The sequence below is a fragment of the Dipodomys merriami genome, unplaced genomic scaffold (assembly GCF_024711535.1).
Source record: "Dipodomys merriami isolate MVZ:Mamm:240054 unplaced genomic scaffold, mDipMer1.0.p SCAF_36, whole genome shotgun sequence".
Taxonomy (NCBI): domain Eukaryota; kingdom Metazoa; phylum Chordata; class Mammalia; order Rodentia; family Heteromyidae; genus Dipodomys; species Dipodomys merriami.
Window position 1 is genome coordinate 10,653,298 of NW_027205159.1, and position 72,089 is coordinate 10,725,386.

The 72,089-nt window shown below is 39.8% G+C and overlaps 1 gene segment (V, D, J or C); it reads left to right on the forward strand.

Moving 5' to 3' along the window:
- Positions 1-33,593: 33,593 nt before the first annotated feature.
- Positions 33,594-58,871, forward strand: LOC138804189 (immunoglobulin kappa variable 3-11-like). The segment is given in 5 exon segments: positions 33,594-33,768; positions 39,477-39,615; positions 55,387-55,494; positions 55,709-55,956; positions 58,481-58,871. Coding segments are annotated over 3 exon segments (486 nt in total).
- The last annotated feature ends 13,218 nt before the right edge of the window (positions 58,872-72,089 follow it).

Below are 72,089 nucleotides of genomic sequence, written 5' to 3' on the forward strand. Positions count from 1 at the left end.
ACGCGATACCTATCAAAATTCCACCCTCATTCTTCAAGGAAATAGAAGAGGCAATCCAAAAATTCATATGGAACAATAAAAGACCCCGAATAGCAAAAACGCTCCTCAATGGAAAGAACACTGCTGGAGGAATATCAATACCAAATTTCAAACTCTACTATAAAGCCATAGTAATCAAAACAGCTTGGTATTGGCATAAGAACAGACCTCAGGACCAATGGAATAGAATTGAAAACCCAGAAATGAACCTAGAGACCTATAGCCATCTAATCTTCGATAAGGAAGCTAAAACAATAGAATGGAAGAAAGACAGCCTCTTCAGTAAATGGTGCTGGCAAAATTGGTTAACTACATGTAGAAAACTAAAGCTAGATCCTTATATATCACCCTGCACCAGAATCAACTCCAAATGGATCAAAGACCTTGAACTCAAAGCAGACACTCTGAAAACATTACAGGATGGAATAGGAGAAACCCTAGGTCTCCTTGGCTCAGGTCGAAATTTTCTGAATAGAGACCCGGAAGCACAACAAATCAAAGAAAGGTTGGACAAATGGGATTGCATAAGATTGCAGAGCTTCTGCAGGGCAAATGACATAGCTGGCAAGATCAATAGAAAGCCCACGGATTGGGAGAAGATCTTTACTAGCCATACAATGGACAAGGGTCTCATATCTAAAATATACTTGGAACTCAAAAAATTAAATCCCCCAACAACAAATCCTCAAAGAAACAACTGCCCAATAAATAAGTGGGCGAAAGACTTAAAGAGAAGCTTCTCTGAAGAAGAAAGAAGGATGGCCAATAGACACATGAAGAAATGTTCAACATCCCTAGCCATAAAAGAAATGCAAATCAAAACAACATTGAGATATCACCTCACTCCAGTTAGAACAGCAAAAATCAAGAACTCTAATAACAACAGATGCTGGAGGGGATGTGGACAGAAAGGAACCTTACTTCATTGTTGGTGGGAATGTAAACTTGTTCAACCACTTTGGAAAGCAGTATGGAGGTTCCTCAAAAGACTTCACATAGATCTCCCCTATGATCCAGCAATCCCACTTTTGGGCATTTACCCAAATGTTTACAAACAAGACCACACTAAAGCTACCAGCACAACTATGTTTATTGCAGCATTATTTACCATAGCTAAGATATGGAACCAACCCAGATGCCCCTCAGTAGATGAATGGATCAAGAAAATGTGGTATATATACACATTGGAATTCTATGCCTCCATCAGAAAGAACGACATTTCCCCATTTGTTAGGAAATGGAAAGGTTTGGAAAAAATTATATTAAGTGAAGTAAACCAAGCCCAAAGAAGCATAGGTCCCATGGTTTCCCTTATTTGCAATATCTATTATAGGTATGAGTCAAGCGGAAAAGGCCAGATAATGTGATGTTAGGAAAATGAACCCTTAAATATGTATTTTAATGTTTTCGTTTCTTTCATGCATGTGTTTCTAATGCATTTATAAGATTATTTCTTTGTTGCTTTGTATGTCCCTCCCCCACAGTGTAACCCCCGCTTTCACTATATTTGATGTCAGTATAACATGTGGAGGAAATGGGGACAAACAAGTCGTTTAAGGATTCAGGTGGACCTGTTGCAACAATGAGAAGTACAAAATGTCATGTCAAAACCAGCTTTACAATTTCGGTGTGGGGGGGGAGGGGGGTATTATTGGGTGGGGGGAGGGGGGTAAAATTGGGTGGGGGGAGTGGGGAGGCGGGGAAGGGAAGTGAAGGGTAAACAAAGGAGGAGGCTGCAATGCTTGGTAAGAAATGTATGCATTATCCTGCCCATGTAATTGTAGCCCCTCTGTACAGTATGTTCTCAAATAAAATAAAATACAATTAAAAAAAAAAAAAAAGAATTCAGCTTTGGCTAGGTTGCCATGGAGATATCTTTAGCTACTAGACACGAAAGTTTGGAGTGAGGAGACACAGGCTAGGTGGGCAGGCAGATTGTCCAGGGCAAAGAGAAGTGGACTGGAATGACTTGGATACTCAGCAGTAAGGAGTCTGGAGAAAAGGAGTTTCTAGTCCACAGTGAGAGCAAGAAAATGATTTCCTCTCTGCCCCCAAAGAGTCTGCAGGGAAAGTAAATACAGAATGTGGGAATTTAGCTATTCCTTGAAGTCAGAAGGCCTAGGAAGATTGAAGTAATGGACACATTGAGTGAAACAGAGTGGAATCTCTGCAAGTAATCTCTCTGCTTTCCAGGGACTTGCATTTAATTGGGAGTAGAGTGTGAAGTAAGCAGATATAAACAACATTGAATAGGAAGTGTTAAAGTTAATGACCAGAGGAATAAGAATGAAACACAGTGATGTAGCAGAGTAGGCAAGGCAGCTACTTTAGATGAGGGGAAATATTATGGCTGAGGTGATAAGAAGGAGCCAGGGAGCAACAGTCTAGGTAAAGAGAACAATCATCTTTAAGGCCCTGAAATGAGACTAAGTCTATTGTCCTCAGGGCAGAAGAAAAGAATCAAGGTAAGTGTGGCCAGCACTTCATGAACATCGACTTAAAATATGTACATTTATTACACAAATCACACCTCAATACAGTCTTATTTGAGATAGAGTATTTGAGATAGAGTCTCATGATATTGCTGAAGTTGGCCTCAAATTTGAAATTATCTTGCTTCTGTCTCCCTGAGTAGCTGGGATTACAGTTGTGCCTCATCTCACCTGGTATCCATTTGCAATGCTTCAGTAGTCCATAGAGGGCAAGAGCAGAAATAGGGAGATGATATGTAGGAATCCCAAACTGGGAGATGGTAGGTGGGTTTGGGTGATGGTGATGAAGAGTAGGAACTATTGGGAGAGAATTGAAGTTTGCCACAAGGTTAAAGTAGGTGGATTAGATAAAGACAGAAGAGGATGATCACTCCTGAGTGTCTTTTGTTTGAATGACTGAGTAGGGAGAATGAAGGCAGAGTAGGTCCTTGTAGGAAGGCAGCACTGCACTCTGAGTGAAGGATTTTACATGGGTGATTCCGTAGGAGAGGTAGGGTAGTGCCTAGGTAGTGAAGAGAAACCAGACACCTGCAATTCAGAGGACTTTGGGGTAGCTGCACAAAGGATTAGTCTGATTCAGAAAAAGTGTTCATGAGGAATTCTATTTATAAACATTTGTAGCCTGGAGATGGTGGCTTACACCTGTAATCCTAGCTACTCAGGAGGCTGAGATCTGAAGATCATGATTTGAAGGAAGCCAGTCCTGGAAGACAAATCCATGAAACTCTTATCTCCAAGTAACCACCAAAAAAAGCCAGAAGTAGAGCTGTGACTCAAGTGGTAGAGCACAAGCCTTGAACAAAAAATTTGAAGGACAGTGCCTACGACTTGAGATCAAGTCCCAAGACAGGCACAAACAAATGAACAAAAATTTGTGGACTCAGAACATACAAAGTTAGAAAAGTACTCATGATACCTGTGTAAATTATTTCTTTGGTTATACAATTATAAGAAAAGAAAACTATAAAATGAAAACCACTCAAAGTAACTCAGTATCTTACGGTAAATTGATGTTGGTAAATCTTTTACATTAAATCTCAAGAGCCATTATCGTATTTATTTGCATAGATTTATTTTCTCCTTTTTTCTGCAAAGTAAATTTAGGATACATACAGAATATGTTTATACCTCAATCCTTTACTTCAGAGAAAACTGGTGTTAAGACGTAAGACTTGATTTCAAGAAGCAGTGATAGAAAAGGAAGGCTCAAACTAGGTGCCATGATATACATCTGAAGTCCTAGATCCTTGGGAGTCTGAAGCAGGATTGCTTGAATCCAGGAGTTTGAGACCATGCCTGAGCCACTTAGTGACATTTATCTCACAAAACCAAATAGTACCCCCTTCAACAAAAAACAACAACAATTACCAATAGAAAAGGGGCTGGGAATGTGGCTTAGTGGTAGAATGCTTGCCTAGCATGCATGAAGCCCTGGGTTTGATTGCTCAGTACCGCATAAATAGAAAAAGCCAGAAGTGGTGCTGTAGCTCAAGTGGTACAGTGCTAGCTTTGAGCAAAAGAAGCTCAGGGATAGTGCCTAGGCCCTGAGTCCAAGCCCCAGGACTGGCACAAAAAAAAGAAAAAAGAAAGGTACTCCAAACTCCATACTGGGCATCATGTCCAAGATCTAATACTGCTTGGTCTGCTATAGATCCATGTAGGAAAGTGGCTACAGACATGAATGAGGACCACCAAGTCTTTAGGACAAAGGCAAGAGGGCCTGAAGGACAAAGTATGTTGAACAGGAAAGTGATATGATCAGAGCTGTATATCAGAGGATTAGAAATCTAGCTTAAATATTTAAATCTAGGGATCTGAAACTCCTTAATGGTATTTGTGTTCTAGATTTCACTCTGGTACCTCACAGTTTTCTAAATTTTTTGACATAGGTTATTACAGGTGTTCCTTGACCCTCAGGAGGTATAGTCCAATAAATGCATTGTAAATTGAAATTACAAGTTGTTCCTCAACCCTCAAGGGGTATATTCCAATATATACATTGTAAATTAAAAATATCATGTCAGAAATGCATTGACTATGTCTAACTTACTTGGAATATGGCACACCATAGAGCGTTATTTGTATCCCTAGAAGATCACAGTGACTGCTTGCAGTTGGGGCTTCAGTTCTGCTGACCAGCGTTGTGAGAACATTGTCCCATATGTGGGGAGCTTGTAAGGAGATCCTCATTCAACATACATTTTGAATGTTTCTACTGAACATGAGTCACTTTTACACCATCATAAAGTTTAAAAATCATATAAGTCCAACCATTATGGATTGTTTATGCATATGCTGTATCTGGGAAAAATTCTCTTCTATTTTTTACTTTTAATTTTTCTGGGGGGATGGGGATTGAACTCAGGACCTTGCACATACTAGACAAGTGCTCTACCAATAAATGACACCCCAGTTGCCATCTTTTACTGTTAAAAATATGTTTAACATAAAAAGGTATATTTTCCAAACCTTGCCTCCCACACAGTTTGTGTGTGTGTGTGTGTGTGTGTGTGTGTGTGTGTGTGTGTGTGTATGCTGGTTTTGTGGCTTGATCTCAGGGCCAGGGTACTTTCCCTTAGCTTTTTCTGCTAAAGACTGGCATTCTACTTGAGCCACACCTCCACTTCTGACTTTTTACTGGTTAATTGGAGATAATAGTCTCACAGACTTTTTTTTCTTTCTGGGGCTTAATCCTTAGACCTCAGGCTTGTGAGCAGCTAGGATTTTAAGTATAAGCCACCACTCCTGCAGCTATTTGTCTTGAGACAGAGTCCTGCTATATATGCCATATTGGCTTCTAATTCATGATCCTCCTGCCTCAGTCCCCCTAAGTACTGGGAATACAGGTGTGTGCTCAAAGGTTGGCTTCAGTTTTAGTTTTTCATTAAAAATGTGGGGAAAAGTGACATACAGATCAGAATATTTTCTGTGAAAATGAGTATTTTAGGGCAAGAAGTATACTGAAAATATAGATTACAAAGAAGAGCAGAGACAGTTGCTGAAAGGCAAAGAGGGGAAGGGAGAAAAGAAGAGGAGATGGAGTCAAATAATTGAAAGAATAGACAGGAATCAGGGAAAGGGAGGGTGTGGCTCACAACCAAGCTGAACTCTTTCTATACACGTGCCATGTGCTTGTCTCAGTAGCATGGATGCCTTCTGTGTTTCTGTACAGTGGTTTGTATCTTTTGACTCTGATGCCTAAAATAAAACTTAAAAGAATTATTTGAACACGTTGACCTGCTGTACTTGTTCAAGGACAGTTCAGAGTCAATCCATAGCCAGATTGAGGAATAATTCCCTTCCACTTTTTCTGGGCCTCATTTCTGTCCAGCAATTGGTCAAGGATCCAGAACTAGAGGATGTCCTTAAATTCTCCAGAGTCTTTATCTACATCAAGTGATCACTTAGGTTTCAGTGTCTGAGATCTTGCTTGGCACTCTGTTCTCTCTGGAGATTTTCTGAGTGTAACTAATTATTCAGTTTCCTAACTGGAACAATTGCAAGTGCTGGAGGAATTTCCTCAATGAAACAATGAGAATATCTACTCGACAGCTGTGGTTCATTACTGCTCTGTCCCATTTTATTTTATCTATTTTCCCTGGAAAATGTGAGTATAAAGACCAACAATGCTGCTGGTCACTGGTGGCTCATGCCTGTGATCCTAGCTACTCAGGAGGCTGAAATATGTGGATCATGGTTCAAAGCAAGCCTGGGAAGAAAAGTCTGTGAGACTCTTTTTTTTTTTTTTTATCTCCAACTAGCCAGAAAAATGCTAGAAGTGGAAGTGTGGCTCAAACTTGTAAGGTGCTGATGAGTGAAAAGCCAAGCAAGAGCTTGAAACTTTGAGTTCAAGGCCTGGTATAAGCACATACAGACACAGACACAGACACAGACACAGACACACACACACACACACACACACACACACACACACACACACACACAGATGGACAGACAGACACATATACACACATACCAACAATGCTTCTGTCTCATATGAAAACAGAGACTAAGGGCTGTTTCTTACTGACTTCCCCAGCAAGGTGAGTCTATGAGTTAAAATCACATATGTATCTGCTGAGTAAGGCCTGGGCAGGCCAAAATGCTGATTTCCAGTATAATCTGTGGTCTCTTACCAATACCAGGTCTCATGAAGACCCTCTTACTTTATCTCCACCTTAGGCTCACCTCTGTAATGGCTGTGCTCATGGAAGATGAGAGGAGGATGGGATTGTCTTGAATGTACAGCCATGTAAAACCAAAAGCAAATTTTGCTGAGTACAGAGGTTAGGTTAGAGCTACAGGGTAAACTCCATGAAAGCTCAGATGAACAGTACCCTTGGTTGACAGCGAGGGTAGGGCAGCAGTTTTAGAGGAAATGATGCCTTGATAGAATCCTGAAGGACAGAAAAAAATAGGGTTGACCAAGGAAGGAGAAAATATGCTAGGCAGAGCTGAGAGCTGAGGTAGTATGAGTATTTATTCAGACTTAAAAAAATACAGATTAGTTGATATGTACTGTGTAGAAGGAGTCTGGAAGATGTTCTATATTATACCAGGGACTCAGATTTTTATTTTTGTTTTGAGACAAGGTCTCTCCGTTTAGCCCTGGCTGGTCTCTGTCATGTGCTACCATGTCCGGTTTATTTGTTTATTTTATGGTTTTATTTTTAATAAAGATAATGTTCATTGCAAACCTTTAAGAAAATACAAAAATAAAGAAAAAAAACTATTGGTAATCCCAGCTCTCAGAGATGCCATTGATATCATTTAACTGTATAGTTTTAAGTCTTTATAAAAATATATACACACAGCCAGGCTCTGGTGGCTCATGCCTGTAATCCTAGCTACTCAGGAGGCTGAGATCTGAGGATGGCAGTTCAAAGCCAGCCCGGGCAGGAAAAGTCTATGAAACTCTCTTATCTCCAATAAACCACCAAGAAACAGGAAGTGGTGCTGTAGCTCAAGTGGTAGATTGCTAGCCTTGAGCTGAAGAGCTTAAGGACAGTACGCAGGCCCAGAGTTCAAGCCCCACAACTGACAAAAAAAAAAAAAAAAAACAAGGAGAAAAAAATATATATACACATTTTTTTTTAAACCTAAAGACAAAGATATGAAACTTTGAAGGAGTCAGAGCAAAATTAGAATTTCTCAGGATAGGCAGGAATTTTCTGAGTAAAGTTCCTGGGGTCCAGAAAATCAAAGAGAGAATTGACAAATGGGATTATATCAAACTAAAAAGTTTCTGCACAGCAAAGGACATAGTCAGCAAACTAAAAAGACAGTCTTCCAGAATGGAAGAGTATCGTTCCCAGCTATGTGTCTGACAGTGACCCAGCATATGCAAAGCACTCAAGAAACTGAAACCTCAAAGAATCAATAATCCAATTAATAAATGGGCAAATGAGCTAAATAGAGACTTCTCAGAAGAAGTAAAAATGGCCAATAGACACATGAAGAAATGCTCAATATCTCTAGCCATAAAGGAATGCAAATCAAAATAACACTGAAATTTCATCTCACTCTAGTTAGAATGGCCGTCATCAAGAATGCAAACAACAAAAACCAATGCTGGAACAGATATGGGAGGAAAAGGAACCCTTAAAAACTGTTGATGGGAATGTACACTCGTACAATCATTGTGGAAAGCAGTTTGGAAGTTTCTCAAAAAACTGAATATAAAACTACACTATGATCCAGCAATATCGTTCTTGGGCCTCTATCCAAAAGATTATAAATACAGTAAAGCCACTCATACAACCATGTTCATTGATGCACTATTCACCATAGCTAAGGTATGAAAACAGCACAGATACCCTTCAATGAATGACTCATCCATTAGGAAGAATGATATTACTTCATTTGCAAAGAAATGTCTGAACCTGGAAAAAAATTATGTTAAGTGAAGTAAGTCAGACCCAGAGAAACAAAGGATGCATTTTTTCTCATTTATGGAAGTTAGATCTAATTTGTAAGTATGCAAGGGAACATATCCAGGGTCATATGCATATGTACATAAACATTGTAACTGAAGTATGGTATATGAAGGGAAGATTCCAACGGTGCGATTTCCTTGAACATCTAACTTACAGTCTAACAAAATGAATGCAAGGAAGCTGTACTTTAGGTACATTGTGGGTGTAGATGAATGAAAACAGAAGAGGGGAATGCAGTCATAATATTCAAGGTTTATCCTGTGAAACAGGAAATTGAGGGGATGGTTGGGACTGGAAGGGATGGGAAAGAATGATGAAATGGGTGATATAGATCAAGATGCATTGTACTCATAAACTGACATGTTGTTTTGTAATCCCTTTGTACAATTTCTAAAAATAAAATATAAGAAAAAGGAGATGAAAAACAATAGCAACAAAATTATTTCCATATTGTATAAAAATCTATATTATAGCATCTCTGTTGAGTGAGAAAAGACGAGTGCAAAAGGGCACTAGTTGAGTGTTTTCACTCTTTTTGGGAATTATCTTAAACATTGAAAAAAATATATATATACAAGTATATGTCATTTGTCTATCTATCTATCTATCTATCTATCTATCTATCTATCTATCTATGGATCAGACTGGAGGGATCATTGCGGGGAATGGTTAAGATAAATAGTACAGAGGGATAAAGAGAATGTTACAAAGTATGTTACATGTATATATGTGAAGAAAGCACAAAACTGAAAAGGATGAGCAGAGGCTATGAAAATTTGATAAAGGGAGTAAAGTTGTTCAAAGTACATAGTACACATGTATGCAACTATCATAAAATTCCCTTATTCTGTTTATCTCTGGGTTTATCATATTTGGGTTATTCGCATGTTCTTGAATATATCCTATGATAAATATGAGGAGTTTGAGCCATTATTTTTCCAATACTTTTCTCCTTTGATTCTGGAACTCCAATAATAAGAATTCTAACTCTTTTGTTATTGTCTTTGGGTGACAAAGACCATCCATTTTGTTTTTTATCTATTTTCTCTTTTTGCACAGATTGGGTAAGTTCATGACTTGTTCTCCAGTTACATGAATCTACCCTATCTCTTTTATAATATTGATTCTATCTAGTGAGCTTTAAAATTTATTATATTTTCTAGTCATAATTTCTGTTGTCTCATTTCTATAATTTTTCTTTGATGAAATTTTCTACATTTTTTCCATTTAAGAGAATTCTTATTTGTTTTTTGAGCCTTTTTTTTGTTTTTGTTTTTGTTTTGTCAGTCGTGGGGCTTGAACTCTGAGCCTGGGCACTGTCCCTCAGCTCTTCAGCTCAAGGCGAGCGCTCTATCACTTGAGCTACAGCGCCACTTCCGGTTTTCTGGTGGTTTATTAGAGATAGGAGTCTCACGGTCTCTCCTGCCTGGGCTGGCTTTGAACCGCGATCCTCAGATCTCAGCCTCCTGAGTAGCTAGGATTACAGGCGTGAGCCACCAGCACCGGGCTTGAGCCATTTTTTTAATGTTGGTTACTTTAATAATTCCAACACCCAATTAACCCAGCTTAGTATAGGTGTCCAGTGACTTTTCTAATTGAAGTTGAGATTTTTCTCAACTTCAATAATATTCTGGTTACTTTGGAAATTATATCATAAGAATCTAGGTCCTATTTAATATTTTTCATTTAGTCAATATTCCCCTGTTGAGTTGCAGCACAAGGACTAGATGGGTGTTTTCAGTTCTCTATGGGTCTGGAAATCACCATTTCAACAAAAGTGGAGCAATTAGGTACTACAATTAGGAAGTGGTGGTTTGGCTGGATCCAAATTCTGCTCATTTCCTCTTAGTAGGGAGATTAGAGTATCATCTCCTTTCAGAGGAGAGATGATTAGATTAACAACTTTGCTTCTGCTACCAAATCTTTTCACAGCCCAGCTGACACCAGCAGGCAGGAGAGTCACAGTAGGGGCAGGGTGAAAGATAGATTTCTCAGCCTTGTTGAAACTGTTGGGGGAAGTTTTACCATTAATTTTTCTTGAATTGTGTTGGATATAGTGCAGAAGGTTTTCTGTCTCTAGGACTCTGGATAGGGAGAACAATCTTTTTTTAAATTAAGTTTTTTATTGTGAAAATACTGTACAAAGGGGTTACAGTTACATGAGCAAGGTAATGAGTACATTTCTTTTTTTTTTATTGTGAGAATACTGTACAGAGGAGTTACAATTACATGGGCAAGATAACAAGTACATTTCTTATCAAGCATTGTAGTCTCCTCCTTTGTTTTCCCCTACCATCCCCCCCCCTCCCCGCCTAAATTGTAAAGTTTTGGACTTAGCATCTTGTACATCTCATTGTTGCAATGAGTCCACCTGTATCCCTATTTAAACAATTTGTTTTTTCCCTTCTCCTCCCCAAATTATACCGACATCAAATAAAGTGAAAACAGGAGTTATACCATGGGGGAGGGACATACAAAGCAACAACACGCATACCTTATAAATACTTCAGAAACAATAGCAAGGAAGAAAAAACCAAAACACTTGTGTCCCTAGGGTTCATTTTGCTTAATATCATCTTATCTGACCTTTTCTGCTTATCCCAGACATATACTAGTTATTGCAAATAAGGGAAACCATGGGGCCTATGTTTCTTTGGGCCTGGCTTACTTCACTTCATATAATTTTTTCTTCCTTCTCCTCTGGTCCTGCCTCCCTCCCTTCTGCTTTCCTTCCCTCCCTCCCCCCTGCTTTCCTTCCCTCTCTCCCTCCCTCCTTTCTTTTTTTGTTCCTCTTTTCTGACCTCCCTGCCTTCTCCCTTCTCCTTGCTTCTGTCTTCTCCCTGTGAATATTCTTATTTCTGGGTTAGAAGCTTCTGAAATATTTTGTCTAGAATATACAGGAGGCAATAAAGAACTTCAGGGAGCACAACTTCAAATTCTGAGATCACTAAGTAGTATATCTTCTTTTCACTTTTCAAAATCTTCCTATGTTTGTTTGTTGTGTTTATTTATTTATTTATTTATTAGTTATAAGAGGGAAGATCAAGAAGAATGAGGCTACTCTATCCAGAATTAGCCTTTATGTATGGTATATATATATATATATATATATATATATATATATATATATATATATGCTAAGGGTATCTATATCTATATGCTAATGATATATATACATATATATGTTAGGGCTATAAACACACATACACACACACACACACACACACACACACACATTAGTGCTGGGGCTTAAACTCAGGGCCAATCCCTGAGCTGTTTTGCTTAAGACAATCACTTGAGCCACAACTCCATTTCCAGTGTTTTGGTGGTTAACTGGAAATAAAGGTCTCACAAACTTTCCTTACCCAGGCTGACTTTGAACTGTGATCCTCAGACCTCAGCCTCCAGTTTTTAGCTAGAATTACAGGCATGAGTCACCAACACCTAGCTAGGACACATACACACACACACACACACACACATACATATACACACACACATCCACACACAAGTCTTGCCAATCTAAATACTACAGTATAAAATGGCTAGTTGGGAATATATTTTGCTAAATATAAAATGTCTACAATGTTAGGATAGGTAGGGTATAAATAATATTTTAATCACATTTACCAGGATATAATTTATACCTAATCAAGTTCATTTATTTTCAGTGTATCGTTTAATGAATTTAACAGACATCATCTGTGTAACCAAAACCATAGTGAAAATACAGAACATTTACATCAACCCAAAACATTTCTGTCTTTTTCCCTTTGATGTAATGTAAGTTCTTGTGTTTCTCCCAAGAACTGAGATTTTGTCTTTTTTTTTTATAATTGTTTCTGAACTGAGCCATGGTTGAAGCTGTGTAGAATGTGATATATATTTAGTAGAAATAATACTTGGAATTTTGGTTTCTTTCTTAGCTATTGGTTTCAAAGCAAGGCAACAGCAATGAACTGCAGCTCCTCGTCAGCTGTGTACTTGTGCATGAAACACAGACAGTGTGCTGTGTAGCTCAGTTACAATGTTCAGTAAGGTGTAGCAAATGTGCTTTTTATTTATAATATTTTCAAAATATACCTCATTGAAGATCAATGAGCATATGTATACATGGAATTATATACAGTCTTTTTTACCCTAGTTCCTTAGGTAGCATAATATTTCTGAGATTCAATCATATGGTTGCATCTATTTATAGTTTGTTTCCTTTTATTTTTGATGAGTTGTAGTTTGCTTGAATGTACTTCAGTATGTTCATTCATTCACCAGCTGATGGCTGTTCCTAATTTTTAGTTACTTGGAATAAAACTATTATAAATATTTCTATAATGTGTTTTTGTGGTAGAGTGTTTTAATTTTTCTTGAGTAAAGACATAAATGTGGGATTATTCGGATTCTCATAAACAAATGTTTAATTTTGTAAGAAACTGCCAAACTGTTTTTCAGATTGGCTTTATGTACCATCTTGCATTCTCACCACCCCTGTATGTGAGTTTTTAATACCTAGGAAAAGCCTTTGCCAAAATTCGGAATTGTCTGTCTTTGAAATTTTAACTATTCTTGTGGGCTAAACTGATATGTTATCATAGTTATAATTTGCATTTTCTAACAACAATCTTTTCTACCTATTTGCCATTTTTATCATCATTGGTGAAGTAGTCACCTAATGTTTTTCTTTATTTATTTTGGATACAATTCCTTTATTAGATATGTATTTGGCAAATATTTGTTTCTGGTTTTCAACTTTGTTTTATAACAGTATGCTTTGAAGATCATATGTACATATATATATATATATACATATATATATATATACATATACAGCAGCTTTATTGAGACAACATTTATATACCAAAAATTTGACTTGCTTAACAGATTTAAAGCCATAATCCCCTATCTCTCTCTCTCTCTCTGATGTTGGATTTATCAATTTTTCTATGGTTCTTACTTTTTGGATTCCCTCTACAAAGTAATTGTAAGACAAAGTCATGAAAGGTTTACCAGATCTTCCTTTCAAATTGTCTGGATTTAGCTTTTTTATTTAGGTCTATGATCTATTTCAGGTTAATTGTGTGTGTGTGTGTGTGTGTGTGTGTGTGTGTGTGTGTGTGTGTGTGTGTGTGTGTGTGTGTGTGTGTGTGTGTGTGTGTGTGTGTGTGTGTGTGTGTGTGTGTGTGTGTGTGTGTGTGTGTGTGTGTGTGTTGGTTCTGGGGCTTGAATTTAGGGTCCGGATGCTGTTCTTGAGCTTGTTTACTCAAAGTTAGTGCTCTAACTCCATTCTGGCTTTTTGGTGATTAATTGGATATAAGACTTTCCTGCCTGGGCTGGCTTCAAACTATGATCCTGGGATCTCAGCCTCCTAATTAACTAGGATTATAAATCTGAGCTACCAGAGCCCAGTGAGATTAATTTTTATATGTGTGTGAAGGAAAGGTTGAGATTAATTTTCTTTCCTTACATATATCTGGTTGTTTCAGCATTACGTATTGAATATATATTCAATATATATATATACTATATATATGTATGTATGTATGTATGTATGTATGTAAGATCTTGCAATGTTGTCCTGCTGACTTTAAAACCTCCTATGGTTTTCCTGTTGTCTGAAGTATGGAGACTATATGTCCCACTAAATCTGCCTAAAAAAAAATTAACTTTTGTCTATGAAAACATGTGTGAGCCTGGATACTGGTGGCTCATGCCTGTAATCCTAGCTACTCAGAAGGCTGACATCTGAGGATGTGGTTGGTCAAAGACAGATTGTCAAGAAAGTCTGTGACATTTTTCTGGGGGGGGGGGTCCAGTCCAGGTACGGCCTGGGCGCTGTACCTCAGCTCTTCAACTCAAGGCTAGCGCTCTACCAATTGAGCCACAGCGCCACTTCCGGCTTTTTTTTCTGCTTATGTGGTGCTGAGGAATGGAACCCAGGGCTTCATGCATGCAAGTAAAGCACTCTCCACCTTCCCAGCCCCTGTGACATTCTTATCTCCAGTTAAGCACCAAAAAAGCTGGAAGTAGAGCTGTAACTCCAATGGTAGAGTACTAGCCTTGAGTACAAAAGTTCAGGGACAGTGTTCAGACCCCAGGACTGGCACAAAATAAAAAATAAAAATAAAACAGATGTGGGTCTATTTCTGGGCTCTGTTTGCCTGTTTTCTGATCTGTCTATATGTCTCTTCTTATGCTGTCTAGAGATGTAGCTATTATGGCTTTCTAGCCTTAAAATTGGATCGCATAAGCCTTCCAACTTTGTATTTCAAACTTATTTTGGCAATATTGTTTTCTTTTTGTTGTTGTTTTTGCCAGTCGTGAGGCCTGAACTCTGGGCCTGGGCTCTGTCCCTCAGCTCTTCAGCTCAAGGGTAGCGCTCTACCACTTGAGACATAGTGCCACTTCTGGCTTTTTCTGCTTATATGGTGCTGAGGAATCAAACCCAGGGCCTCATGCATGCAAGGCATGAGCCATCTTCCCAGCCCCCCTATTGGTTTCTTTTTGTGCCCATATAATGGTTAGATTTAAAAAATTTTGTTGAAATTTGAAATTTATATGGGGGGAAGTTATGTCTTAATAGATTTGTGTTTCATTATTACCTACAGATTTATTTCCTTTTCTAGTCCTTAGTTTAATATTAATGTTGGTCTCATAAAATAAATTCTAAAACACTATTTCTCTTCTATTTCCTGGAAAAGGCAAAGAAATAGTACTATTTCTTTCTATAATGTTTGTTAGAATTCACCAATATAGCCATCTGTGTCTGACATTTTTGTTGTGAGATGCCTTTTACTACAAATTCAATATTTAAAATACATACCAAATTACTCAGCTTATCTGCTTTTTTCTTGAGCAAGCTTTGGTAGTTTCTGTCTTTCAGGAAATGTGACTACTTAAATTTCATAAGCTTATTGACATAAAGTTGACTATGTTTATTTTTTGTTATTTCAGTTTCTATAGGATTTGTAGTGATATCTCGCCTTTTATTTCTTATAATTTGTGTCTTTTTCTTTGGCCTAAAGGCTAGAGCTTTTTCTGCATTTTTGGCTTACGTGTGTGTGTGTGTGTGTGTGTGTGTGTGTGTGTGTGTGTGTGTGTGCCGAGCTTTTTCTGCATTTTTGGCTTACGTGTGTGTGTGTGTGTGTGTGTGTGTGTGTGTGTGTGTGTGTGTGTGTGTGCCCCAGTACTGGGGCTTGAACTCAGAGCCTTATCCTCTCACTTGGCATTTTTACTCAGAGATTGGGCTCTGCCACTTGAGTCATATCTCCATTTTGCTGTTTAAGAGATAAGATTTGCTTGGATTTATCTGCCTGAGCTGGCATCAAATTATAATCTTCACATCTCAGCATCCCAAGTAGCTAGGATTACAGGTATGAGCCACTAGTGTTTGGCTCAGATTTAAGATTCTTTTTTGATAGGGTCTCTCTCTCTCTCTCTCTCTCTCTCTCTCTCTCTCTCTCTTGCTATGTCTACTACTAGGGCTTGAACACAGGGCCTCACACTCTTGCTTGGCCTTTTTGATCAAGACTGGTACTACAACTCTTATTCCAGTTTTCTTGATGGTTAATTGGAGATAAGAGTCTTATAGATGATTTTTTTTTGTCCTGGGTTGACTTTAAACTGTGATCTTCAGGTCTCATCTTCCTATGTAGAAAGGATTATAGGCATGAGTCACTAATGTCTAGCTTTGCTTATTTTAGACATTTCATTTTTATCTCTAAATATTCTGTTTATACCTTTTAAATTGATCAGTTATTGATATTTTAATGTTTTAATATATATTTTTATTGTAAAGGTACTGTACAGAGGGGCTACAGTTACTTGAATAAGGTAATGAGTACATTTCCTATTGAGCATTGTTACCCCCTCCTTTGTTTTTCCCCTATCATTCTTTCCTTCCATCCCTCCCCAACTCCTCTCTCCCCTTCCCCAAATTGTAAAATTAATTTTCAACATAGTGTCTTGTATATCTCATTGTACTCTTTTTTCAGCATATTGTTATTTCCCTTCCTTTCCCCAAATTAGAAAAATGTGTATGCAAGATTTCCTCTTGATATAGTAACTCTTTTGAGACCCTTATATGCTGAGTACATCATTAATGTCAATTTTGTGTCTGTATTCATTGAGTGTCTCCATATAGTTATTGGTCATAAATTCTAACTTCCTGTCATGAATTAAACATTTTTGGATGCTGTATTTGTCAATTTTACATTTCTGGCTGCTAGATTTTATTGTAGTTGTATTCCTTTTCTTTGTTTTTATTAAGACAGGGTCTCACTATGTAGCCCAGGTTGGCCTTGAACTCAAACCTCTTAACTCCCTCTCCTCTGTGTTGAGGATTACAGGTGTGAACCAGGCTCAGTTTTGTTTTCTTTATTATTTTAGAGAGTATTGATTTTACCTTGTCAATCAGTGAAGTTTCCTGAAGATCTTCTTGCAGGTTGGCTGTAGGTTGGTTAGTGTAGAGCAGTCTTTATTCAAGGCCTACTTAATCTCAGTTTTAATGTATTATTCTTCTGAGGACTCTTTCCTCAGAAGGATCCTGTGTATCAGGACATAGCTAGGTTCTACCTGCTTCCTTCTGGTGATTCTTCTTCTTTGTTTAATGACATTCTATGTACACACTAGCCGGTTCTCAGTCAAACAGACTCAATTCTTGAATGTTTTCTCAAAGATCTCTGAAACAGTCTTTCTTGGTCCTTTCCCCTTTATTACTGTATAGCTCCTCTGACCTCAAAATGATGTGTTTTTCTTTCAACTCAGTAAAACTGCCCAGGTGTCTTTAGGTTTCCTTTCCCTTTCCCTTTATAGCTAGGCCATTGCCTCCAGGAAGTATGGTGAGGTGATTATAGGCTTTATCTTATTTATTTCCCTTCTCAGAGAGATTGCTTTCCCTTGCTGCTTGTGGCATAATCTCTGAAAACAGCTGTTCATTTGTTTTGTTTGTTTTTGGTTTTATAGCAGGAAGATAATTCTTGTAGTAGTTTATTTTTCATAGGTAGAGGCTGATGTCCTGGACATGGATATGTACTGCTCTTTTCCTTTTCTTTTTTAAAGTATATTCTGTTTTTTTGTTTTTTTTTTTTTTGCCAGTCGTCGGGCCTTAACTCTGGGCCTGGACACTGTCCCTCAGCTCTTCAGCTCAAGGATAGTGCTCTACCACTTGAGCCACAGCGCCACTTCCAGCTTTTTCTGCTTATGTGGTGCTGAGGAATCGAACCCAGGGCCTCATGCATGCAAGGCAAGCACTCTACCACTGAGCCACTTTCCCAGCCCCTATATTCTGTTTTTGAGATAGGGTTTCACTAACTTTGCTTCGGCTTATGTTGAAAAATATGAGAATTTCTTGCCTGTACATAGTATATGCTACTATGTCCTGTATTGGATAATTCACTGTTACTTTACTTTTTCCTTTTAAGAAGTTCTTGCCACAGTTTTTTTTACAATAACAAACATATTAAAAAAAGAAGTTTTTGCTATGACAAAATCTCATGTGTTTACAGTTGAGTAACATTCAATGTTCAGAATATCTTGTAATGAATTAAAATAAATTATCTTGCATCTGGGTATGAAGACTGAGAAGACTGACAATCCACTGGAGATGTTGAAAAGGTTAATCAAGGTACAATATGTAAAATTTAAGTACTTCGATATTGAACTGTAGTGCCCCTGATATGAATGTGGTAAGTAGAGCAGAGGAGGAAAATCACAACAGGAAGTGGACATGATGAGAGGTCAGATCTTGATGACTTTTTTAAGGACTAGACCAAGGAGCAATTCAGAAGGCAAAGACAATAGATCATTTGCAAATAACAGAAACTCCAAAAATAATGAAGGAAATGGATTCTACCTCCTAGTCTTAGGTAGGAGAGGGAAAGGAGTGGAACCCAAGGGCAAAGACTTACAGGAAAAGAATCCGAAGCCAGGAAGGCCAGTCACTGATGCAGAGTTAGAACACAGTGAAACAATCACAGACCCTAAGAGGATCTCCACAGGCAACTGGAGACAGTTTTACTATACAAGGAAATTTAAAAAACAAATATAAGAAAAGGAGGGAGGGAGTAACACTGTTCAAAAAGAAATAGACTCTAATAATCGATGACGATGACAGGTATATTTGAGGGTGAGCAGAACAGCAATTAAGTCACACAGAAAAGAATGAAAGAGAAGTGAAAAGAATGAGAAAAGAAAGAAAAAAAGGATCAAAAGGTCAGTAGAGATTTAAAAAAAGCACACAAACATATATACCTAAAATAAAAATTATTCGAGGAAGAAAAGAAAAAAATAGGAAACAAAAATTAAAAAAATAAAAATTAAAAAAATTAAAAATAAGGTACAAAAAAAAGAAAGTTCTTTGATTTTTTGGGGGGCGGGGGGGAATGGGAAGATTCTGTATCTCCCTTGTGTCCATAACAAGTCTCTTGGTGGAGTATCTGGTCTGCTTGTGGTGTTTGGTTTTCCTGCGGCTGGATTGGTTACTTAAGTCAGTTTGTTTGGGCAAGCAGAAAAATGCTCTGCTTTACCCAGGATTTTGTGATCCTCCTCCCAGGCTAGTTCAGTGGGAGAGGGATCTGTTTTGAGTATCGCAAAAGAGGGAGATGGCTGTTTCCTCTATTTTGGAGATGATAAAATGAGGCTAGGTTCTGGGTAAGGTTGAGGCCTTTCAGCAAACAGTAGCTTTTCCCTGAGGGGCTAGCTTCTGAGAAACTCACAGAGCCCAGCCTGGAGCCTTTCTCAGAGTTTATGTTTACTGAATTTCAGTTGATTAACTAGGCTGCTGCTGGAGGGGATGCGGCCCTAAGGGAACCTTACTGCATTGTTGGTGGGAGTGTAAACTTGTTCAACCACTTTGGAAAGCAGTATAGCGGTTCCTCAAAAGACTCCACATAGAGCTCCCCTATGACCCAGCAATCCCACTTTTGGGCATTTACCCAAATGATCACAAACTAGACCACACTAAAGCTACCAGCACGACTATGTTTATTGCAGCATTATTTACCATAGCTGAGATATGGAACCAACCCAGATGCCCCTCAGTAGATGAATGGATCAAGAAAATGTGGTATATATACACAATGGAATTCTATGCCTCCTTCAGAAAGAATGACATTGCCCCATTTGTTAGTAAATGGAAAGACTTGGAAAAAATTATATTAAGTGAAGTAAGCCAGGTCCAAAGAAACATAGGTCCCATAGTTTCCCTTATTTGCAATAACTAGTATATGTTGGAGTCAAGCAGAAAAGGTTAGATAAGTTGATGTTAGTGGAATGAACCCTAAGATATATATTCAAATTTTTTTTCCTTTCATGCAATTGTTCCTATCATATTTATAAGATGATTTCTATGTTGCTTTGTATGTCCCTCCCCCACAGTATAACCCAGACTTTCACTGTATTTGATGTTGGTATAATTTGTGGAGGGGAAGGGAAAAAAACAAATTGTTTAACTAGGGATACAGGTGGACCCATTGCAACAATGAGATGTACAAGTTGTTATGTCGAAAAATAACCTTAACAACTTTGGTGGGGGGTGGGGGGAGGATCAGGTGGGGGGGAGGGGAGCAGTATGGGAAGGGATGGGAAGGGAAAACGAGGAGGCAACAATGCTTGATAAGAAATGTACTCGTTATCTTGCCTATGTAATTGTAACTCCTCTGTATGGTATTCTCACAATAAAAAAAAAAGAAATAGACTCATTACCTTACTTATGTAACTGTAACCCTTCTGTATACCACCTTTAATAAAACAAATTAAAAAGTATAATAAATATGAAGTAAAAAATAACACACATCAAAAACCTCCTCTCCTAGTGACTTTGTTTTTGTTTTCTAAAACAAGCATTTTGAATCTGAACCTTTTGTTAATCTAAAACGATTAGACTTTATCTTCTTAGGAGTCACAAAGGCCTATCAGTCTATTGTTACCTGATACTTTCGTCTCATCCAGGAACTATAATGTACTTGGGATGATATTTTATAACATGACTTTGAGCCATTTTTTGGGGGGGGGGGATTAACAATCACCTAAATAATTTGATCTAAGGGATTCTAAAAGAATCTGCTTGAATCTATTTGAAATATGACTCAAACACTCTTCTCTAGTCTACCCCAAAGCCAAAAACCCACATGAAATATCACCAAGAAGAGTGACATTAAAGCTGGCTTCTCAGGGATCAAAACACAGTGATGAGCTCTATTGTCTCTCAGTCTTTATGACAAATGATTGAGACCAGTTGGTGGAGAAAATACCAGTTGGATAGAAAGTGAACAAATAGGGGCTGGGAAGGTGGCTCAGTGGTAGAGTGCTTGCCTTGCATACATGAGGCCCAGGGTTCGATTCCTCAGCACCACATAAGCAAATAGAAAAAAGCCGGAAGTGGCGCTGTGGCTCAAGTGGTAGAGCGCTAGCCTTGAGCTGAAGAGCTGAGGGACAGCGCCCAGGCCCAGAGTTCAGGCCCCATGACCGGACCCCCCCCCCCAAAAAAAAAAAAGTGAACAAATAAGTGTCACTAGAAATGTAAATAAGTGTCACTAGAAATGTGGTAAATTCTTTTTTTTTTTTAAATGTGAAAATATTGTGCAGAGGGGTTACAATTACACGGGCAAGATAATGAGTGCATTTCTATTTTTTTAATTTATTTTTGGGTCCGGTTGTGGGGCCTGAACTCTGGTCCTGGGCGCTGTCCCTCAGCTCTTCAGCTCAAGGCTAGTGCTCTACCACATGAGCCACAGCGCCACTTCCGGCTTTTTTCTTTTTGCTTATGTGGTGCTAAGGAATCGAACCCAGGGCCTCAGGTATGCAAGGCAAGCGCTCTACCACTGAGCCATCTTCCCAGCCCCAATGAGTGCATTTCTTATCAAGCATTGTGGCCTCTTCCTTTGTTTCCCCTTCCCATCCCCTCCTCCCCCTAACTCCCACAACCCTCCCCTCCCACCAAAATTGTAAAGTTTGTTTTGGACATAACGACTTGTACATGTCATTGTTACAATGGGTCCACTGGTATCCCTATTTAAATGATTTGTTTTTCCTCTTCCCCTCCACAAATTATACCGACATCAAATACAGTGAAAGCAGGGGTTATACCATGGGGGAGGGACATACAAAGCAACAAAGAAATAATCTTATAAATGTGTTAGAAACAATCACATGAAAGAAAAAAACATTTGAATACATATCTTAGGGTTCATTTCCCTAACATCAACTTAACTGACCTTTTCTGCTTGACTCAGACATATACTAGTTATTGCAAATAAGAGAAACCACGGGACCTATGTTTCTTTGGGCCTGGCTTACTTCACTTAATATAATTTTTTCCAAGTCTTTCCATGAAATTCTTGAGGGTGTACAAACTTGGAGTTTTAAAACATATGAGGTTATAAGGTATAAAAGGTATTAAAATTTAGGGGATCAAAAAGAAGAAGAGACAGCAAAAACAAATCACACACAGTTAATTATCTCATTCTTTGACATTGGTTTGTATTCACCGCCCTTCATTCCTACCAACAGTCCTATCTCTTCAGGGCCTGACCTGCCACTAGCATAGCTGGCATCAAAGCCAGAGGTACTGCAGAATAGGACAGAACATGTACTCCCCAGATATCTAACTGTCCAAACACACTTGGTTGCCTGCACCCGACAAAAAGATAACAAACCACCAACCACATGTTGGGAGGAACACTTAACTTGAAGTATAGGAATCCATTTTGGAGCACTCTTCCCCTTTGCTTTGACCTTAGCTTTTTTTGATCACTTAATTTTATGTGATATCCTCAGAATTCCTATTAGCCATAGGTTGGAGGGTGGTTGCAGTTGCTCAGACGTTTCAGAAAGTTCCCGGCTGAGGTTTATGGCCAGGTCAGTTCCTGGAAATCTGTCCTTCCAGAAATATTCTCTGGGTTGAGAATGAGTCATATTTTATTACAACTATGTCATAGGTATATTGGAGTGACAACACAGGTGAACAGGAGACATTTGCTCCTCTACACTTACATCTCACTGAGTTTCCATCCACACCCCAAACTTTAACCTCAGAATAGCATGTAAATTATGTCACATAAACAACAAATGACGTTGAGCTGAGCGTATCTGAGTGTAGAGTTAGGAGTGGAATGTTTAAGGGAGTTTGTTGTTCTTTCTGAAAAGAAGAGGGCTATTGATGGGATAAATGTCACTCAAAGGCCATGTGTAAGTGCCTTGGTTCCCAGGCTATAGTACTATTGGTATAGTCTTTGTTCTATGAAGAAATCCTAATTTATTTCTCTCCTCCTTTCCTTCATGCCACACATAGTTCTGCCTTGGTAGGGTTTCCCCCCCCCCCCCCCGTCCCCATGCTTAAGAACAAAAGTGTCTAATTACCTGTTAACTAAGTCTACAGCATGGGCAACTCTCTTGGAGATCTAATGACCACCAGGAATAGCAAGGAAAATGATCATGGAATGTCTGAAGGAGATATCCTTGCTAGAAACTGTACTTGAACTGCCAAAGATTTCTCCCACCATCCTTTTTTTCCACTGCACAAATCTCCTTATTTTGTTAGACCTGTATTAACAGTGTGCATCTGGGGGAAAGTAGGCAGTGTACATAACCATATGTGTGCTCAACTCAGGTAGAGAGCTGTAAGAGTATCAAATGGAGTCATCTCATCCCAGTGGAGGAGGGCAAAGCTGACTGAATTGAGCACTGAAGAATCAGTCCCAAGATAGACCTGATATTGCTCACAATGGCTATTGCCAGTGAAGGGCAGCAAAATTCCAGAAATGTTCCTAGGTATTTCATCCCACCTTACACCACCCAGACTAGGGCAAGAACAGGAACCCCCATTTTTGTGCTTATGAGTATGAACCTCTGTGTTTCTCCTTCCACAGAAGGTACTGCCACATTCTAACTACTTGCTGGGGAAATCACATTTTAGTAGTCTTTTTCAAGAAATGGTTGCTATCTTAACTGATGAGATGTTTTGAAGGAGAATCTTGGAGTTAAATTATTATTTTTTTTTTTATTTTTTATTTCTGAACTGGGCTTGAACTCAGGGCCAGGCTGTTTTTCCTTAGCTTTTACACTTGAGGCTGTCACTTTACCACATGAGCTCTACCACTTCGGGCTGTTTAATTAGAAACAAGAGTTTCACAGACTTTTTTGCCAGGACTTTCCTTGAACCTCAATCCTCAGATCTCAGCCTCCTAAGTAGCTATGATTATAGGTGTGAGACACTGGTGACCAACTAAATTAATTGATAAAAGATGATAAAAAGATGATTAGATGTATGACAGAAAGAGAGCATGTGGCATATGTATGCCAGAGTCAGACAGCCCAAGTCAGCTGTCTTGCATCATCCAGCTGTCTTTCTTGTTACAGAACTTGGCTTTGAGTTAATGAAAATTGGATGGCTTTCTGATTGGTGGATCTTGTGTGTGTGTGTGTGTGTGTTTGTGTGAGTGTGTGTGTGTTTTCTGTAAGGTTGTTAACACCAAGGCTTTACTATCCCATCCTTACTTCCTCATTTTTTTTGTCCTTCTTACTTCCTCAAATGGCTCAGAAAAGAACCTAATGGGTTCTATCTTTTTTGTTGTTTTTAGTCAACTGATTCTTTTCTTGCTTTTTATCCTGTCTGCTTCTATTTAAATCTGACATGGTACCATTCCTCTTCCTACTCATCCTAAATAGATTAAAGAAGATATAGTGTTAAGACTCTCAATCTACCTTGGGTAATCTTCATCAGTTGGTAAATAGCCATTTGAGGCCACCTGGACTGTAAAATGCTGACATAATTCTACACTGTCACATACCTTGCTGTGGTTCCCAGGTCCTCTCCTGTACCCAGTCCTCATTCCTCCCATGATTACTCACTGAAGGGAGATGGCCTCGTAGGAGATGATCCAGCATGGGGTGGTGGCTTCAGCCTTAAGTGAGCACCAATCTATCCAACCATGCTGATTGGTCAGTGCCCATGTCCCCTGTGTGGAATTATTATTGGAATAGCTGCTTAACCCATTTCAACTCTCCTGTCTATAAACCCTTAAGTCTTCTTGCACCTCTTCAATTAGAATCCAAATGTGAAGAAATAAATGAAGCAATAAAGAAACACTGACAGAGAGTAGGAAGAGCCACTTGCCCTGGTGAGGGTGGCAGAGGGGTATAAATAGACTGAGAAACCCAGCAGTGTGGATACCGGCTAGTGCTAAGTGAATGTTAGTATGTGCTTAGTAAAACCATCGTAGCCTCAGAAATCTTCCCTTGTGTCTCTAAAGCCATTCTTCTATCTCCCCACTTCCTCATTTACTGTGACACAGTTTACATCTACCTGGCTCAGTTATTAGTATCCCTTTAATCTTACTCTTTATAGCAGAAGTAGGTGGAGAACCTGCCTCTCCAGTTTATATAGCAGTCACAGCTGAAATGCTTGTGTCCTTCCATGGTGGAGTAAGAAAGGATTATGAAACCTGGTTTAACACATGATCTTGGAGCACAGGGCATATTTCCAGGTATCTATTCTCCTGAAAGATTGAAGTGCTGATGATCCATGAGCGCTGTCAGAGTATGATGGACAATTGCCACTTTCCCACATTGCTCATTGATAAATGGCCTCTGAAAGCCACCAGCAAATGAAATGCACACGTGATGGAGATGTTTCTAACCTTTTCCTATTTTAAAGAAAAAAAGTGCTTACAAAAATGAATTAGAATAAAGACAAGAACAAATATATTATGATTTCCCATAATTTGCATTCGACAGGACAGTTGACTTGGAATCATTCAAAAGTTGTTGTCAGCCTGGTGCTGGTGACTCATGCTTAAAATCCTAACTACTCAGGAGGTTGAGATCTAAGGATCCCAGTTTGAAGCCAGCCTGGTCAGAAAAGTTCATGAAGCCCTTAAATCCAATTAACCACCACCAAGCCTGAAGTGGAGTTGTGGCTCATGTGGTAAAGTGCTAGCCTTGAGCAAAAAAAGTTCAGGGACAGTGCCCACGCCTTGAGGTCAAGCCCCAGAACTGGCTCTTGCTCCCATACATGTATGCACATGTGTGTGTGACACGTGCAAACGTGTGTGCGCACGTGCACACACACATAGTCATTGTCACAAGGGAAGAAGTAGATTGATTCTAGATTAGTGAAGACTAAAGATTACATAACCAAGTATAAGTCCTGACTAAATCACAAATAGAAAAGAAAAAATAAAAGCCAATTGACAGAGCAGAGGGAAAGTGGGAGAAAAATGAGAGAGTGGGTAACAATGTTCAACAAGAAATATAATCCTTGCTTTACTTGTGTAACTGTAACCTTGTGTAACCTTTACAATTAAATTAAATTAAATTAAAAAAGCAAAGTTGACTAATAGAAAAAAGCCAATTGATAGGACATTTGGGTTGAAGATTAAGGGACTGTTATTTACTTTTTTGGATTTGAAATGAAACAGAAGAAAATGAATATGTATATATGTACACATAGACCAAGAACACAGCAAAAATGACAAAATGTTGCCTTGTGGTGAACAAGCAAGAGCCTGTGTTCATTGCAATTCATGAATCTATTATGCTCAGTATACACAATACACTCTATATGCTACTCTTTCTCATTGGAAACCTTCAAAATGAATCCTTCCAGTCATTTTACTGAGTCATTATACTGAGTCCAGTCATTTTACTGCTAACTGTGGTTCAGTATAAATAATATTTACATATTGTATGTATAAAATATCTGTATATAATAATAATAATACTTGATTAGTTTGTTTAGTGTTATACTGAGCCACAGCATCATTTTCTATACTTAGACATCAAAGAAAGGGTTTTAACTAAAATTCAGATATGTACAAATACAAATTTAAAATCTTTTTGTAAATATATATTTAAAAAGTATTTTATATTAAATGGGAAAAAATGATGGATTGGAGCTCTACTGCTTGAGCCATGTCTCCATTCTAGCATTTTTGCTGTCTAATTAGAGATGGAGAATCTCATGGACTTTGATGCCCTGGCTGGCTTTGAACTCTGATCCTGTGAGCCTTTATTATCTAACTTGTTTATCTATTTATAGGTAGGTTTTTTGCTTTGTAGCCCAAGCTGGCTTCAAATTTGAGACCCTCTTTCCTTGGCCTCCCAAGTACTGAGATTACATGTCTATGCAATCATTCCTAACGTATCATACATAAATCTCATTCTCTGGATTTTCTTGTGAACATTTTCTATCATTACATATTCACATTTAATGATAATTGTTTACAATGGGATTAAATTATAATCTAACATTTTAAAAATTATCTTCCAGTTTAATAAATAATTCATTATTGACTATTTCAGCTACATTATTTTCTTTTATTTACACTAAACAAATTAATCAAGTATTATTACTATATACAGATGTTTTATACATACAATATGTAAATATTATTTATACTGAACAAAAACCTTCTCATACCAGGAGGGCAGAAATTCTCCCAAATGCACAGCGTAATTGTTCTTTTTAGGGTTCAGTGGCTTGCTATGCCTTTGATCAGTCATTCACTTGACAAGTGGCAGTCCATGTGCTGTTGCGGGTGAAGGAAGGCCCAGTGTAATCCATATCTGGGCCCTCCTGGACAAGATTTAATGAGCTGTTTTTTATTGTCTGTTACTTCTGCAAAGCTGTGGAAATGTACTCAGTTGGTGATTATCTCCAGAATACCAGAGCCAGATCTCATGCTCACCTGGAGAACCCATCTGCCCTTGAACTATTATTTTTCACAGAGGTTTGGATTTTTAAAATTCTATTCCCATTACCTTTGGAAATGAAATCAGTACATTGTAGAGACATCTGTACTCCATTGTCCTTTGCTGCCCAATTTTGAATAACCAAGACAATCTGACACTGATGGATGGATAAAGAATAGGAGCCCATATACACTGTGGAAATACTATTTTATATAATACTACACTAAAATTGAAGGAAACCTTGTCATTTGTGATGTATGGACTGAACCTGAGTCTCTTACATTGAGTGAAATAAGCCATGTGACCTTGCTCATGTGTGGAATCCGAAAGTTGAAATTTTAAAAGTTGAGAGCCAAAATTACCTTTGTTTTATACACCTTTGTATTTTCCCCCTAATTTAAAAGATTATAAGGCAGTAAAATTTAATTCATTTTTTCCCCTTTGGTGAATATTTTACAGTAGACATAAAACATGTCACCACTTAAGCTGCCAATTAACATTATAAGATCAGAATAATTCATCACCCCCAAACTCCCTGTGCTACTGTACTAGTCTTTGATTGCCTCATCTTTCTTCCTAGTAACCACAGAGCTGTTCTCCATCATTATGGTTCTGTCTTAGTTTGAATTTTTCTTTTTTTCTGCTGGAACTGGGATTTGAATTTAGGGCTTCTCACTTGCTTAGCTAAGACCCCATCACAAATGATAGCTATGTATCCAATCCTGACCTATTTTCTCAAAAGTTAAAGGGGCTGGTAAGGTGGCTCAGTGGTAGAGCGCTTGCCTTGCACGCATGAGGCCCTGGGTTCAATTCCTCAGCACACATAAGCAAAAAGGAAAAAGCGGGAAGTGGCGCTGTGGCTCAAGTGGTAGAGTGCTAGCCTTGAGCTGAAGAGCTGAGGGACAGCACCCAGGCCCAGAGTTCAAGGTCCCACAACCGGACCCCCCCCCCAAAAAAAAAGTTAAAAAAATCATATGCATATATCATGTGTGAGCCTATCACACCTGTAATCGTAGCTACTCAGGAGGCTGAGATCTGAGGATCATGTTTGGCAAACAGCCTGGGCAGAAAAGTCCCTATGAGACTCTTTTTTTTTTTTGGGTCCGGTCATGGGGCCTGAACTCTGGGCCTGGGTGCTGTCCCTCAGCTCTTCAGCTCAAGGCTAGCGCTCTACCACTTGAGCCACAGCGCCACTTCCGGCTTTTTTGTTATGTGGTGCTGAGGAATCGAACCCAGGGCCTCATGCATGCAAGGCAAGCGATCTACCACGGAGCCACCTTCCCAGCCCCCCTATGAGACTCTTATCTCTAATTAACTACTCAAAAAAACCCCCCAACCAATCAAACAAACAAAAAAACAAACAAACAAAAAGGAAGTGGTACTGTGGCTCAAGTGCTAGCCTTTAGCATAAAGAGGCTCAAGGATACCTCCCAGGAAAACTGAAAAAAAAAAAAAAAAGACAAATTTTGTGAAAAAAAACAACAAAATAAACATAAAAACTTAAAACTTTAGATTTAGGCAATTTAAAAAAGAGGACTTGAGAAAGCTTAACCTATCAAGACTTTATAGACAGTATTATTTTATGGATGAGTAATTTTAGTTTTCCATTAGGAATTATATAATTCAATTTTTTCATATCTATCTATTATTTAATTAATTGATAGTACTGGGTCTTGATCTTTGGGCTTCATGCTATTACATTTTTTTTCCTGCTCAGATTTGGTGCTCTACTACTTAAGCCACATGTCCACCTTCTAATTTTATCTTGTACTGTTTTGTCATTTGAGAGGAAATGTTTTCCTTTCTCAAATAGAATAGAACAAATAGAAATGTTTCCCCAATGGAAGACTGCATATAAATTACATGTAAAATCACTATTGTAATATACTGTTTGTTTAAAACTTCAGCCTTGATGGTTGTTCTCCAGAAGCAAGGGAACAGATGGTGTGTAGTAGTGTGGTGAAAATGGCCTCCACATTTGAAGTGAGACTAATAAGCTGCTGGTGCTGGAGCTGGGTAGCTGCCTCAGCTCTAAGCCCCTGAACTTTATTATCTTAGACAGGGTATTGGACCTGTTTGAGCTTCAAGATTTCTTATCTAGAATAGAAACAATTGTTATATCTATTCTGGCATTATGTAAAGATTAAAGAAGATAATACAGAGAGACCTTGGCACTCTGTCTAGCACCTAAGAACTGCCAATATCTAAATGAATTTATCTGAAATTACAGTTTTTTTGTTTTATGTGTATGTGCGTGTGTGTATGTGTATGTATGTGTGTGTATGTGTGTATGTTTGCTGGTCCTAAGGCTTGAACTCAAGGCCTGGGTGCTATTCCTGAGCTTTTTAACTTAAGGCTAGTGCTCAACTTCTTGAGCCACAACTCCGTTTCGATTTTTTTTTTTTTTTTTGGTGGTTATTTGGAGATAAGAGTCTCACAGACTTTCTTGCTGGAACTGGCTTTCAGTCATGATACTCAGATCTCAGCATTCTGAATAGCTAGGATAACAGGTTGAAATTATGGTTTTAATTCACATTTGTAGATATTAAAAAATATGCCTGGGCCAAGTTTGGTGTCATCACAAAGATGAAGACAAGGACTAACTTCTGTGAGGATAGTGCTATGATCTCCCCAAAGACAGTGAGATCACCTTTTGTTTTTGGTGGCATGGAGGCACTTGATGAGCAAGTGGCACATGTGGTTTTGGTGAGCCTCGCAGGTGATTTATGATTTTCACATTCCACCACTGAGGGAAAGGCAAAAAGGGGAAAGTATCGGTAGACAGGGAAAGATAGCAGCCCATTCAGATACCCCTTCCTCTTTCTGAAGATTCTGGGAAACAGAAATAACAGTTCTGATGAAAGCCAAGCCCATGATGATCCTGGAGCAGATCCCTCTAGAGACAGGTGCCACTCCCCTGGGGATGAAGGGAACAGAGAGCCAATCAGATGCCAGAACAGCTAGAAGCTCTCAAAAGGACTATAAAAAGGGACCTCTCGAATTGACAGTGGGTAACCGATTTCCAGGCCTACTTTTCCTTCTATTGCTACCTTCCACTCCCTTCCCCTCCCCACTTTCCCACTGCCTCCTCCCAAGTGGACAGGACTTCCTATGGCATAAGGTGACACTCCTGGCTGAGAGTTCTGGTTGAAGATTTGAACCAACCCACCAGTAGCTAAGAGGCTTGTCTCAGTTTTCCTGGCATCTTACTTTTACTTTCCAAAAACATTGCCTCTGCTCCCACTTCTACTGCCTCATAATTCTTTATTTGGCAGAGAGAAATAACACAAGACCCCTGGATGGGAACTCCCACTCAAATTCTGTCTTCCTTGACTTGGAGTCTCCTTGCCCCATTGAATCTTGTTACTATTTTTTTTCTCAGTTTGTCTTCAGATCCTGTCATTTCTCACTATCACCAGGGCTAGGAACCAATGTGAGCACCATTAGGAGCCTACCTAGCTGCTCTTTCTACCCCATCCTCTGCAACCTTTCTCCACACAGGAGCAAGATGAGCCCTTTAAACATCAAACTAAGCTAAGCCTAGGAGTGGTTCACTCCTATAATCCTAGGTACTAGGGAGACTGAGATCTGAGGATTAAGGTTCAAAGCCAGTCGGTGCAGGAATATGTATAAACTTTTTTCTCTAACTACCATAAAGCTGGTAGTGGAATGTGGCTCCAGTGGTAGAGTGCTAGCCTTGTGCAAAAATGCTCAGGAACAGTGCTCAAGTCCCAGGACCAGCACCAAAAATAAAATAAAACCAAACCTCCATTTGTTGCTTGAGAAGTCGCCAATGATTTTTGTACTTGGAAAAAAAAATCTCCGAAGTCCTTCCATGCACAGTTCTGAGGTCCTGCATTCTGCCGTTTACCCTCATCTTCGGGTACCTCTTCTTTCACACTGGTGCTTACTGGCTGTGCACCAACTCCGAATTAAGAGTCTGTTTCCAGTTTGCTTATACTCATGCTGTTCTTCTGTTCAAAACACTGTTCTTGAGCTCTCCCAGCTCACTTCCGTCTTCCCATTCTGTTGCAACTCCAGTTACACAACCTAGGAGGCCTCTTCCTGACCCAGAGTGAAGAAGTTCCCCTTATTTACTTTATTTTCTTCCTTTGGGACACTAAGCTCCTTACAGAATTCGATTCTGTGTTTATTCTCTTGAGTCTTCACCAGAGTGAGCTCTGTAAGAGCTACTTGCTATCTTGGCCACTACTCTGTTCTTCCTTCCTTCTCCTTTAGTTCTGGGCCAGGAGATACTGTTTTCAGGGCCAAAACAGACACTGTCATGTGTCCCAGAGCTCTTTCCCCAGCAACTTTCCTGTCTGATGGAACTTTCTTGTTTAGAACTCATGAATAGCACAACATAGCTCATTATATTCCATGCTACCTATGAAGGAATGTCCACTGATCACAGGGTGCTTCTTTTGTTTTCTGAAATGGAAAATTTCAAATCTGTGAGGGTTAACACAGCTCTCTATGACTAGGGATGCCATGGCTGGCTACATTAAGGAACAGAACTATGATGGACGAAACCAGGATCAGTTTCCTGACAGATCTCTACTATCCTTCCTGGGTCTGGCTACTATTCTCCAGGCTGACAACAGAACCCTACTCTGCCATGGCCCATGGATCTTTTACGTTAAGGTGTGAATGTGACTTTTGTAGGTCCTGGATGTTTTTGCCTTTGTGATTCTCTTCTTCCATAATATATATTATATATATAATATATAATATATTATATATAAACATATATATACTATATAGCATATATTACATTATATAACTATATAGTTATAATAATATAGGTATATGTTATCTATTATATTTATATGTTATATACTATATATTATGGGAGAAGAGAATCAAAACATATATATTATTTTATATATTATATTTATATAATATTTTGTATATTTTTTATTCTGATTTTGAAAGAAAGTAGAAAACACACACACACACACACACACACACACACACATATGAAATGTTACCTTTTTTTTGGGGGGGGGTCATGGGCCTGAACTCTGGGCCTGGGTGCTGTCCCTGAGCTCTTCAGCTCAAGGCTAATGCTCTACAACTTGAGCCACAGTGCCAGCTTTTTCTGCTTATGTGGTGCTGAGGAATCAAACCCAGGGCCTCATGCATGCAAGGCAAGCACTACCACTGAGCCACCTTCCCAGCTCTAGAAAACATATTTATAAGTCCCCCAACAAGTATCCTAGGCCTCGGACATTAAACTGGGGGGTCTGATGAGGGTTTAAGTACTGTTCCTCTCCCCTGTGTGGCCTGTATCTATTCCTGAATGAATAGTAGCTGAGACCTGGGGAAAATGCCTAGTAGATGGAATATATGAGTCAAGTGAAGTGCGATTATGCACCTTGAAGAAGGGGCAAGCACACTCAACTTCAAACTTCCTATTTCTGTCAGGAGTGTCCTGAAACTTTTTCTTTCCTTGCACCAACCACCTAGCATTTCACTTTCAGACCTATTTTACTTGAGGGCACAGTTTCTAGAAGCACAAAGCATGACCACTTGGCAGAAAGTAGACACTTTGCCGAAAATTCTGAATCCCTCTCAATTGGGAATTTCCAGAATGAATTCAACATTCTGCATCATTAGGTACAGTTAGACACATAGACATTTGAGAAAAGCTCCAAAAAGACTAAATCCACACATCACTTACAGATATTATCAAGCATCCTGCATCCTTCTGTGTTTTGTTTGGTCCCCAGCTGGTGATGCTAATAGAGGAAGTGATGGATAATTTAGGTGGCATAACCTCATTGGATAAAATAAGTCACTGGGAGTGTGCCTTTGAAGGTTATACCTGGCCACTAATCTCTTCTTTCTTTCCTTCCTCCTCTAAACATTCCCTCCACTGTGGTATGACACCTCAGCATGGATCCAGAATCAAAGAACCTAGTACCTTCTGAAATAATGAACCAAAATAATTTTCATCCCAGGTACTGAGGTTTGAATACAGGATCATGCTCTACCTTTCGAGCCTTGTCTCCATTCCTGATTTATGCTGGTTATTTCTGAGATATTCTTAGGGTCTGGCTTCCTGTTTTACATTTACACACCTGTTTTACATTTCCTGCCATTATTGGGATCACAGGTGTTAGATTTTTAATTAGGTAACCGAGCATGAGAAACTACCACGCTGTCTTCAGGTAGAAAGAGAAATTTATTCCCAAACTGCCAGCCCCAGCACAAGTTGGAGACTCATGTGGCTGAAGAGCTGGGGAGCTGACTGGACAGGGTTTAACTAGGAAAGGGGCAGCAAGAAGGTATGGCCAGGTGGCTTGATGCATACCTGACCTCAGAGCCTAGGAACCTTCCACAGTCTGAAGAGGCATGACCAGGACAGCCCAGGATGTGACCTCACAGAAGGGGAGGGTAACTGCCTCCAGGTGTGCCAGTTACCTAGTCAACACAGGTACTGGGCAGAGACTTAAACAAGATCCACACAGGGGCCTTCTCAGACTTATCTTACAACAGTTATGTGTTAGTGCATCTAGCTGCCATCTGTGGAGATGGAGTTTCAAAGATTTTCTGCTCAGGCTGATCTCAAGCCACAATCTTCGCAAGTTCATCCTCCTACTAGGATTACAGGGGTAAGCCACCAGCACCTAGCTTATCATTTTTCCTTTTAGGTGTTTTGTCACAATGATGTAAAAGCTAACTAACACAGTGGCTTTGGGCCCATGATAAGGTAGAACATGGGGGTGGAGAGCATGTGTGGGGGGGGAGCATGTGGAGGAGGGACCTGCTTACCTGCTGGAAGCCAGGAAGTACGAGAAACAGGAAGGAGCTGCCTCCCAATATCCTCTTCAAGTGCACACCCCCAGTGACACGCTTCCTTCTACAGGGCTCCACCTAGTTTCCACCACGTCCAGACTTAATCACAGGCTGGTAACCTTTGGGGAATGTTTTAAATCTGAGCCATGACAAGAATCAACTTGTTTACTTTGACTCACACTTTTGTAGGTTCCAAGCCAAGGTGGCCTGGACTTTGCTTGGGAGCTATTGTAAGGCAGCCAATTGTGGCAGAAACTGTGGAGCTTCCTACTCTCTGTTGCTTTTTTGCTCAAGGGCTAATGCTCTACCACTTGAACCACACTAGTACTTCTGTTTTTTTTTTTTTGCTGGTTAATTAGAGATAAGAGTCTCATGGACTTTTCAAATCTTACTCTTCAGATCTCAGACTCCTGAGTAGGTAGGATTATAGGCATGGATCACCATGTCCTGCCCCAACAAATTCTTAAGCCAGGGATCCAGGCACTACTTACTGGTGTTGTCAGTTTTGATGCAATGTAAGCATCTGTTTTCAGAAGTCTAAATCACCTCAGAGTTGTGAGGATCTTGCCAAGGTTACAGAATTTTTCCCCGGCAGGGTGCTGTGCCCTTGCAGAAGCTCTTCCTTACCTTATTATTCACCCAGCACCAGAGCATTCAGAGCAGTGCACTGGTATGACTCTCTTTCCAGCTCTGACTCTTTTTACATTTGTGAAGTATTTACCAGATCACAGACTTTGCCCCAGCGAGGACAGGACTGCCCTGAGACCACACAACATTTGCCTTCCATGGAACCGCCATCTGCCCAAACCAGAAAGAGGAAACTGGAACGTCAAAATAAATGCCTCCCAGGAATAGAGATTGATTTCATTCCAACAAGTTTCTCTTGTTATTTCATAGGAAATGAAAACCTTCTTTTTTTTTTTTTTTTTTTTGATTTGTGCTGACTTCAGCTTTCTACTTTGTACCTCGTCAGAAGGCAAAGCCGAACATGTTTGTGTAGAAGCTAAATGCTGCCATACCAGAAATTCCACACCAGTGGGACTTATGGAACCTGAAACGTGTGATTTGTTTCCAAAGCAGCAGACTCATAAAAGCCAAGACTGTGCAGAAACAAGCAGGAGTGTTTGTTAATAAATAACCAGAGGAGGCCCTACCTCAGCAGGCCAGTACGAAAGCCAAGATTAAGGCACAGAAGGAGAGCCCTGGAATTTGCTTAGAGGATATTATTTTTCTAGTCCACTCATGGGTTAGAGGTGAAAGGTAGAATTGAACTCAGGGTCTGGGTGCTGCCCCTGAATTTTTTTTTGTTCAAGGTTAACACTCTACCACTTGAGCCACAGCTCCACTTCCAGCTTTCTTGGTGATTAATTGAACATTCTTGCCTGGGCTGACCTCAAATCACAGTTCTCAAAGGTCAGCCTCCTGAGTAGCTAGGATTATAGATCTGAGCAACTACTGCCTGGCTCTCATCTTTTTTATTTTTAGGCATTTCACTATATTTTCTTTTACCTATAAAAAAAACATACTTTGCCAGGCACTGGTGGCTCACACCTGTAATTCTAGGTACTCAGGAGATTGAGAACTGAGGATCAGTGTTCAAAGCCAGCCCAGGCAGGAAAGTCTTTGAGATTCTTATGACCAATTAACCAGCAACAACAAAAATAATCTTGAAATGGAGCTGTGGCTTAAGTGGCAGAGCTTAGGGACAGTGTCCAGGCTATGAGTTCAAGCCCCAGGACTGGTATAAGAGAAACAAGAAAAGAGACCTATATTATCTTTTACATATTTTATACATCTTCCTTTCAGTCACATGTTCTGGATGCCTGTTGGAGTCCTCCAATCAAGGGTCCCATAATATTCACACAGAGGGTAGAAATGCCCATCAGTTTTATTGCAAGCAACCAGCCCTGCCACAGTCCTCTTAGAGAAGCCCCCCAAACTGCCTGAGCCTAGTAAAATTTTTCTCGAGGGGTACATCTCTTCCACACAGTCCTTTCAGTCTCTTGTTGGGCCTGTTAGCTCCTTTGGTCATATAGCCAACATATTACTGTGGGTCAAGGTCAACTACATATTCACAGGGACTTCAGTGACGGCTGTGTGTATTTGAAGTAATGAAGAGCCCATCAGACTAAACCTGCTTTTTATTTATTGTCATTTTTGTTGAGGTAGCGTCTCACTGTGTTGCACAGATTTGCCTGCAAACTCCTGGGCTCAAGTTATCCTCCAACCTCAGACTTCTGATTGGCTGGGACTGCAGGCACACCCCTCTGCCTAGATCAAACTAATTTTCAAGCTGAGTGAGTAGGTAACAGTAGTCATGCAAGGAGAAGCAGAAGCCAGAGCCCTCAGGGCTTGTTTGTTGAAGTCCTGAAGCATCCCGAAAACATTTATTTGAAGAGAGTCTTGGTTTTGCTTCTAGATGGAGTAGTTAGTATTGACCAATTCCAATTGACTGCAGTCTAGGCACAGAGACAGAGCACCTTGCTGCTTCAGCTTTGGGTGTGGCCACCACTGTCATCGATGGCACGTGGCCTCCACGGATTCTAAAATCCTCTCCTGTCTCCATGTTGGTCCCCAAGGTGGTATATTTCCATCAGACCTTTCCTTTATTACTGGGCACAATACTTGTCAATATGGGAAAGGGACAGGAAGGAGAACACTCCTGATGCACTGTTTATACAGCCAAGCCCAGTGGGCTGTCTTGGGCCCCTCCCAAGGTAGTAAACTGCAGCAAGAGAAGAATACCTATTGTCTCCTCAGCACCTGCTGTGTTCTTCTTACCAATCCTGGGCAACTAGGTGGACTCTGGCTCCAGAAGAAGCAGAGCTGCATTAGCAGCAGCTGGGCTGTGAAGAATGCAGAAGAGGCACTTTGAGAATGTCACTTCTTGGCTTGAGAAAGGGGGCAGAGTGTAGAATGCCATTCTCATGCCTGTGGAGAGTTGCTTGGCTCTGGGCACTCCACCTATACAGGGGCTCATGGATGGGGAAGAGGAAGGAGATGAGAAGTCATGTGGGTCCAGTGGGGAGGAAGAAAAAAAATGTGAGTGTGTTGACATTGTAGGGTCAGCAGCTGCAGGCAGACAACTCAGCTGCCACTCACTTATGTGCTGGCTGGGAAACCCACTGGTACTAGGTTCTGATCTAGGAACTAGAGATCGCTTGCAAATTGAAGAGATCAAAGATTCTGCATTCATGGATGTACATCAGTGGGAAAGACCAGCAATTATATATAGGCATGATTTATCCATCTTCTTCTCATTTGTTTTTGGGTGGGGAGACTTCCCAGATGGCTGTTTAATGTTTACTGCTGTGATTTGAGTGAGTTCCTTTCAGTTCATTGTTAGAACCTAATTTTCAAATCCTATGTTGATGGCTCTTAGAGGTGAGGCCTTTGGAAAAGTGGTTAGGTCTAAATGAGGTCATGGGGGTGGCTTCCAAGGCAGATTGGTATGTGTTTGTGTGTGTATGTGTGTGTGCATACGCGCGTGTGTGCATGTACCTCTACTGGGGCTTGAACGCAAGGCCTGGGCACTGTCCTTGAGCTTTTTTGATCAAAGCTAACATTCTACCATTTGAGCCACCACTATACTTCCAGGGATTTTGTTGTTGTTGTTGTTGTTATTGTTGTTGTTACTGGTAAATTGAAGATAAGAGTTTCATGGGCTTTTCTGTTTCAGTTGGCCTTAAACCACCATCCTCAGATCTCAGCTTCCTAAGGAGCTAAGATACAGGCATGAATTACCAGTGCTCAGCTAGGATTTGTTTCTTAAGAACAGAGACCACAGGCTTGCTTTCTTGCTCTTAGCATGTGAGGCCCTCTGCCATGTTCTGATGCATTAAGAATGACCTCACCAGATGCCAGGAGAGCACTCTGAAAATTCCAGCCACTATACCTAATGGGTCAACTAAACTCATGTTCTTTACAAATTACTCAGTCTCCAGAGACTTCATGGATCCTAGTACACATAGGATGCTGGCCTTCACCCAACAGAGTGAGGTCTTAATACCAAAAAGCAGAGGGGTGCACTAGGCTGCAAGCATCTGGTCTTGTTGGCTCCTGGCTGGGATAACTTTCTCTCCTTGAGTGTGGTTTGTACTGGGTCCCCTGGTCTACTTTTGTGAATTACTTTATCCAAATGGTTATTGATGCTGTGTCCTCAGCTTTGATTAACAGGGAAGAGGAACTCTCCCCAGTGAGCTGGAATTTCCTGAGTTTTCCCTCTCTGCCCCAGGCCTCTACAGCAACTTGTAGCAGTTTTAGTTAAGGCCCAACATCAGGACCTTGATCATCTCATTCTGTAATTCTTCTGAAGAAGTCAGGAAGCAATGCTACACTTTTTTTCAGCACTACTCAAAGTATCTGACTGTCTGTATACAATGAGTTAACAAACTGAAGTCTGCTTTTTCAATTGGTTGTTAAGACATTTTAGGGCACAATCTGTGACCTACATACAGCAAATGTACAGGACATACACTAGGTATTTTGTAAACTGAATTTACTCCTGGTTCATCATTTTTTTAAACCATACTAAGACGACCTCAGGGCCTCATCTTTGCATGGTTGGTGCTCTACCATTTGAGTCACACTTCCAGCTCTGCTTTTTTGCTGGTTATTAAAAAAATGGAGTCTCACAGTCTCATTTTTTTTTCTCAAGAGTAGTGCTGTACCACTTGAGTCACAGCTCCACTTTAAGCTCTTTTAGTGTTTAATTGGACATAGAGTCTCATAGACTTACCTGCCTGGGCTGGCGTCAAACTACAGTCCTAAGATTTCAGCCTCTGGAGATGCTAGGATCACAGGTGTGAGCAATTGTTGCCTGGTTCTATTTCAATATTTTTAAATTGTGAAAAGACTGTACAGAGGGGTTACAATTACATGGGCAAGATAATGAGTACATTTCTTATCAAGCATTGTTGCCTCCTCCTTTGTTTCCTCTTCCCATCCCTTCCCATCTCCCTCAATTTTTTAAATATTTACTCAACCTTGGAGGATATGATCTATTTTGAAAAAAGTTCCATGGGCTGCTGAGAAGAATGTGCATGCATTGCGGGGTTATTGTGTGAGATACTATATAGATGTCTATTAAATCTTTTGGGATTATGGTGGCATTTAATTCTGAGGATTCATTGCTGATCTTTCATTTGGTTGACTTGCTTTTTGGTGAGTGAGGTGTTAAAAGTCTTCCACTATTATCGTGTTATAAGCCCAAGAGTGTTTGTTTAATATATTTGTGTGCACCACTATTAAGTATATATATCTTGACCATGGTAATTTCTTCAAGGCTTGTTCCCCTTGTTACTATGAAATGATCTTCTTTGTCTCTTCTTACTGATTTTTAGCCCGAAGTCTATTTTTATCAGATATCACTATGGCTACTCCTGCTTTCTTGCAAGATACATTAGCTTAGAAGATCTTTTTCCATCCCTTCCCTTGGAATTTGTGTTGATTTTTGACAATGAGATGTTTTTGTTGGAGACAACAAAAGAATTGCTCTTATTTTTTGTTTTTTTTTTGATCCCAGCTGCTGCTCTACATCTTTTAATTGGAGAGTTGAGCCCATTGATGTTTAATACTACCATCAAGAATTTCTTACATTTTTAAATACATTACTGTTAAATCAGAAATGGTGACTAGACCTTGACTTTTTCTACTAATCACAGGTAAGGATGAAAATAAAGAAATCCAAGGAATCCCTTTTCTTTATGATAGACCCAATGTAAATGCCACGAAGGAGTGCCCTCCAGCAGCCAAATTTAGAATAAAGAAATAAATTGAAATGTCAGCCATGTAATGATCCAATGTCTCCCTCTACTGGCCAAAGGTGAGTAGTGAAGCATTCCTATTCAAAATGACTGTATTTCGTTTCCTGAGTAGGAAGAACTGAGGAGTCTTTAGGATCATGTAGATCACTTTTCCCATTTGCAAAGGAAAATGCAGCAGCAGCAGCAACAACAAAATCCACTAACAAGCCTATGATGCTGCAGTTCTGTCATCCTGTCCATTCTTCTCGGATCTGATGTATCCAGGAAGGTGGGCATTAGGAATCCTCCCTCTCCTTGCATCTGAGTACGTTAAATGTACACCATGTAGTTTTTCTGCCTGAAACCCACCTAACACAGTCCTGACTCAGTTTCTCTTCTTGATGCTTTTCTGGGACTGTCACATTCACACACTGAAAATGTTAGAAGTTTTTAGTGTTTCCTATGAGAGTGACCCCGTGGAGGGGCTTGTGAGAGGCAGGGCCTCTCAAGATGAAGCGTCCTTGTACCTTTAGACTCCTCGTCATTCACTTCTTCCTATATGGTATCAAATTGAAACAGCAGTCTACTAATCGTTTTTAAGAGATTACAGAAAATCTCAAATTTACAGATGGTGCAGTTTGTGAATTTCTGATCTTCTGATGGTATGAAAGCAATATGCACTTTGTAGATAGCTACTGTATTTCCAAGTTTAATTTGTGATCATTCCTGGGATAGTAATATTCTATAAGAATGTCTCTCCAATACCAGGCAGCAAGTGTGAGTCATGGCTCCCAGTCAACCGCATGATCACCAGGAGTAAAGATGCTCACACAAAGTTGCCTCATTTTCTTTTGGCACTTATTACATCCCCTTATGTCTACAAAACTCCCATCTCTGTGTGTATATGAGGTGCTTACACTTCAATATAAAACAGGCTTTGCACTTGGAAAAATTATATTAAGTGAAGTAAGCCAGGACCAAAGAAACATAGGTCCCATGGTTTCTCTTATTTGCAATATCTAGTATATGTCTGAGTCAAGCAGAAAAGGTCAGATAAGTTAATGTTACATGAAATAAACACCAAGATAAGTATTCAAATGTTTTTTCTTTCATGTGATTGTTTCTAACATATTTATAAGATGATTTCTTCGTTGCTTTGTATGTCCCTCCCCCACAGTATAACCCCTGCTTTCACTGTATTTAATGTTGATATAATTTGTGGAGGGAAAGGGAAAAAACAAATCGTTTAAATAGAGATACAGGTGGACCCATTGCAACAGTGAGACGTACAAAGTCGTTATGTCAAAAAACAAACTTTACAACTTTGGCAAGGGGGGGAAGGAGTTGGAGGGGTTGGAGGGGAGGGGGGCATAGGAGATGGGAAGGGATGGGAAGGGGAAACAAAGGAGGAGGCAACAATGCTTGATAAGAAATGTAACTCATTACCTTGCCCATGTAATTGTAACCCCTCTGTATGGTATTTTCACACACACAAAAAAAAACAACAACAAAAACAGGCTTTGTGTTGGGTGATTTTGCCCAGCTGTAGTCTAATATTAGTAAGGGGCTGTGCATCTTTAAACTGGGTTAAGCTATTATTTCCAGTAGGCTTTGCATTTCCACTTGAGATATTTTCAGCCTACAATGGATTTATCAGTATGGAAGATGAAAATCATCTTCATTTCCATTAGATAATAATCAATCACAATGGGCCATTTCCCCAGATCATAATGTCTTTTTGAAATAAGGCTGAGGTCAACTTCAGATAATCAAAGACTCATAGAGTTGCAGCTTGTTTTACTCACTGATTAAAAAATTAAAGGGCAGGGAAGTGTTTAAAGCAGACAGAGAACATTATTTGACAGTGAAAAAAACACCAAAACAGATTGCTTGGGCAAGGAGCAGTCTGGGAACTGGGTATCTGCTGTCTTCTTCAAGGCCCTCTATGTATTTGGTCCCTGCTTCTCCCTTTAGGAGTGTGCTCCCAGTCCAGTCAGTTGAGGGAGTCTCATGATTGATCCTTCCACCTTGGAGCACAGACCCTGAAGATCCCTCTGGTTAAATTTCCTTGTATCTTTACAGGAGTGTGGAGGAGGATCTTGATGGGTTGGAGGGATATATGGGAAGGGATATGTCCTCATGTTTTAGAATCTCCCATGCTCTCCTTCCTTACAGGATCTGATAGGACACTGCAGCACTTATCTGAGCTTCTTACCTGCTTGCTGTCCCAGAATGATCCCATCTACTTGTGTCACCAGGGAGGAATGCTGGGGAAAATGTGTCAAAAGAATGAAATTATTATTATTTTGCAAAAGATAAAGCTTATATCGACAGTTATTTGTCAAGGAGACAGGTGTCATGCTCACACTTGTCTCCCCAATCAGTTGTAATACAGGGAATTGTGGAAAGAGAGAAGATAGAAAATTAGATCCAAAAATTCATATGGAACAATAAAAGACCCTGAATACCAAAAACGATCTTTAACAAAAAGAACAGTTCTGGAGGAATATCAATACCAAATTTCAAACTCTATTACAAATCTATAGTAATAAAAACAGCTTGGTACTGGCACAAGAACAGGCCTCAGGACCAATGGAATAGAATTGAAAACCCAGAAATGAACCTACAGACCTATAGCCATCTAATCTTAGATAAGGGAGCTAAAATAATAGAATGGAAGAAAGACAGCCTCTTCAGCAAATGGTGCTGGCAAAATTGGTTAATCACTTGCAGAAAACTAAAGCTAGATCCTTATCTATTATCTTGCACCAGAATCAACTCCAAATGGATCGAAGACCTTGGAGTCAAAGCAGACACTCTGAACACATTACAGGATGGAATAGGAGAAAGCCTAGGTCTCCTTGGCACAGGCTGAAACTTTCTTAATAGAGACCCAGGAACACAACAAATCAAAGAAAGGTTGGACAAATGGGATGCTTGAAATTGCAGAGCTTCTGCATGGCAAAGGACATAGCTAGCAAGATCAATAGAAAGCCCATGGAATGGGAGAAGATCTTCACTAGCCATACAATGGACAAGGGTCTCATATCTAAAATTTACTTGGAACTCAAAAAATTAAATCCCCCAACAACAAATCCTCAAAGAAACAACTGCCCAATAAATAAGTGGGCTAAAGACTTAAAGAGAAACTTCTCTGAAGAGGAAAGAAGGATGGCCAATAGACACATGAAGAAATGCTCAACCTCTCTAGCCATAAAAGAAATGCAAATCAAAACAACATTGAGATGCCACCTGACCCCAGTTAGAATGGCTAAAATCAAGAACTCTAATAACAACAGATGCTGGAGGGGATGTGGACTGAAGGGAACCTTACTTCATTGTTGGTGAGAATGTGAACTTGTTCAACCACTTTGGAAAATAGTATGGAGGTTCCTCAAAAGACTCCACATAGAGCTCCCCTATGACCCAACAATCTCACTTTTGGGCATTTATCCAAATGATCACAAACAAGACTATGTTTATTGCAGCATTATTTACCATAGCTAAGATATGGAACCAACCCAGATGCCCCTTAGTAGATGAATGGATCAAGAAAATGTGGTATATATACACAATGGAATTCTATGTCTCCATCAGAAAGAATGACATTGCCCCATTTGTTAGGAAATGGAAAGGCTTGGAAAAAATTATATTAAGTGAAGTAAGCCAGGCCCAAAGAACATAGGTCCCATGGATTCCCTTATTTTCAATAACTAGTATATGTCTGAGAGAAGCAGAAAAAGTCAGATAAGTTGATGTTAGGTGAAATGAACCCCAAGGTAAAGATTCAAATGTTTTTTTCTTTCTTGCAATTGTTTCTAACATATTTATAAGATTATTTCTTTGTTGCTTTGTATGTCCCTCCTCCACGGTATAACCCCTGCTTTCACTGTATTTGATGTTGTTATAATTTATGGAGGGGAAGGGAAAAAACAAAATGTTTAAATAGGGATACAGGTGGACCCATTGCAACAATGAAATGTACAAGTCGTTATGTCCAAAAATGAACTTTACAACTTTGGCGGGGGTGTGGGGGTGGGTGATGGGAAGGGATGGGAAGAGGAAACAAAGGAGGAGGCAACAATGCTTGATAAGAAATGTACTCATTACCTTGCCCGTGTAATTATAAGCCCTCTGCATGTTATTTTCACAATTAAAAAAAAAGAAAAGAAAATTAAATCTTAGAAAGGGAGAATTTTGGCTGATAGTTATGTCTTTTCAAGGGTCATTTGTTTCTTTTCAAGGGTAATTATGCTTTCCATTTATGACATTTAAAGGTCATCATCCAACTCAGCAGGTTACTTTGGGTCGTGTCCATTCTTGAAAAGTTGGTTTCAAGCCAACTTTGTGTGACTTCCACACCCCCATCTGGGAAAACAACTCCAAGACACTTCATTAAGGAACTTATGTCTGGGTGTGTCCAGGCCTCTGTGAGTCCCACAAACACTTGTAATCCAGCAGAAGACTGCATACCATGGCATGTTAAAGGATGGTCCTGCTATTCCTTTTCATACCTGCCACACACACTATCTTCTCACAAGAAATCATTCTTTAAAAAAAAAAAACACTTTTCTACTTAAAAAAATTGGTGTGTGTTCATTGTGCATATCAATGGATACAGTGGTATTTCAATACATGCTCACAACATTCTTTGATATATAAATAGAATCTTCACTGTGTTCTGCATCCAAAAGGCCAATTCACCCTTACTTTTCAATGTCTGCCCTCCTATGAAGGGCCCTAACCCTGTGCTCTCACATTCCTGGATCCTTGCGGACTTGTCACTTCTAATGCATTCCAAACACCCTGGATGTGTCATTTCCTGTGTCACTGGGGATAACAGGTATGTACCACTGCATCCAGCCATATGGGGTAACAGGTGCACCCCAACTGTTAGCTAGTCACTGAGATGGAGTCTTGTGAACATTTATGCCTAGGCTGGTTTCTCACCATGAGCTCCTGGTCTGTGCCTCCCAAGTAGTTAGGATTACAAGCTTGAGCATTACACCTGGCTAGTAATCATGTATTCTTTTTTTAGTGATGAGTGGAGGCATCATCCTGACACAGACACCAGTCTTGCTGTCTGCACCTCCTTGCCCCTTGTGAAACCATAGCTATGTAGGGGGAGAAATACCTTGAATCTGGGTAAAAGTTGCCAAAGCTTTGAACCTTTGGTTTCTCAAATTGCTACTTTGCTCCCAGGTATCCATTCTTTGCTTTCTGCATCAGCCCTGGGAGTCTGAGGACTCCAGGGCTCCAGTTTTTGCTACTGCATGCCTGTGGGTGGCCACTCCACAGTGGTACAGCCTTTACACAAACCTCCTGCTGCCTGTCCTGAGGCCTAAACTAGGAGGGCAGTTGCTTGCTTGCAACAGGCCAGTCAGGAGCCTGTTCCAGAGAGATGTACTGTATGCAGTGGTTAGAACCACAACACCTATCTTTTGGGAGGAGATGTACTCATCTCTGCCTCGATTCTGGGGCTTTTCCCCTTCTTTGTACCTCTGCTGACTTCCAGTGGCCATATCTGCTCTGTACCATGCTCTGCACATGGCAGGAAACAGAGCCTCAAAAGAGTGGTGCCCAGGATATCTTCAATAGGTGATGACAGGAAGAGGGACCTGTGTAACCAGTTCCCTCACCTAGAGGGCCAGAGCTCTAGTCACCTTCAGTGGCACTTGTCATGTGAAGGTACTTTCATATCCATCCTCTCTTCCTGTCTTACCCTCCTCCTCCTCTCCCAGGCTTTCTTGGAGCTTGTAAATGTTCTGCTTGTTTACACCCCTTGTGACTGAGGGACCCAACCCATTTTCTCTTGGAGAGGAATTTCTGTCTTAAGTTCTTGCCACTTCTTTTACATTGGGCTGAAAAAATTTAGGAAACAATTTCTCTTTACAAGTATCTCTTAAATCATGCTTAGGTAGAAGTTTTCTTCTGAGTTTACAACATTCTAGAAGGAGTTGGGTGCTCGTGGCTCACAATTGTATTTTTAGCTACTCAGGAGGCTGAGATCTGAAGATCATGATTGGAAGCCAGCCCAGGCAGGAAAGCTCTGTCCATCAGTGAGACTCTGAACTCCAGTTAACCAGCAAAAAGCCAGAAGTAGAGGTATAACTCAAGTGATAGAGTATGAGCCTTGAATGCAAAAAGCAAAACTGGAGCATGAGGCTCTGAGTTCAAGCCCTGGTACTGGCACATACTTCTAAATAAACAGATCTTTTGCTCCTAGACCTCAAGAAGGGTGTAGATTCACTTGGACTCTCAGGTGAACCCTCCCTACTGGCTGTGGCCACGTGTGAAGACAAAATCTTCTCAGGTGTAGAAAGGATTATACATTTGGCCATGTTTTTTTTTTTTTTTTTTTTTAGTTTATTTCACGAAGCATTTTGAAATGTTGGCAACGTGTTATGCAAATCAGGTTTTTAGTCCTGATTTGACCCAATAGACAGGAGAAATATTTCATTGAGGAATATAATATCCAATCATTTCTCAGTCTTATAGCTAAACATCAAGTGTTTGCCTGCCTTTCCTTCACTTGGCCTCTTAGAAAGACCTGCCTTCCCATAGCTTCTTGTACTGTTCCCTGAAGAGCCAGTTGCTGGGACGCCTAGGACTGTCTCCTAATGAAAGCCAGCAATGAAGGCCTGTAGGGCCCAGAAGGCTCTGTAGACTCACAGGTTAGCTGGGTTCTCCTATGATATTGGATTGCCTGGTCAGCTGTTAACTTGGCCTCAGGGTGAAGCAGAAGTAGAATAGCTCTTCATCTTCATGAGAACAGAATGTATAGGGCCACTCTGATGCCTCTGGGAGACCCTTCCATTCTGTCTTCTGTGAATGAGACAGCATCAGTGTCCCACTTAGTCCAGTCTCTGTTGGACCAAAGGTGCTTCCTCCATCACCATCTTAAGGCTGCAGGTGAAGTGGGCCTGAGAACCCTGGGAAACCCTGTAGAAAGCCTCTGATTCACACCACCAGATATGCAAATGGACTCCAAGGGAACCTCTGTTTATTTAAGCAGGACATGAGCTCCAATTCCAGAGCAGTGGACGGAAAACCAGGTCCCCAAATCCTCTCTCCTCAACCTTTGGGTCTTGAACCACTGGATTCTGTGGGCTTCTCTTCAAGATGAGCTTCCTAGCCTGGTTCCTCTGTCTCCTGGTGGTGGATTTTTGGGGTGAGTGCATTTTCTCTGCAACTGTTGGGATGGTAACCTAGCTCTTGACCCAGAGATAATGTCTTTTAAGTATACCTGGGAAATTACAATCTTTGGAGTTCTTCTAACTTAATTCTTATTTAATAAACCAAGGCACAGAGTCCGAGGCTAACAATCAATATTGAGGCAGTTTTGAACCAGTCCTCTGCCTCTCTGAGAAACAGGGATTGCATAGTTTTTCCTGGAATTCTTTGGGAGAAGTAATACTTTGTTTTGCTTGGGTGGGGTGTCCTTTCAGTCTGCAGGGCACAGATCATCCTGACTCAGTCTCCAGACACCCTGGCTGCAAGTCTAGGGGACTTTGTCTCCATTGCCTGTAGAAGCAGCATGAATGTCGGTACCTCCATGGCCTGGTACCATCAGAAACCCATGGAGGTTCCCAGATTGCTCATCTTCGGGGCTTCTGCCAGGGCTGCTGGAACCCCTTCCAGGTTCCGGGGAAGTGGTTCTGGCATTTTCTTTTCCCTTGCCATCCATGGAGTGGAAGCTGAAGACTTTGGAGTGTTTTACTGCCAGCAGCACTTCAGCCAGCCTCTCACAGTGATGGATTTCTAAATAAAAACATCCCTGCTGCCCTGCTGCAAACATACTTGCTTCCTGCAGGAGGCGTAATGGGAGACGTGTGATGAGCACACACAGCAGATGGCCTTGTTTTCAGAGTATGTGCTTTCTGAGCTGTTGAAGCAGGGGCAGGTGTTAGAACTGTGACCTCACATTGAAACCAGATCCACATAGAGGAAACAGTGGAAGGGAGGAGGAGCAACCTGTGGTCTAGACAGATGCTTCATAGGGATTTATTGACTAACGTTTGCATAATGCAGTATCATAATGTGCATAGTGCACTTCAAAATTGAAGACTGAAATGATGATTTCTTGTTTCTTGTGATTTTCTGGTTTGAAAGGGAGACTTATCTGCTGCTTTACCTGGGCTCTGTCTTGCAGCTGAAGGAAGCTGGAACAGCTGGCTTGGGGTTTATGTCAGCCTCATACCTCTATCTGCCATTGGGTCTCAGTGTCATGCCAATAGGAGAAGAGGTAGAAATGTGTTACTTCAACTTGAGGCATTTAAGGCTGAATTTTCTTTTTCTTTTTTAATAAGTTTTTATTGTAAAAATACTGTACAGAGGGGTTATAGTTACATGAGCAAGGTAATGAGTAATTCTTTATCAAGCATTGTTGCCTCCTCCTTTGTTTTCCCCCTACCATTCCTTCCCTCTCACCTCCTCAACTAACGTCCCCCCCCCCCCCGCCTAAATTGTTAAGTCGTTTTTCAACATAGTGTCTTGTACATCTCATTGTTACAATGGGTCAACCTGTATCTCTATCTAAACGTTTTGTTTTTTCCCTTCCCCTTCCCAAATTATACCGACATCAAACACAGTGAAAACAGGAGTTATACCATGGGGAAGGAATATACAAAGCAACAATAAAAATTACATGGTGGGCTGGGAAGGTGGCTCAGTGGTAGAGCGCTTGCATTGTATGCATATGGCCCTGGGTTTGATTCCTCAGCACCACGTAAGCAAAAAGAAAAAAGCCAGAAGTAGCCCTGTGCCTCAAGTGGTAGAGTGCTAGCCTTGAGCTGAAGAGCTGAGGGACAGCACCCAGGCCCAGAGTTCAGGCCCCACCACTGGACCCTCCCCCCCCAAAAAAAATCAGATGGTACCTTATAAATACCTTAGAAACAATGGCAAGAAAAGAACAAAACCACTTGTGTCCCTATCTTGGGGTTCATTTCACTTAACTTCATCTTATCATATGTACATAGCTTTTGACCTTTTCTACTTGTCCCAGACATATACTATTTATTGCAAATAAGGGAAACCATGGGACCTATGTTTCTTTGGGCCAGGCTTACTTCACTTAATATTATTTCTTCCAAGTCTTTCCATTTCCTAACAAATGGGGCTGTGTCATTCTTTCTGATGGAGACATAGAATTCCACTATATACATACATACATACACACACACACACACACACACACACACACACACACACACACACACACACATATATGCCACATTTTCTTGATCCATTCATCTACTGAGGGGCATCTGCATTGGTTCCATATCTTAGTTATGGTAAATAATGCTGCACTAAACATATTTGTGTTGGTAGCTTTAGTATGGTCTTGTTTATGATCATTTGGATAAATGCCCAAAAGTGGGATTGCTGGGTCATAGGGGAGCTCTATGTGGAGTCTTTTGAGGAACCTCCATACTATTTTCCTAAGTGTTTGTACAAGTTTACACTCCCACCAACAATGCAATAGGGTTCCCTTCTGTCCACATCCCCTCCAGCGTCTGTTGTTATTAGAGTTCTTGATTATAGCTATTCTAACTGGGGTGAGGTGGAATCTCAATGTTGGTTTGATTTGCATTGCTTTTATGGCTAGAGAGGTGGAGTATTTCTTCATCTGTCGATTGGCCATTCTTACTTGCTCTTCTGAGAAGTTTCTCTTTAAGTCCACTTTAAGCCCACTTATTTATAGGGCAGTTGTTTCTTTGAGGATTTGTTGTTAGGGGATTTAATTTTTTGAATTCCTGGTATATTTCAGATATGATACCCTTGTCCGTTGTATGGCTAGTGAAGATCTTCTCCCAATCCGTGGGCTTTCTATTGATATTGCTAGCTATGTCCTTTGCCATGCAGAAACTCTGCAGCTTCATGCAATCCCATTTGTCCAACCTTTCTTTGATTTGTTGTGTTTTTGGGTCTCTATTTAAGGCTGAATTTTCTGTAGAGAATTTTAAATTAATGATAAAACTAGCTGTACATGGTGCTCCAAACTAGAATGTTACCTATTTGTGAGGTGGAGATAAGGAGAATCATTCAAGGCCACCCCAGGCAAAACTAGTTCATAAGACTCCATCTCAACCAATTTAAGAAAATGTCTGTTATTCCAGCTATGCAGGAAGTATTAGTAGGAGAATCTCTATCCAGGATGACCTTAATATAAGGAAGAGATCCCATTTGCAAAATAACTAAGATGCAAAAGAGATTGAGTATGTGCCTCAAAAGTTAGGTCACTTGCCTACCAAATGTGAAGCACTGGGTTTAACCCTCCCTATTGCTCAAAATACCTCAAATCCTCTTCTTTCTTTCCGGGCCCAAAGAAACATAGTTTCCCTTATTTGCAATAAATAGTATATGTCTAGGACAAGTAGAAAAGGTCAAAAGCTATGTACATATGATAAGATAAGATGAAGTTAAGCGAAATGAACCCCAAGATAGGGACACAAGTGGTTTTTTTTCTTGCTATTGTTTCTAATGTATTTATAAGGTACCATGTAATTTTTTGTTGCTTTGTATATTCCTTCCCCATGGTATAACCCCTGTTTTCACTGTGTTTGATGTCGGTATAATTTGGGGAGGGTAAGGGAAAAAACAAAATGTTTAACTAGGGATACAGGTTGACCCATTGCAACAATGAAATGTACAAGACACTATGTTGAAAAATGAACTTTACAATTTAGGCAGGTGGGAAGGAGGGAGTGTAGTTGAGGTGGGAGGGAAGGGATGGTAGGGGCAAAACAAAGGAGGAGGCAACAATGCTTGATAAGAAATGTACTAATTGGGGCAATGTCATTCTTTCTGATGGAGGCATAGAATTCCATTGTGCATATATACCACATTTTCTTGATCCATTCATCTACTGAGGGGCATCTGGGTTGGTTCCATATTTTAGCTATAGTAAATAATGCTGCAATAAACATAGTTGTACTGGTAGCTTTAGTGTGGTCTTGTTGGTAAACATTTGGGTAAATGCCCCAAAGTGGGATTGCTGGGTCATAGGGGAGCTCTATGTGGAGTCTTTTGAGAAACCTCCATACTTCTTTCCAAAGTGGTTGAACAAGTTTACACTCCCACCAACAATGCAGTAAGGTTTCCTTCTGTCCACATCCACTCCAGCATCTGTTGTTATTAGAGTTCTTGATTTTTGCCATTCTAACTGGGGTGAGGTGGTATCTTAATGTTGTTTTGATTTGCATTTCTTTTATGGCTAGGGATGTTGAGCATTTCTTCATGTGTCTATTGGCCATCCTTCTTTCCTCTTCAGAGAAGTTTCTCTTTAAGTCTTTAGCCCACTTATATTACATTGCCCCATTTGTTAGGAAATGGAAAGGCTTGGAAAAAAATTATATTAAATGAAGTAAGCCAAGCCCAAATAAACATAGGTCCCATGGTTTCCCTTATTTGTAATATCTAGTATGTGTCTGAGTCAAGCAGAAAAGGTCAGATAAGGTGATGGTAGGGAAATGAACTCTAAGATATGTATTCAAATGTTTTTTTCTTTCATGCGATTGTTTCTAACTCATTTATAAGATTATTTCTTTGTTGCTTTGTATGTCCCTCCCCCACAGTATAACCTGTCCTTTCACTGTAGTGGAGGGGAAGGGGAAAAACAAGTCCTTTAAATAGGGATACAGGTGGACCCATTGCAACAATGAGAAGTACAAGTTGTTATGTCGAAAACGAACTTTACAACTTTGGTGGGGGGGGCATGAGTATTGGGTGGACAGGAGGGGGGGATGGGAAGGGGAAACAAAGGAGGCTACAATGCTTGATAAGAAATGTACTCATTACCTTGCCCATGTAATTGTAACCCCTCTGTACAGTATTTTCACAATAAAAAAAATTTACTAATTACCTTGCTCATGTAACTGTAACCCCTCTGTATGGTATTTTCACAATAAAAAGCTTATTAAAAAAAGAAATTCTGGACATATCAGAGATAAAATCTTTTTCCTCATGGGAATGACCATGCCATTGTCTACTCCTTCTCTGCTTGCGATGCCACGGAAAGTCTTGGGTGTGTTTGGGAGCTGATGTTGGCTGCTGGCTGGGCACCTCAGTCTCCACCATGGGACCTCTTTTTCTCCATTAGCTGTGTCAAGTTTTTACATTCCTAGAGCAGAGGGTCAAACTGCAAGGTAAACTGCAAGGTGTCTTAGTGCTGTTTTTGCCATTCTATTAGTCAAGCAAGGTTAGAGTTTTGAATGTTTCCTCTTCTTCAGTGGTTTTGAAGCATTTCAGATAGTTTGATAATCACTCCTTAACTATTTGTTAAAATTCAGCCCTGACGCCCTCAGGTCCTGGGATTTTCTTTGATAGAATTTTTTTTAAGTGTGATATTATTTAAATTTTTAAAATTTTATTGTTCTAATAAAGGGGTTACAATTTCATTAGTCAGACTATGAGTAGCTGCTTCTCGACAAGGTCACCCCTTCCTTTGGTTTCCCCTCTTTCCCCTACTGTCCCTATCCACCAGTGTACAGTGTGGACATTACATAGTATACATTGAATACAATGGCTGCATTTGTTCACCATCTTTCCCTCCATTTCTGTGCCCCTCATTTTCCCTCTTCCCCCAAAATGTTTCTATTTCTTGATATTCCTTTTGTACAAAGAGGTTATACAATTACATAAGTCAATGGCAATAAGTTGATCAATGTCATCCCATCTGATGGGAATTTTTTTTTAAGTACCAATTTTACCTTATTACTTGCTATTGGTTATTCAAAATTTTTATTCCTTTCTTCAGCTCTGGTTGATTGATTGTGTCTAGGATTTTTTTTTTTATCATTTTATTCTAGCTTATCCAATGTGTTGGCATAGAACTGTTCATTAGACTTTGTTATGATCATTATTTTTCCAAGTATCAATTTTAATGTTTCTGCCTTCATTCCTAATATAATTTGAGTCTTAGCTATTTTCTTATCTAACCAAGTAGTATGTTAAGAAATCAAATGTTGGAAATGTTGCTTCCTTGCTTCCTTCCTTGCTTCCTTGCTTGCTTCCTTCCTTCCTTCTTTTCTCTTGTTTTGTTTTATTTTGCTTGAGACAGTTTCTCATAATGTAGCTTATACTATATCTGGAGCATAAATGCATGAAATTCTGCATAAATAATTTTAAACACTAAAAAAGTTCAATGATGTCAAGAAGATACAAATGAACAGTTGAATGAACAGGTAAGGGAGATAATATAATTTTTAGACGTCAACATTTACTGAAAAGAGATTCTGAAAAAAAAAAAGCACAGCCAAACAGGAATCGTGGAACTGTAAAGTTCAGTAAGCCAATAACACTCCCAACTCAATGGAAAGAACAACCAAGAGACTGAGTGTCAGTCTTACCCTTTGTCACAAGATGATTGGAGTTCCAGGGTGACTGGGTTGGGAGAGTCAGGAAAAAAATTGGTTGAATTGTCAGACAGGGACAAAATTGAGTCAGCTAAACTTGTGTCCAGGCCTTCCTTTAGTATAATTTAGAACTCTAGATACATAAACAGTAAATATATTCAGATTTTCTTTATTATATAGTATTATATTTTAAGTATTATGTTTTCACAAACATTTTTACTGTAGCAAGTTCCAGGAATATTAGAAACTTGCAATGATGCAAGAATACATAAATAGGAAATTCATATGAATAAAATGAGATTTTCCCATTTTGTACAATATCACTTCAGATAGATATATCTAGAGCATAGGTAACTACAGACCAGGCCTCCTTAGAAAGGGCTGAGGATACTACACTTCTACACTTGTTACTTCTGCAAAATGAAATGGTGGGAGCACTGCACACTACTGGGTCTTTCTACTTAATATTCTGCAGTATAGTACAGTTGTGTGATGTGACTGGAATTTTCCTTCAGAGCAGTTTCTGATTCTCAGAGAAACAGACAGCCATATACTGAGAAACTGAGTGGGAGCCATTGAACATCCTGAGACTTTGCCAATAGGTAGAAGAGATGTATAAAGTATATATAAGTATCTAAGAAAAACTAGGAAGAAAAGACTTCTCCCCTCAAAAACAACACACACACGCACACACACACACACACACACACACACACACACACACACACACACACACACACACACACACACACACACACACACACGTTCAAACCCTATGTTTTTACAAAGCAAGGCCCAAAGGAAATATTATAATGTCTGGTATTAGAAGGTGACTTAAAAATCAAGCTGCTTCCCAAATGCACAGCTCTTTAGATTGTCATATGTATATGTATATATATATGTATATGTATCCATTTATTTATGCCACGCCTGAAGCTTAAACTTAGGAACTGGGTGCTGTTCGTTAGCTTTTTCACTCAAGGCTGATCTTTTACCACTTGAGTCACAGCTCCACTTTTAGCCTTTTGCTGCTTTTTGGAGATCAGAGTCTCACGGACTTTCTTGCTGGGGATTCCTTTGACCCATGATCCTTACCTCTCCGCCTTCTGAGTGGCTAGAAAAATAGGAGTGAGCCACTAGTGCCTGGCTTGTAGACTGTCTTAAAACAAAAGTGACTATGAGGAAATTATATGTTTAACCACAACAGTGGTGAGTCCAGGAGATCCAGTGGGCCCAGGATGTATATGAATATAATTGAATGTAATACTGTTACAGAAGAAGATAAAAATCCATCATTTTGATGGATGATATACAAATTGTACTGCATTTTACATGGTTTACTGATTTTAAATTAGGAACGGTATCTGTACAGTAGGAATAGAAAGACTCAGAATAGAGTGATCACAAAGTTTTCATCCAAACTGAGTCATTTGTGAGAATAAACAGGGAAGGCTATTAGTGATCATTCTAGAAACTTATCAGGCAAGAAAAAAAATAGTGGCCCTCAGATATGAGGGAAAGCTAATGAAAGATGGGAGATGGGAGAAGGAAGTAATACAAAATAGCTAAAAGGCAGAATATAAGATGCTTTGATCCTCTCAATAAAGACTCACATTTGCCATGGAGATAAATATACATCATTAAGCTATGTGCCTTCTCACTGACATGAATTTGCTCCAGATTTTCTTCTCCCCGTGCCTATGGCTCATAGAATAGGATGAAAGCAATACATTAACTCATACCTGTCATTTACACCCATTACTAAAGGATGATATGCTATGAATTTCTAGAGAGACAATTATGTTTCTATCAAAGTTTCAGTCTGGAGTGGGAATCTAGTTTCTTTTCTTTCTTCACTTGTGGAAGACAATCCCTTATTCTAACTACAAACACTGAGATTCTGAGGACAAATACAGAAGCAGAACATTACAGATGATTACATTTTTTTTGTCAGTCATGGGGATTTGAACTCTGGCCCTGGACATGTCCCTGAGCTTTTTTGCTCAAGACCAGTGCTCTACCACTTTGAGCCACAGAGCCACTTCTGGTTTTCTGATGGCTAATTAGAGACAAGAATCTTATGGGCTTTCTTGCCCAGGCTGGCTTTGAACCGTGATCCTCAGATCTCTGCCTCCTGAGTAGCTAGCATTACAGGCATGAGCTACCAGCCCCTGGCTAGATTTAATCTTACAAACACCAGGGAGAAACTCCTGTGGGATTAAATGTGGACACCAGAAGGAAATGAAAACCCTGTTTATCTCAGTTCTGCAGCTGACTAGAAACAGCTCTTGCTCATTTGCATATTTTTTTCTAGAGTCCATTTCTGTCCCTTCAGATCATCAGGAATACCTGCTCAGTGAATGAAGAGAGCCTCAGGCAGGATCTACACCGAACATGGACATCCTGCTTTCTTTACTCTTCTTTCTGCTGCTTTGGAGCCCAGGTGAGGTCTCGACTGTAGGGAAAGTCCTGAGAGGAGGGGAGGTCTCTTCTCCTAACAGTGAGAATCTGATTAGCACCCATCTTGGTGGGTCTCTGATCCTTAATTTCCCCTAAGAGATCCAAGTACTCTGAAGTTAGAGGACTAGAAGAAGCAAGATCTGCTGGAAGAGAAGTTAGTGCTGTAAAACATGTCTTTGTGTTTTTTCTCCTCTCAGCCACCAGCGGGCGCACATTAATGACTCAGTCTCCAGCCTTGGTGTCTGTGTCCCCAGGAGACAGCATCTTTATAACTTGCAGAGCCAGCGAGACTGTCAGTGATTATGTGACCTGGTATCAACAGAAACCAGGCGAAGCTCCCAAGATCCTCATCTATGATGCTGATAACCAGTATCCTGGGGTCTCAGATCGTTTCATAGGAATTCAGTCTGGGACAGATTTTATTTTCAAAATCAACAGCGTAAATGTGAGTGATATAGCCACTTACTACTGCCAGCAGAGCTACACAGTCCCTCCCACAGTGGTATAGCCCTGTACACAAACTGTCCTCCCAGGCTGCCTGTGTAGAAAGGTTACATGGTTCAGAAAGCTGCCATCTCTTCTGTGGTATGCTCAGACCCACAGCATACATAGGAGAAGTATTTACATATATCAAAGGTAAAAGTCTCCCCAAAGCATGTTTTCTTCTAAACACAACCCTTCTCTCCACCCTGCTGGTCTTTCAATTAGTTCTAAAAATGATATTTCCATGTCAGACCTTCAAAAAACTTCATGTATAATATGATCTTTTGCGTCCAACATTCTGAAAACATTTCCTTCCTCCCCCCTCCCTTCTCCCTCCCCCTCCCTCCTCTCTCTCTCTCTCTCTCTCTTTCTCTCTTTCTCTCTTTCTCTCTTTCTCTCTTTCTCTCTTTCTCTCTTTCTTTCTTTCTTTCTTTCTTTCTTTCTTTCTTTCTTTCTTTCTTTCTTTCTTTCTTTCTTTCTTTCTTTCTTTCTTTCTTTCTTTCTTTCTTTCTTTCTTTCTTTCTTTCTTTCTTTCTTTCTTTCTTTCTTTCTTTCTTTCTTTCTTTCTTTCTTTCTTTTTTGTTCCAGATTGGGACTCAAACTTGGTATCTGATGCTTTCACTCACTCATTGGCTGGTACTCTACCTCATGAGCTATGTCTCCAACCACTGAAGCATTTTTTTTTGTCAGTCCTGGAGCTTGAACTCAGGGCTGGGCACTGTCTCTGAGCTTCTTTTGCTCAAGGCTAGCACTCTACCACTTGAGCCACAGTGCCACTTCTGATCTTTTCTGTTTATGTGGTACTGAGCAATCAAACCCAGGGCTTCATGCATGCTAGGCAAGCACTCTACCACTAAGCCACATTCCCAGCCCCCTGAAACATATTTTTAAGGGCAGAGAAATGAACACACAATAGGAGAGACCATCTGTCAGGGGATAGGGGAATCACAACTACTCTAGCAATCATCATAAGTGGTCAAATTACTCTATTGCCAGTCGCCATTCATTGAAGTCTTGAAGATTCATTATGTGTTGAACTTGGAACTCAGGGCTTCCTCATCTGGTGTAATTAATCCTACAACCATCTTCTTATAGGCAAGAAACTTAACCCTCTCAGAAGTTAGCTTGCTCATTGTAGGGAAGAAGATAGAGACAGATTCTGATGCTCTGTCTCTTTAACACCTGCTCGTTCATTCTTCAATTCATTTATTCAAAGCAGATACAATTAAGGAAATAAAGTACTTTTACTTAAAGTGAATGCTAAGTGTGCAGTTGAATGAGTATAAAGGTATACACATGCTCTTTAGCCATCACATAGCAGAAGGCATAGACTGTCTCTATCACCTCATATTCTCCCTCACACTCAGTCACATCTATACTGTATCCATTACCTTGGAGGCAGTATAGGTTCCATATGGGTTCTATATTCTTGACCTGATATGTTCTCTTTGGCACCTTATTCCTTTTGGTCACCATGATTTTTGAAATTCACCTGTGTACGTGGTGGGTACTAGGCTTACTGTTGCTGTGGGAAAAACAACTTGACACAAACAACTTGAGTAGGAAAAAGATCTATTTTGGCTCATAGTTTCAGAGATTTCAGCTCATAGTACTTGGCCTCATTGATTCTAGGCCACTGGTAAGGTGGAAGGTCATGGAGGTAGGAGCATGTGACAGAGGAGGATCTTCCACTCTTCGTGGACAGGAGGAAGGGGGTAAGGGAAGCAGGGAAAGAGAGAGGGAAGAGAAAGAGGGAGGGAAGGAAGGAGGGAAGGAACGGAGAAGAGAGAGAAGTAGAAGAGAAGGGGAGAAAGAGAGGCAGAGAGAAAAGGAGAGAGTGTGGGGGGGGGAAGAGATGCAGAGAGAAAGATACAACAGAGAAGGACACAGAGAGAAACAACTGGTTCAGAGACCAGCTACATTTCCCAAGGACACACTCTTCCAGGGACTTGCTTCCTCCAGATAGGCCTCACCTCCCAGTTTCCATCACTTTCCCAAATAGCTCCACCAGCCAGGGACTGTGTTCCACACATGAACCGGTAGGAACATTTCATATTCAAAGTCTAAGATTGGAGTGGTGACTTTCCCTTTTTACTACAGATACAGTCACAGAATCTGAACATACCAAATAATTTGCTCATCTTTAATGATTTAAGAAAATTGAGCCTGTTACTCATTAAAATTTTAGAGATATTCTTGCCATATTCCTTATAGATATGTACATTTACTTGACTGTGTTTCTCTTGACTGTGTTTCTAGGAATGAAAATGGGGACATATAGGGTTGGTTGGTACAGGTTTGTTACCAGACTCAGGACTGGAAGCTCAGTTCATAGAAAATCCAGCATCTGAGGGACAATTCTTGGGAAATAAGAACAGCTTTATTCATTGACTAAGGAATGGGGAGGCATGGGGAAGGGACTTGCTCCTATGTAAGGAGATTAATAGGTATGTCTCTTCTGGGAATGACTGGTGTATATCTTCCAGGGTTTTGGAAGCATTGAAGAGTTGTTTATGTCTCTTGAAGATGAATATTTCACCAATATGTTAGAGGAACTAATGGAATATGGGTATACAGGTAATAATGAAAGAAGATTTGTAAGATTGGCTCGTGATCACAGAGGCTTGATCAAGACAGCAATGATTATCTTCACAGTGGATACTCAGTACATCTGACAGCTGCTCACACTAACAAGCTAGAAGCCTCAGAATAAGGAAGAGGCCAGTACACACCCCAGTCCTGGAAACCTGATGAAGCACACTGGTGCAAGTTCAAATTCAAAGGCAGAAGAATCAGAAGAATCTGGAATCTCGTGGCTAAAGGTAACAACAGTACAAAATGTACCCACTCCAGGAAAGAGTGACAGAAATAAAACAACAGAACAGACCATCTCCCTTCTATGTTTTTTTCTTTCATGTCTAGCTGAGTTTTACCCACATGACCATGTGATATTCTTCTCTAAAGCCGGCTTACAAACACACCCAAAGTATGCTTTTCCAATCTCTAGCCATCCTTCAGTCAAGCTGACAGTTCAAATTCACTATCACAGTCAGGAATTTGTTCTATAGATCTATCACATGCCATTTTAATTTATTTCTTAATTTTAATACATATAATAGATTATAATATACATATCATATATATGATATACACAGATTTAAGGAAAATTAAATCACTTTATTAGGCTTTCTACTCTATGAACATAGTAAAGGTCTACTTAATATTATTTAACCCACAACAAATACATGTGCATTAACAGTAAATCCTGATGTTTTGCTATATTCTTAATGTTTACTAATCTTTTGGTAAGGTCTTTATAAATTGATATGCAAAATTTGGTTGTTAGTATTTAAAGGTATTTGACTTCTTTATTTCAAACTTTGTCTTGACTTACTGTATGTGCTAAGGCCTTCGGTATAAGCTTTTATTTATTTTTGCTGGTCTTAGGGCTTGAACTCAGGGCCTGTGCGCTATCTCTGAGCCTCTTTGTGCTCAAGGCTAGGGCTGTACCACTTGAGCCACAGCGCAACCTCTGGCTTTTTCTGAGTAGTTTATTGGAGATAAGAGTCTCATGGACTTTTCTGCCTAGTCTGGCTTTGAACTGTGGTTCTCAAATCTCAGCCCACAGAGTAGCTAGGATTTCAAGCATGAGCCACGGGTACCTGAATCCAGTATAAGCTTGAATAAAAGCAACAAAAAGAGGACACTTTTCCCAGTGGAAAGAATAATATATTTAGTCACTGACTATGAGATGTTAGACACTTTATCAGGAGTGTAGACAAAGATTTCCAAGACTTACAGTGAGAGGGGCTGAGTTTGGTTGATGGATGGATAGCACACCATAGAGTGGAAACCAACCTCCACTGAGTAGTTCCTTGCTTGCATGAGAAGTGCTAGTCTCTGTCTTTTCAGAAATCTTTTCCAGTTAACCTCCCAAAAGCTGCAAGTGCAGCTATGGCTCAGGTGGTAGAGTGCTAGCCTTGAGCGAAAAAACTCAGGGAGAGGCCCTGTGTTTAAGCCCCAGGATGGTCACCATATATGATGCATGTAAATAGTAATCTTCTCTTTGTCTCAGTTAATAATTTTGGTACAATCTGTTTTCCTGGAAGAGAAGATTACTATGCATTATCTTAATTAGTTTCAATATTTTCCTACTACTGCTAACACATCAGGGCTCCTGGATATACTATGGACTGCCTATGGTAAGTGAAGTAAGCCAGGCTCAAAGAAACATAGGTCCCATAGTTTCCCTTATTTGCAATAACTAGTATATATCCAAGACGAGCTGAAAAGGTCAGATAGATGGTGTTAAGTAAAATGAACCCCAAAATAGGGACACAAGTGTTTTTTTCTTTCTTGCTATTGTTTCTAACATATTTATAAGGTACAACGTGATTTTTTTATTGCTTTGTATGACCCTCCCCCACGGTATAACCCCTGTTTTCACTGTATTTGATATTGGTATAATTTGGGGAGTGGAAGGGAAAAATTTTTTAAATAGGGACACAGGTTGACCCATTGCAACAATGAGATGTACAAGATGCTATGTTGAAAAACGAACTTTACAATTGAGGTGTGGTGGGGGGGAGGGAGGAATGTAGTTGTGGAGATGGGAGGGCAGGGATGGTAGGGGAAAAACAAAGGAGGAGGCTGCAATGCTTGATGAGAAATGTCCTCATTATCTTGCCCATGTAATTGTAACCCCTCTGTACAGTATTTTCACAATAACAAAAGAAATGTACTCATCACCTTGCTCATGTGATTATAACCCCTCTGTATAGTATTTTCACAATGAAAAAAGAAGAAAGAAAAAAAGAAGTCAAAAAAGTCTCCACCTGCTTCTTTCCTTGAAAGAAGTGCTTCTCGGACATACTGCAATAAGTGTTTTCTTGTCCTCATTTTGCTCTGCCTCCTCCTCCTCCACCACTTCCTCTTCCTCCTTTTCTTACTCCATCTTGTGCATGGAGTGTAGAGCAGAAGAGAGAGGTTTGTTGTTGGTATTGTTGTTATTTTTGGTCAACAGAGAAAATACTTTGCAAATAGAGAAAGAATATTTCCTTCAGTTCTGATGAAGTTGCAGAGGACACTGCTGAGCAATAAAGATGTACACTATCTCTAGTTAGAAGAAAAGAGCTTCAAATCTTGACCAGTTATAGAAAAAAAGCAGCCAGCTTCAGTCTTAGGTACCAAAGGCTGAGGGAGCAACCTGAGCTTGGGGCTTGACCTCAGTTCACACTCAAGGAAAAACTTCTCCCTTTTAATCTGAAGCTCTACTTGAGCCTCAGAAGGGAAAAAGCCTCTAAAGTAGTGTGGGTTTGGGCTGGGTGGACAGACAGGGTCTATGGGACCATGCTCCTCACCTCTCCATCACTCACCTCAAAGTGAAAGAAAAGAAGGGACCCAACAAGTATTTGTCAGGAATCCCAGCAGCCTGCCAGTGTTATAGTCCCCAAACCAATAGCTTCTAGTAACATGGAGAAACATCAATACAACTCACATGTGCAACGTTTTCCTTATTCTTGATGACAGTCAAGAAGAGAGTGAATTTAGAGAGATCCTATTCTTCACCTGCAATTCTCACTCCCTTTCCTAACGCTTAGAATTTAGTGTCTGTTGGTCAGGGTTTTTCAAAATTTGTTTGTTGACTTTATTATATATTATTTGTGTTGACTTTGTTGTATTTTATTTGTCCTGAACAGAGCATTGATTGTCAAAGTAAAGGAGAGCAAAATGCTTTCTAAGAATTATGGATATAGTGCCTTCTCTCTAAAACTATATAGAGAAATGATAACATTTCTTGAATTAAGAATGTTTTTTAAATATATTTTACATCTTACAGTATACTACAGGCAAATAGCAAACCAGAGATCTGATTGAAAAGATTGGAATTGGAGATTTCTTTTAAGTTTTGTGTTAATTTTATACAATCAAAATTCGACACATTTATAGTTTAACAAAATAGCAATATTGTGAAATTCAAGCATCTTGAAGAACGTTTCATGAACATAGAATTGAATGGGTCCACCTGTATCCCTATTTAAACGATTTGTTTTTTCCCTTCCCCTCCACAAATTATACCAACATCAAATACAGTGAAAGCAGGGGTTTCACCGTGAGGGAGGGGCATATAAAACAACAAAGAAATCATCTTATAAATATGTTAGAAACAATCGCAAGAAAGAAAAAAAAACATTTGAATCCTTATCTTGGGGTTCATTTCGCCTAACACCAACTTATCTGACCATTTCTGCTTGTCTCAGACATATTCTAGTAATTGCAAATAAGGGAAACCATGGGACCTATGTTTCTTTGGGCCTGGCTTACTTCACTTAATACAATTTTTTCCAAGTCTTTCCACTTCCTAACAAATGGGGCAATGTCATTCTTTCTGATGGAGGCATAGAATTCCATTGTGTATATATACCACATTTTCTTGATCCATTCATCTACTAAGGGGCATCTGGGTTGGTTCCATATCTTAGCTATGGTAAATAATGCTGCAATAAACATAGTCGTGCTGGTAGCTTTAGTATGGTCTTGCTTGTGATCATTTGGGTAAATGCCCAAAAGTGGGATTGTTGGGTCATAGGGGAGCTCTATGTGGAGTCTTTTGAGAAACCTCCATACTACTTTCCAAAGTGGTTGCACAAGTTTACACTCCCACCAACAATGCAGTAGGGTTCCTTTCTGTCCACATCCCCTCCATCTGTTGTTATTAGAGTTCTTGATTTTAGCCATTTTAACTGGGGTGAGGTGGTATCTCAATGTTGTTTTGATTCGCATTTCTTTTATGGCTAGAGAGGTTGAGCATTTCTTCATGTGTCTATTGGCCATCCTTCTTTCTTCTTCAGAGAAACTTTTCTTTAAGTCTTTAGCCCACTTATTTATTGGGCAGTTGTTTCTTTGAAGATTTGTTGTTGGGGGATTTAATTTTTTGAGTTTCAGGTATATTTTAGATATGAGACCCTTGTCCATTTTATGGTTAGTGAAGGTCTTGTCCCAATCCATGGGCTTTCTGTTGATCTTGCTAGCTATGTCCTTTGCCATGCAGCAGCTCTGAAATTTCATGCAATCCCATTTGTCCAACCTTTCTTTGATTTGTTGTGTTTCTGGGTCTCTTTTAAGAAAATTTGGGCCTGTGCCAAGGAGACCTAGAGTTTCTCCTATTCCATCCTGTAATGTTTTCAGAGTGTCTGCTTTGACTCTGAGATGTTTGATCCATTTGGAGTTTATTCTGGTACATGTATGTGTTTTAATATTGAATATTCAAACCAAGCCATGATTAACAAGTAATGAATAACAAAGAAAACATCATAAAAGCATCTCTTGTTATTTGTATGAGACCTCACACTTGGCTCTTATTATTTTAGGGTCCAGTAAGGATATTGTGATGATCCAGACACCATTCTCCCTGAATGTCACCCTGGGAGAGCTGGTCTCCATCTTCTGCAGGTCTAGTCAGAGCCTCCTAGATAGTGATGGAGATAGCCTTCTGTATTGGTTCTTGCAGAAGCCTGGCCAGTCTCCACAGCAATTGATCTATTGGGCTTCCAACTGAGGATCTGGGGTCCCAGACAGATTCAGTGGCAGTGGGTGAGGCACAGATTTCACACTTCAAATCAGCAGGGTGGAGGCTGAGAATTTTGGGGTTTATTACTGCATGCAAGGTATAGAATTGACTCACATAGTGATGCAGCCCGTAACAAAAACCTCCTTACTTGGCCTGGCCCACCTGTCCTCATGTTCTGCTTGTTGGGGTACAGCACAACAGATTCTTTGGTCAGTATAGCATAAAAAGATTGAATGATTCAGGATCCCACAGCTGAGCCCATAGAAAGGTAGGGGCCTGAGTATTCACTAGAGCCCCTAATAGCTTCCACATTCTTGATATGACAGAGCAGTGGGAGAATGAAGACATCCAGGTTTCCTGGAGCAGCCAAGTAAGCAGAATGTAAGGGCTTACTTACAAATTCATCTCAATCTTCTGGATTCAGTGTACCTGTAATGGTTAAATTCATTTATGACTACAGACATATTATTGGTGCTGACGCTGACTCAAGGTAATCAGAGCTCAGTTGTTGTTGTTGTTTTCAATAAACCTTTCAGACAATTGTTGACCCGTAAGGTTTTATTTTATTCATTATATAACTTGTCTTCTCATTTCTTGTAGTTCTTTTTTTTTTCTTTTCCGTGTGTGTGTGTGTGTGTGTGTGTGTGTGTGTGTGTGTGTGTGTGTGTGTGTGTGTGCGTAAGCACGTATGCTCCAGGGGAGATACTGATTTCTTTTCTTTATTGCTAAGGTGATGTACAGAGGGGTTACAGTTACATCAGTTAGATATTGAGCACATTTCCTCTTGAACAGTGTCATACCTTCCCTTGCTTCCTCCCAGGCTTACCCTCCCGACCCATGTCCACAAGTTGTATAGTTCATTTCAACATAGTGCCTCGTGAGTACCACTGCTGCATTGTTCACGTTTGTCGCAACATTTATGTGCTCTCCCACTCTCTCTCCCAAACAGATAAACTTACATATAAGATAAAAGGCACAGAAAACCAAAACAGGGACAAAGGAGAAAAAACACAAAAGCAAAATAATTAAAAACATCTTGTTTCTATTTCTTGGCATTCATTTCAATAAATATCATTTTATTTGATCATATGTACATAGCTATTGAGCCTTTGTGATCTTCTCCTAAGAATATCTTCTTTTGGTCTCACTATGTGAATGTCTAGAGTCCTGTATAATTTTATCATATCGAAGTGTATTTTTTTGTCTTTTACCACCCAGTGTGTTTACTTCTAGATTTATAGGTACATGTTAGCTTTTTTTCCCCTCTCTCTCCTCTAATCTTTGAGAGTTAAATGAATTTCTCTAGTGGCGTATTTTTATTTCATACTTACTAGCTTTGGCTTATCTGTTATTGATTTTTGCTTTGTGGTTATTATGAAGATTACAAAAACACTGATTAAAACTATTTGGAAATTACAACATAACAGATCATAAAGACAACAGAAACAAAGCTGGGTGCCAGTGGCTCCTACCTGTAATCCTAAATCTTCAGTAGGCTGAGATTTTAGGATTACAATTTCAAGCCAGCCTGGACAGAAAAGTCTGTAAGACTCTTGTCTCCAAGGAAGTACTCAGAAAAAAGGCCAGAAATGGTGCTATGGCTTAAGTGGTAGAGCGTTAGCCTTGAGCACAAAGAGGCTTAGGGACAACAACCAGGTCCTGAGTTCAAGTCCCAGGACTGGCAGAAAAACAAAACAAAACAAAAAAACAACCACCCCAAATCTCTAAAAACGAACAAAAGTCAAAACAAAACAAAACAGAAACACATGAGCAAGAGGAAATAGACCCACAAAAAATTATAGTTACATTCATGAAAGAAACTGCAATCAAACTGCACATAGAACAGACATAAATATGAACATTTGTGTAACATTCCATCCAACATTACAGAATACAAAGTTTTGAAAATCAATACTTAGTATGTTGTCTACAATAGATCACAAGAGAGACCACAGAACAAATAGCAAATTTTACAAGGCTAAAATCAGCTTATATCAAAAACAGGAGAAGCTATGGACACTATGCAAATACATGAGAATTAACTTGCATTTGAAGCAATTAGGAAATTTAAAAAAATGAATCAAATGAAAATGGAGAACAGTATACCAAAATCTGTTGGTGAGACTAAGTGTCAAATTCCTAACAGTCAATACCCACATCCAACAGTATAAAGTTCTCACATCAACAACCCATTCTGATATTTCAAGAAAAACAAGAACCAACTAAGTCCAAAATTAGAAGGAAGTACATAATAAAGACTAAAGAAGAAACAAATGAAATGGAAACTAAAACAACAATAGAGGAGATGAATAAAATTAAGACCTGGTTCTTCAAAAAGACAAACAAAAGAGAAAAACTTTTAAGTAGACTGAAAAGGGAAAAAGAAGAATCAAATTAATTAAATCAACAATGAGATGGGAAAAATTATATCACAGAAACAAATAAGATCAAATGAAAATAAATGAGATCACTAAAGACTGTTCTGAGCAATAAGCCAACACATTTCAAAATCCAGGAGAAATGTACAAATTTATTTTTTATTATTTTTTATTTATATCATGAAGCAATAGGAAAGCTCAATGGATCACTAAAAACCAAGATTGAATCAGTAATAAATGTCTCCTATCAAAGAAAATCTCAACTAGACAATTTCCTTGCTGAATTCTACCATTTAAGGAAAAACCAGTACCACATTCTCCTTATTTCAAAAAATAGGAAGAAAAAGAATTCAAACCCAGTCTATGGTGCTGATACAACGGACACCAAAGTCAGATAAGAACATAACCGAATGGAAAACCACAGGCCAATATTCTTGATGAATGTACAGTGAAATTCAACAAAATATTAGTAAACAGAATCTAACAGCATATGCTAGGTAGACAATTATGATCATTTAATTATAATCCTTGATTTACATATGAAATATGATAAATCACCAACCACCTTAAAAATGAACATACTTTTTTTTGGGGGGGGGTCTGGTCGTGGGGCCTGAACTCTGGGCTTGGGTGCTGTCTCTCAGCTCTTCAGCTCAAGGCTAGCGCTCTACCACTTGAGCCACAGCACCACTTCTGGCTTTTTTCTTTTTGCTTATGTGGTGCTGAGGAATCAAACCCAGGGCCTCAGGCAGGCAAGGCAAGTGCTCTACCACTGAGCCACCTTCCCAACCCAAAAATGAACATACTTCAGTGCTTGTCAGACACTTGGATTATCTTCTCCTTGATCTCCTTCAAAACTCATACTAGAGTTTGAAATCATGCCCTTTAACTCTCAGTATTCCCAACTGTCAGGATCAGTATATTTCTCAAAAATCGATATGAGACTCTTATCCCATATTAACCAGTAAAAATGCCAAAGCAGAGAGGTGGCTGAAGTAGTAGAATACCAGGCTGGAGAATAAAAGCTAAGTGAGAGCAATAGGTCCTGACTTGGAGCCCTAGTACCAATGTAAGTGTGTGTGCACACTCGTGCACACTCTCTGTCTCTCTGTCTCTGTCTCTGTTTGTCTGTCTCTCTCTCTGTCTCTCTCACATACACATGAAGGTGAAAAGTCCTTCATAAATCTGATCACAGCTGAGGATGACTGCAGCCTCTTGAGTGGCTAGGATTACAGGAATGAGACACCAGCACCCAGCCTTGTGCAGTATTCTTAATACTCTCTGGAACTGAATCCTGTCAGGCTGTTTGCTAGATAATTCCTATGGAATCCAGGCCCCTGGAATGGGGAAGAATGACTGTTTCAGGATTGGATTAGCATGGAGATCTGGTCATTGAAGTCCAGCATTATTAGTAAGACCACTAGCATCTCCAGGCTCTGGGAATGCTAAAGGCAAAGCTACCTTCTCTTTCTGCTCAAATAGGATGAGATGTCCAAGTCAAGGACATAGATGTGAATCAGGAGGTGTTCAAAATTTTGTGTAAGTTTCATTTGAATCCAATATATTTCTCTTTGGTCAGTTGAATTGGGATGGAGACTCTCTTCTAGAAATACTGACAGCAAAGTTGATGTCTGGGTTTGAATAATAGCCTCAATCACTGCTAAAGAGTAAAAGAAGAAAGCAGCATTTGAGGGGCCATGTCTGTGGTATTCATTGACCAGCAGTGTTTTTTATTGAAATAATCATATCTGGTGGTACTAGTCAGCCCTTCATGGAATAATACCAAATAGTTCCAAATGGGGTAGAATATGAGAGACATGAAGTCAAGAATAAGGTGGAGTCTATGTGGGGGGGGGGGTAAAGGGCTAGGGGGGGAGATGGGAAGGGATGGGAAGGGGAAACAAAGGAGGAGTCAACAATGCTTGATAAGAAATGTACTCATTACCTTGCCATGTAATTACCCCTCTATACGGTATTTTCCAATAAAAAATTTAAAAAAAGAATAAGGCGTAGTCCATGTGGTTTCTGAGTATGAAAGAAACCTACAGTGCTGGATGATAGCGGAGTCCCATGTTTCCCACAGTCTTTTCTTTGTATATCTGCAGCGTATTCTTCACCACACACTAATGGGATCATGTTATCACTGAGGAGAAGGTATAAATACTTGCCCACATGTGGTTCTCAGTCATCTATTTTGTCTTTGTGGTATGTGGGATGTGTTGGCATATATGTGATTTCAGTGGTAAATGAGTCTGTGTTTATGTATACAGTGGCTTTAATGATGTGCATTGTATCCTCTTAAATGGTGAACCTTTTTACACCTGGAAGAAAAAGGATATGAAGGGAACTTTAAGACAGTTCATCCCAAGGGTATTTTCTTAACTGTGATTATATCATCTGTTATGGGCTGAGTTTTCTTTTCTGAGTTAAAATGACAAAACAACTGGTGATCATAGTGCATGGCACCTCAATCACTAAATTCTCCATAATGACTAGAAATCACATGGCTAAATACATCTCAAATTGGCTTCGAATCTGTCTGTGCCTTTTTGTACATATCTATGGTTTGTGATAAGGGATTTCAATTCATGAGCTTCATTTTGTTGCATATTGTTCTTAGAAGCAGAACTTGATCTTATTTCCACAAATAAGTCCAAAGAGAGGAAATTTTTAGAAGAGGAATTGAGAAGGATATAAGATATAGAAGCTGTTATAGACTGAGAAGGAACTTTGGGGAGGCAACTGGAGGATTTGAAACATTCTACAGTGTTATATAGATCATGAATGTCTGGAAAGCTACATTAATCTGAATTGATATCTCTGATCCTCACAGTGTCTAGGTTTTATCATAATTAAAAAATGCAGCTGGGCGAAGATGGCTCACACCTATAATCCTAGCTACTCAGGAGGCTGATATCTGAGGATCATGGTTCAAAGCCAGCCCAGGCAGGAAAGCAGTTCGTGAAACTCTTTTAAAAAAATTATTTATTTATTTATTTTTGTTGTGAAAATACCGTACAGAGGGGTTACAATTACATGGACTAAGTAATGAGTACATTTCTTATCAAGCATTGTTGCCTCCTCCTTTGTTTCCCCTTCCCATCCCTTCCCATCTCCTCCCCTCCCACCCCCTTCACTCCCTACCCCCAGGCCAAAGTTGTAAAGCTCATTTTTCGACATAAGGTCTTGTACATCTCATTGTTGCAATGGGTCCACCTGTATCCCTATTTAAACAATTTGTTTTTTCCCTTCCCCTCCACAAATTATACCAACATCAAATACAGTGAAAGCAGGGGTTATGGGGGGGGGGAAGAACATACAAAGTAACAAATCAATCATCTTATAAATATGTTAGAAACAATCACAAGAAAGAAAAAAAACATTTGAATCCTTATCTTGGGGTTCATTTCGCTTAACATCAACTTATCTGACCATTTCTGCTTGTCTCCAACATATACTAGTAATTTCAAATAAAGGAAACCATGGGGCCTATGTTTCTTTGGGCCTGGCTTACTTCACTTAATATAATTTTTTTCCAAGTCTTTCCATTTCCTAACAAATGGGGCAATGCCATTCTTTTTGATGGAGGCATAGAATTGTGTTTATATACCACATTTTCTTGATCCATTCATCTACTAAGGGGCATCTGCATTGGTTCCATATCTTAGCTATGGTAAATAATGCTGCAATCAACATAGTTGTGCTGGTAGCTTTAGTATGGTCTTGTTTGTGATCATTTGGGTAAATGCCCAAAAGTGGGATTGCTGGGTTATAAGGAGCTCTATGTGGAGTCTTTTGAGGAAACTTCGTATTATTTTCTATAGTGGTTGAACAAGTTTACATTCCCACCAACAATGCAGTAGGGTTCCCTTCTTTCCACATCCCCTCCATCATCTGTTGTTATTAGAGTTCTTGATTTTAGCCATCCTAACTGGGGTGAGGTGGTATCTCAATGTTGTTTTGATTTGCATTTCTTTTATAGCTAGGGAGGTGGAGCATTTCTTCATGTGTCTATTGGCCATCCTTCTTTCCTCTTCAGAGAAGTTTCTCTTTAAGTCTTTAGCCCACTTATTTATTGGGCAGTTGTTTCTTTGAGGATTTGTTGTTGGGAGATTTAACTTTTTGAGTTCCAGGTTATTTCCAAATAACTACAAGAAAACCGGAAGTGGCGCTGTGGCTCAAGTGGTAGAGTGCTTGCCTTGAGTTGAAGAGCTGAGGGACAGCACTCAGGGCCAGAGTTCTAGCCCCATGACCAACAAAAAAAAAAAAAAAATGCCAAAGCCCAAAACGTTCTTATGAATTTTTTAAAGAATGACGAAATGTATGTGAAAACTAAGCTTTATTAAGAAAAGTGTATAATGTACCTGGGAAAGAGTAGAAAAACTAGGATGCAGTCCAAAAGGAGAAATCTTGAAAACACATCCCTCATACATCAGATCTCTCTTACTTCTTTAAATTTTTTCATTGTTATAGTGATGTATAGAAGGATTATAGTTACATAACTCAGGTAATGAGTACATTTCTTTTTAGACAATGTTCCCTCTTCTCTTCCCTCCACCCTCACTCCCCCTCTGTTTTTCCCTCATCCCCAACCCACAAGTTGTATAGTTCTTTTTCAACATAGTGCCTAGTGATCATCACAGCTGCAGTGGTTCACCCTTTGTCCCTCCACTTCTGTGCCTTCCCAAAGATGGATAAATGAACAAGCAAGACCAAAAGAAAACAAAACAAGGACAAAGTAAAAGTCCTTTTGTTTACATTTCCTGCAGTTCAGTTCTGTATCTCTTACTATCTTTTATCCCCCTGACAGTTTCTGTCCCTTGCTCACAGAAGAGGCCCCTCCCTCCAGGCGTCTTTTTCCACTTCACCTCCTACTTTTTCACACACCACTGCACCACCCTGATATTTACATATTGCTCCCTAGGGAGGAGCTTCTCTGTACATCCAACATAAAAAGTGAGTGGTTAAACTTGCCTGGGCTCACCAGGATTCCTCAGTTTATCTTCTCAAAATGAGGTGCCCAGCTCAGCTCCTGGGACTGTTAATGTTCCTGATCTCTGGTAAGAACAGAGGGAGTTGAAGGAGAATGGGAGAGAGAGTGTTTTCCCCATTTGTTTTATGCATCTTGTCCATGTATGAGATCCTTTGTCTTCTTGTCTCCAAATGGAGAGTGTGATGTTAAAGTCTGTGAGGGTGAGAAAGATCCCAGAGGGAGTTAGGACTTGTACTGTGGTGAAGACTCTAACATGGAGAGAGGAGAGGAGGAAGTGAGGAGACTTCTAGACTTGTGTATTGCACCTTTTGTGTTCATCTTTGAAAGGACCAATGTGGGGGAAGTTACCCCAAAAAACCCAAATTAATATCAAGATGAGGTACAGCTCAGTGGTACAGTGTGTGGTTACCATACCTGAGGTTAGAGTCGACTCTCCAGCCTCAAAGGAAAAAAAAATCTTTATAATAAAAATATGAAGTAAATAGATGGAAGAAAATACTGACAATGGACAATTTGTTTATGAATTACACTTCTCTCTTACAATTTCAGGATCCAATGGAGATGTTGTGATGACTCAGACTTCACTCACTTTGCCTGTCACTCTTGGAGAACCAGCTTCCATCTCCTGCAAATCTAGTCAGAGCCTCTTACATAGTAATAAAAATACCTATTTGAATTAGTATCTACAGAAGCCAGGCCAGTCTCCACAGCTTCTGATTTACTTGGGTTTCACCTGGGCTTCTGGAGTCCCAGACAGGTTTAGTGACAGTGGGGCAGCACAGATTTCATGCTCATAGTCAGCAGAGTGGAAGCTGAGGATGTTGGAGTTTACTACTGCATGCAAGCTATCGAACTTCCTTCCATAGTCCCAAACTAAAACCTCTTTGGGTGCTACCTGTGATATATGTCTGGTGAGTAGCAAGACAGATTCTTAGCCTGTGTGAAAAGAAGAAAAAAAGAAAGTGGAGAGAGAGTAAGTAAGTTGATGCTGAGCGTGTGTGGCATGTGGCTACAGCTCAGGCAGGACCACATATTGCCACACCAATGGTAGCAGCCTTAGGTTGACATAGGCAAGAACAAGGGGGTGGTCCATTGAGCTGAAGATGGTGATGATGAGCTGGGGACATGATGATTCATGCAGAAAAGGAGGAAGG